Source organism: Jaculus jaculus, chromosome 2 (genome assembly GCF_020740685.1).
Source record: "Jaculus jaculus isolate mJacJac1 chromosome 2, mJacJac1.mat.Y.cur, whole genome shotgun sequence".
Classification (NCBI taxonomy): Eukaryota; Metazoa; Chordata; class Mammalia; order Rodentia; family Dipodidae; genus Jaculus; species Jaculus jaculus.
In genome coordinates, this window is record NC_059103.1 from 34,835,746 (window position 1) to 34,907,834 (window position 72,089).

The 72,089-nt window shown below is 39.0% G+C and overlaps 1 protein-coding gene and 1 pseudogene across 1 annotated transcript; both read right to left on the bottom strand.

Moving 5' to 3' along the window:
• Window positions 1-4,163: 4,163 nt before the first annotated feature.
• On the bottom strand, window positions 4,164-5,667 carry LOC101604406 (annotated as a pseudogene).
• A 28,152-nt stretch (window positions 5,668-33,819) lies between these two features.
• Window positions 33,820-56,603, bottom strand: LOC101612014 (vomeronasal type-2 receptor 116-like). The gene is made up of 6 exons (XM_004667435.2): window positions 56,398-56,603; window positions 38,514-38,802; window positions 36,844-37,650; window positions 36,115-36,342; window positions 35,855-35,978; window positions 33,820-34,778 (listed from the first exon to the last, which is right to left on the bottom strand). The coding sequence occupies exons 1-6, from the start codon at window positions 56,601-56,603 to the stop codon at window positions 33,820-33,822; spliced, it is 2,613 nt and encodes an 870-aa protein (XP_004667492.2).
• Window positions 56,604-72,089: the final 15,486 nt, after the last annotated feature.

Genomic DNA, 72,089 nt, shown 5'->3' on the forward strand with positions numbered 1-72,089 from the left:
CAGAAACAATAGGCCTGACTGTGCCAGGCCCGAGGAGGAACCAGAGAAAACAAGTTCTCCTCGGGGCTGAGAAGTCAGGCACTAGGCAGAAACAGTGGGAACACTCTGGCACTTACTGAAAAAGACTCATGTGATGTATGACAACTATTACAAATTTGGAACAACGTGAATGACTTTTCTGAACTTTCAGTTCAGTTGTACTGAGTAATATGAAATCTATGATTTATGAACTAGATAGCTTCATATAAAGAATTTACATAATTCCCCAATACTTTCATATATAAAATTTAATAAATAATCCTGACCAGTCTAGAAGCACCATTTAAGGGGCATGTGCCCTTGGAAAATAGTTAGGTGTTGCATATTTGAGTCCCTTTCAGTGGAGGCTTCACAGGAAACCATTATAGAATTTAACAGTAATGACGACAGCAACATGAAAAAAAAAATCACAGTAACAAAGAGAAACAGTTAAGACAAAACACAGTGATCTCTGCAAAGTAAAGCTCAGTCACATAGATGATCCTCAGCCCTAGGCTTGTGTTCCTGCAAGTCCTTCCTAGGATCCAGTAGGTGGAAAAGACTAAATCACACAAACATATGCAGGTCTACAGTCTGGGCCAAGGAAAAACAAGGAGGTGGCTACAACTGCGAATGTTAGAGGAGACATACACTCATACTCTGGAAGATTGAAAAATGATCAAATTTAGTTTTACAGTATATTCTGCTTAACAGTGAACCGACAGTATCCTTTCTGCTGCTTAAAAAGGAAAACTAAAAACAAACAAAAACAATTGGCAAAACAAAGCCAATAAACTGGGAGCCTTTCCTACTCACCAGAGAAATTAATTTGTCTTTATGTACTGTGTTTACAGATTATTTCTAAAGTTATCTATAGCCTTAGTAGAAATGAGAGGACAGAGAACTGATTAGAATCAATATAACTTTAAAACCACAAATGTTAGCAGAAGTAGTTTGGTCTTCACAGTTTGTGCAAAACGTTAGCACTGGTAGAAAAGGACACCGCCACTGTCTTCACATTGTCTCAGATTGAAAAGGTAGCTTGAGAAGAGACTCAACTATGAACAGGCCCGTATAGATTCAGGATATATTTCACTGTGATATTTCTTCACATATCACTTTATCTTAGTTGATTTCTGCATTTGTTATAAAGGAAACACCTAACCTAAAATTTTACAGAAATAGGGACTCTGCAGGGAGAGGATGCTACTGTTCCAGGTCACAGGAATCCTCCGACACATCCTCATCAGCAAGGCACAACAAACTGCTGCTGCCCAGCCTGAACAGAGGGGCCCTCACCAGCCATGCCCACTGGCACGCATGGCAGTGCGAGCGAGCGCCCAGACAGGCCACACAGCGCTGTGCTGGCCTCCTCACTGCCTCCTCCAAGCCCTGCGAATTTTACAGTACTGTGTTATGGCTTGAGAATTCATTCTTAACACTGCTAGCAGCGGAGAGGGTGAAGTGTCCGCAACACGAATGGGCGCAAGTGGAACTTGCAGCATTGGAATCATGATCATTAGAGAGAAACTCAGTCAATGTTCTGCCCCTAACAGTCCCATTACAATGTTTGAACCTGAACTGTACAATCAAAGCAATGTATATTTTTGTCAAAGACAATTTTGGATAAGTCACTCTTTGGTAAAACTCAAACCAGCTAAACAAGTTTACAAACACAAGAACTCTGTGTAAGTAAGGTCACACAGAAACAGTGACAAGAGCCAGGACATGGAGGTGAAGCCCCAAGTGCTCTTTCCTCCTCACTTGTCTCACATCCCATGGGAAGCTCTGGACACCTCACAGAAGGCCCCAGGCCTGAGTGAAAAAGAGGTCCCTTCCCTGAGCGTGACTTCTCATGTGTTTACATTTGGGCCTTTCTTGTCACAAATTTAATTTATCACAACACATTTTTTTGCATTTAATTCTCAAAAAGAAGAATCAAAACCAAACTTATTCATGTAAGGAAAAAGAAAAGTCACAAACATTTACCTGAAACCCCAGAATATATTTCAGTGGGTAAACACTTGGGGTCCAGCCTCCCCTTGAGGCACGCAGCTTTATCAGGAGTTGGACAAGTGCTCCAGGGAGAAGACGAGCCACCACTTAGGCAGTCTTATGAGGAAAAGGCATACTATGTACCCGATTAGCAAGAGCTGCTCCTCGGGAGCAGCAGGTTAAAATGCAGTGAGCAGTTCACACGTGACCAATCTCGTGTGCTAACAAGGTGCTACTGCACAGCCACCACCGGGGCTGTTATCTACAAAGGGCTTGAATGACATCTTTTCTCAAGAAATAAAAACAACCAAAAAATCCCTACTTCCCCCCAAACCCGCCATTCTTGGTATTTTAAGAGCCAAAAAAGTATAGAAAACCAGCAAATGTCTATTTCTGTATTCCTTAGCACCTAGCCTCTGGGGTTGGTCTTCCCTTCCTGGCTTTTGTTTGCTTGTTTAGGTGGCTGTGCTGTTCTTCTCTGGAGATGGTACAGATTTCAGACCAGAGTTCTCAGGAGAGACTAGAGTGCTGACATCTCACAGGTGGCTGGCAGCAAGACTCACCGTAAACTACCTTCAAAATTGCTCTCTGCCAGAGTCCACAGCAACAAAGTGAATGAAGCCTGTCCATGTGTGCGAACACAACAGTGAACTGAAGAGATTTCCCAAAATTCTAACAGGGCTCTGGTTTGTTTTTATAAAGTGCCCAATTTGCCAGCACATGCTTTTGAGGTCTCATTTCAAGCTATGAACTCAAGAGAGGAAAATAATTGTAATTCACTATTACCATTAGATTTCACATTTTCTACATCTATACTGACCTAAAAGATACTTAACATAAAAATAGCACCACGTGACCAAAGATGGTGAGACACACACAAATTTGGTGACATACAGAGTATCTTAGAGGCTTTTAACTGTTGGTTTCTTTAAGCAGGAAACACTGAGAGAGTGGGAGAGCTACCGAGGCTCTCATTAGTACACACAATACTAAGATAGATAGATATATTGCTTTCACTTCCCATAGAATATAGCTTTACAAAAAGTACAAATTCCAAGTTCTGCAGTTTCCCTGGGAACTGCATGTAGAAAAAGTTGCTGTGCACCTGAACTGACTGTTTGAAAAGACAGGAGAAAAAGAAAGAGAGTAATGACAAAAAAATACAACACTGATTGGAGAATTTTGTAGACAGAACTACAAATTCTGTTCCTTTAGTGCGAGTATTAACTCATAGTAGAGTGATTTAGTTACCTGGTATGTATGTTTCTACAGTACGGAATGAAGGTAGACTTGTAGGCTGGTAAAAAACCTTGAAAACCACTGCTCCTTTGGGGTTGGCTAATAAAACACTACACTATGTAAAAAGGTCAGCACCACAGGTTATCCAGCTTACTGCTGGACAACAAACAAAAATTCCAAACGGTTTCCAACCAGAGTTAAAGAAATTTTATGGCATTTGGTTTATGTATTTGTTAGGAAGCAGAGCTATGAACACTGTAATTTGCTTTGCCTGCTTTTGGACACAATGACTAATTCTTCTGCAAGGGAAATGAAGGAGCAAAACTAATGTATTAGGTAGGGATGAGACAGAATCAAAAGCTCTGTTCACATTGTATTAAATTATATATATTCCTCTTACATTCACCTCAACCAGAATAAACTCAAATTTGAGAATGTATATATACTATATATATAATAACCACTTTATTTTATATATATACTGTTTAACTACTCCCTAAAAGTAATCTTAAATTAAAAAAGGTTACCCATTTTGTATCAGCTGACGGCATCCTAGCCTCCCTCCATGGACATGCGCCTACAATGAGAGAGTGTGTGCCTCTTGGCAGAGAACACAGGGTCAACCACTTGGCATAGCTAAATCACTGGCAGATCTGGGGTACCAGTGCAGCCAAAGAGGAATACTGTCAGCCTGTGTTTTCCCTGGATAGTTGTCCTTCATGCTTTGAGCTCCTGGGGGAGAGAGGGCGGGGAGAGGACAAACACAATGGAGTGCTCCATCCAGAACTTCAGAAACACTGCCAAGAAACCAAGAGATTTCCAGACGGTTGGGAAAACCAAAGATTACAACAAAGTGAATCACGAATAGGTACTGACTCGTGTGCTTTGTCTGGGAGTGCGTCTTCACCACCCTAGTCAGGCGGGTCGGACACTGTGTGGATCTCCATGCGGGAATCTAGGGCCATCTCTGAGGCCGACGCCTCATGTTCTAATTTCTGTTCCATGTACACATCTGTTCTCTCCGGGGGCTCCATGCGACTCCTGACCTCGGCAACACCTGGGTGGTTTTTCCGCGGGTGCTGGTTGAGGGTCCCTTGGAATGGAAGGCACTTGCCGCAGATCTCACAGCGGAATGGCTCGTCATCTGTGTGGCCGGGATGTGGTGCTCCAGCTGGTCCTTGCGTGCATCCTTCTTCCCACAGAACTTGCGCACGAAGGGGGTGGTTCCCATATGGAGCCGCGTGTGTCTGTCGAGGCTTCCCTTCTGGCCGAAGGACTTTCCACAGTGAATGCTATCAACCTCTCGTTGTACGGGTACCGGTGACCCCTTGCGCCCCTCTCCCGGGACTGGCTCACACCCGGGGTTGTTCATCCTCGCTTCGCCGTCAGACCCCTGCATGGCGCTCTGCAGGTCACTGTGTCGGTGGACAGACAGAGCCCGCTTTTGGCGGGCACGCCCTGCTCGGAAACAGCTGAGCATGGGCCTGGGTGGGCTGGAATTACTCAGACTTCCAAAAGCATCTGATGCCCCTGGTGGCCGCGCGGCGGCCGGGAGCAGGGGTCCGCGTGTCGGAGCGCAGAGCCACAGGAGCCCGCGTTCACTGCACAGCTTGCTCCGCATCCACCAGCGACCATCGCAGCGTGGTATCCGTCATCACCCGGGGAGGGGCTGTCGGAACAGCGGGGCCCATCTTCACCTTCACCTCAGCCATCTGGCTCTCCCTCAGCAACAAGTCCCCTTGCTCATGGTCCCCTTCGATCTGACTCTCATACTCGGACACCCTCCCACTGCTCCCTCGATCCGAGTGGCCCTCCCCCTGCAAGCGGCTCCCAGAGCTTTGCTGGGGGTCGCCTCCATCCGGAGGTCACTGCTGGCGGTGGGCTGCCGCACCGGAGGGCAGTGTGGAGGGGAGCTCTCAATGGGGTTGGCGAAGAAGCCGCCGTCTTTTACTCCGTTCCGGCTCTCAGGAGTCTCTTCAGCAGCAGCGGTGACCGAGTCAGCATCCCCCACACTGATCTTTGAGAGGATGCTCTCCAGGATCTGTGTGCCCTTGTCAATGACACACTGCCTCTGAAGGAAGCTGGCTGCGGTTAGAAAGCTGACAACGTCCTTCAGCTGCAAGGACATTCTTCCAGTGTAACAAAAGGAAAGCAACTGCTCAAACACATTGGGGTTTTTAATCACTGATATTGACAAGCCACTCGTGGTGCTTAATGCTGAATGGTCCTGGAAATACGGGGAACTGGCAGCAAGGACTGCTTTGTGGGCTCGGAATGGCTGACCCTGAATGTGGACAACGATGTCGCATAGTTTTCCTTGCAGGCGGAGTTCATTGAGTTGGCTCAGAACGTGCTGCTATACTCGGGCACATCAAACTGAATAAAACTGCTGCTGTCCATTTCTACTGACATGAGGCGTAATCTGAGCAAGGAGGCCGCTCACACGGCGGGCACTGTGGACGCAACCACAGGGAGAGGGACAGATCGGGGTCAACTAGCCCAGGAGCCAGCCAGCCTGCTCGGACACTCCCCCACAGACCTGCCCAGAGCGCCCGCCCACATAGCCCGGGCGCCTGCTGTTTTCTCTTTTCAAAACAGATTTGTCAAGGGTTATATTAGAGCTCAGCTGATTTAGTGCATCAATAACCAGGCCATGATCTGTTTTTATGTGTAATAAAAGAATTTTAGTCACGACTGTAATTAAATAACTGTCTCATTTCTGGTACCTTAAATTTGTTATAAGTCAGTTAACTCTTAAGACACATTTCTTGCGTCAGGATACGACCTCATGTTCAAACAATGGTCTTCATCTAAAAAAAAAAAGATCTCAAACTCTACTTTTCTGATTTCAGCTTTTCTGGGTAATTGGTACTCACACAGGTGTCTAGACTAATCAAGGATGTTTTCAAACATGGATACCAAAATTCTATGCTGTCTTACTTATCTTTTACTGACAGTTCCTAGATCAAATTAATTTGTTTATATTTGCTGATAAAAGTATTGTTTTCAAGACTGGAAACACGTCATGCCTGTACTTATAGCTGTTAGATATTTAAACAATAAGACACGCTTGCTTTCTATGCTTCAGATATGGCCCACCATGTCACAGGGCAACTAAACTTGGATGTTAGACAGAATGACTTTAAACATTTGTACTACTCCTCAACAAGATCTGCTTCACTAGTCAGATGAGCTATATATTTACACAATTCAAGGCTAGTAAAACTACCTTTCTAAGTGGGTTTATTTTATTTTATTTTATTTTTTGAGGTAGGGACTCACTCTAGCCACATGGGAACTAGGAGACCAAAATCAGGTCATTTGGCTTTGCAGGCAAATGCCTTAACTGCAATCTCTCTAGCTCTTGATTGATTTTTCTAGCAAAAGGATATAGTTTCATCTTCAAAGGAATAATTATTTAAAAACAAAGTTACATGCCTATGGCTTCACATGACATCCACACGCTATGGTCTCACTCAAAAATAAAGATTGCTGATCTGGAGATATGGCCCAGTGATTAAAGGCATTTGTTTGCAAAGCCTAAAGGCCCAAGTTCTATTCTCCTGTCCCCACATAACTCCAGATACACAAAGTGGTGCATGCATATGGAGTTCATTTGCAGTGGCAGAAGGACCTGGCACACCCATTCTCTGTCTCCATTTCTCTCTCTCTCTGTCTCTCTCTCTCCCTCTCTCTCTGATTACTAATAAATGAATAAAATCTTTAAAATGATATTACAAATTATAGAAACACCCCTTTGAGAAATCCTTTCTTTCATGGGCCTAGCTAACTTTTTACAAGAGGTGTTTTATTTTCTTCTAGAGAGGACAGAAAGTAGCTATCAAGAAAAGATATACAAGGCCAGGCATGGTGGCACACACCTTTAATCCCAGCACTCAGGAGGCAGAGGTAGGAGGATTGCCATGAGTTCAAGGCCACCCTGAGCCTACATAATGAATTTCAGGCCAGCCTGAGCTAGAGTGAAACCCTACCTGGAAAAACCAAAAGAAAAAAGAAAAGAGAAAAGATATACAAATATTATAAACATATGTTATAGTCCATATGTGGGAATTAGAGACAACCACACTTCTTAAACCAATTAAGAGTCCTTTATTAAGCTGGCAGCAAAGAGTGAGCTTATGCTTTGGAAGACTCTTCACCCTGAAGGAAGGTGGGTTAGGGCTTATAAAGCCAAAAACCACAATTACATCCTACCAGATGCAGGCTAGAAATTACAGTTAATCAGTAGATCAAACCATCAATTCAGCAAACCATCATTACATTAAACTAGGGACATAGAAGTTACAGTTAAGCAAAAACAATGAACCTCTGGGAATGGCAGAAAACAATAAACCTCTCAGCACAGCAAGTGTAATTGGTTAAGAATGTTCTGTTAACCAGAATGTAGTTTTCAGAGGGGAAGAGCCCTACAGAAATGCAGTTAGCTGAAAGAAAATGCAGTTACTAGGGGTGGTTCATATATTGGGTTGGAGAAATGTTCAGTGGTTAAGAGCAAATTCCTGTGAAATAAAGGCCTGAGGTGCCTTAAGAGACCATAGCAGTTCAATTTACATGACCCTCATAAATATCTCTACATGGACACACATCTGTAGCCCTGGATGCAGGAGGAGTGAAAACTGAAGAATTTCTGGGCCTCCAAAAAAAAAAAGGAAAAAAAGGGGCAAGTTCTAGGATCAGTAAGAGGCTCTGGCTCAAGTAAGAATGGGTAGGAAGGAGGGCAATGGAATGGGGCATCTCATGTTCTGCTCTGGCCACTCCATGTTACCACATGGGTAACTGTATGGATACATCCACATGCATATACTACACATACACACAAAGACTAAAAATTATACATGTAAAATTATTTTGGTAAAGAAGGTTAAGGAACACAGGAATGGCTTTTGGATAAGAAAAAAAATCATATGTCAAAATACAATTTGGAGCTAAAGGCTTGTTCTAAGATGAAAAAGGACAGATAAGGACAAAATAGAAAGTTAAGGTATGTCAGAGAAAGATTTCCATGGTAAAAAAAAAAAAAAGTGAGATAGGCTGGGTGTGGTGGCGCATGCCTTTAATCCCAGCACCCGGGAGGCAGAGGTAGGAGGATCGCCGAGAGTTCGAAGCCACCCTGAGCATCCATAGTGAATTCCAGGTCAGCCTGAGCTAGAGTGAGACCCTACCTTAGAACCGCCCCCCCCAAAAAAGTGAGATAGCATTGATATCATTAAATTGATTATAATTAAAGGTTATTAAAAATTCCAAATGATAACACTCAAGAAATTGGGATAAATATGATACCTGATCCTCTGTTTAAAAGAGACCCAGGTGTGGTGACACATGCCTTTAATCCCAGCTCTCAGGAAGCTCAAGTAGGAGGATCACTGTGAATTCGAGGCCATCCTGAGACTACATAGTGAATTCCAGGTCATCCTGGGCTAGACTGAGACCTTACCTCAAAAAAGCAAGACAAAACAAACAAACAAAATAAGGTTGCTTAAATATTGATCTTCTCTTAGTAACATTACAGAAACAGAAAAATGGCACAAAATTTTGTTTTACCCTTTCACCAAATGGGTGTTTGAATTTTTTAAATTTTGGGCTGGAGAGAGGGCTTAGTGGTTAAGGCACCAGCCTGCAAAGCCAAAGAACCCAGGTTCAGTTCCCCCAGACCTATGTAAGCCAGATGCACAAGGTGTAGCATGCATCTCGTGCAGACTCTGGAGGTCCTATTGTGCCATTTTCTCTCTCTCTCTCTCAAATAAATAAATGTAAATATAAATAAAAAATGTAATTTTATTTTTATCTCAATACTGCTTTTGTATGTTTTCCCTTTGAGAAATGAAAATTGGTTGGATAGCCACTACATTAAGAAAAGGGAAATTTCTATTTAAAAATTACACTAGGGAAATTCCCGACAAATTATGTAACAGTCATAAAACTTATTTTGGGGTTGGAAAAATGTGTCAGTGGATAAGGAACTTGCTGTGTGAGCATGAGTACCCACAAATCCACATAAAACTGGGCACTGTGGTAGGCATATATAATCCCAGTGTACCTATGGTAAGAAATGAAGAGGAAAAACTCATGGGCCAGTGGGCTTGACCAATAAAGCAATAAATAAGAAAAATAGGTGAGGATTGACATCTTAGGTAGTCCTCTATACTCCATGTGCATTCATGTACCTGTACACATATCACACATACATGATCACAAACACTCATGCACACACATACATCCTGCATGCATATTTTAAATCATTTATTTTAAGGGACAAATATTTGATTTTATTTGTGAAATTATTCTATTACATAAAGTTACATTGTGTCTATGATTGTTAATTCTCTAGATTGTGGGCATATAAGCAGATGCTACTAATTGTGAAATTTGAGTAAGTCTTTTGGCTTTTATAGCTTGAGAACGTCCCTTAGGTTCAGTTAAATCTAAGATATGCATCTTTTGGAAAAATCCATTATCTCATTCCAAAAGAACTTCAGAGCCTGAAAAACATTGAAGATGTCTTATAATACACTATCAAATATTCAGGTGTGTGTGGTGGTACACAGCTTTAATGTGGGCACATGGGAGGCAGCTATAGGAGGAATGCTATGAGTTCAAGGCCAGCCTGAGACAACATAGTGAATTCCAGGTCAGCCTGGACTAGAGTGAGACCTTAAAGCAGTCCATGGGGGCACCTATACCCTGGGTTCTGGGTCACAAATGAGCCTGGATGGAAACTCATGAGCCTGCAGCTATGTTCTTTCCAGGCATCGATGGAGTTTCCAGGGCACAGGACTGGAGGGAGCCACAGTCTGAGGCACGGTGATCCCTAAACTAGGGTAAGTAAGGAACAGAAGAGAAATCATATGGTGTCTTGCTTTATTATGAAGAAAAATAATCTAACCCCAGCACCCAAGGCCCCAGAGGCTGTTTTACATCAGAGATGCCCTGTCTTATTGATAGTAAGCATGTGCTCTTTGCTCAAATACTACAGGAGCAGCCCTTGAGTTCTTTTTCTCTTAGGACTCATCTTTTGGATTCTGTGTTCACCTCTTCTTGGTCAATTTTAGAATGATTCTTGTTGCACCAGGTTAGCCACAGAGCTACCTGAGCACTCCGTGCCCTGCACCCCTCACCCCTCACCTCCCCTGAGTGGATGGCTGATCACCCGGGCTGTTTTCAGAACAAACACGGTTCAACCCATTCCCCTGCAATCTCCGTTTCTACTCCTGTTTCCTCAGTAATTTTTTAGCATTTGATCAGCAAACTCCAACATGTTCCTTGGTTCTCCATGTGAATTTTCCCTCAGTGTGCTAAGAATTAGACAGAATCTTTCTAAATAATTGGAAAAATTGAACTCTGGTGGTGCCTTTCCCTACAATGGTGGTCTGTCCTGCATATTCTTAATTACCAACAATAAAATGTCATTGGCCAGCATTCTTACACACCCAGAAGACTGACACATGAAATTTCCTAATTCAAATCACAAAGCCTGCACACCTGACATTGAGAGCAGCATTTACTAGCAATCATCAGCATCAATGTGTGAATACTACGCACAGTGCTAAGAAGACATGGCTTGTAAAATGACTGAAAAAGGACAAACGGACTGAATTGAGGACTAAGTGCCATAGACTAAAGATACATGCAGAGATAATCTAGACGTGAAGACACAACATAAAGAAAACTTCACAACTGACAAAATGTACTTAATTTGTAACCTTTAAATACCAAATAACATTAGTTATACCCTAAAGAGGCAGCTGTGCATATAAACTAGTGAAGCAAAATCAAATGAGAAACAACAATATCAAAAAGAGAATAGTTGCTCCTGCCCTCAATGTCTCAATATTACCATAAACAAACATGGAACTCCAATGTAGAAAATGATGACACACATTGTTCCTGGAAAAAAAAAAACCACAACTATAGAAGAACTCCATGCATGTGGTACATAAAGATTAATATCTCTATGTACAGGCATTGAGAATGATATTCTGAAAGAAAGAACATTAGCAGATACTTGAGGGGACATTGTTTATTCATTATAAAAACATCCAAAGAAACTTACGGAATATCCATATATGTATCAAAATAATCTTCTACCAGCAGTCCTTGATCTGCATAAAGGAACAAAATGCTATCTTTCCTTGTGTCTTCCTCAATGTCTTCATTTGGTTTTAATCGCCAAAGGCACTGTGTTTCTGTGAAGTAGAAGAGAAGGAAAAGATCGAGGACCAAGAACTCAAAGGTCAAAGTATTCAGCTTTGTCATGTCTACCAAGCCCTGTGCCTGAGCAGAACGGGCAGTGTCATCCACATGACAGGGATAACATGACATGTGTGCTTGCATGTCTGGCTTTTCACTGTTGCTGATAAGAGACTCCACTCATCTCCCCATTGCTCCTCCTTCCCTGGGGAATGTGTCTGCACACCTGGAGTCCTCAGTCCCAGTGAAAAACACAGGATGCAAAATATGTTTGTAGATTTCCCTGCCTCAGGTATCATGACTTCATCCATGCCCATGATATAATTGCCTGCCTCAGAGACTGGATTGGGCCCAAAGCTCATACTAACAAGCCGTTTCTATGAACACCATCTGAAAACATGTAAGAGGATTGTGTCAGAGTGCCCAAAGTAAAATGTGAGGTTAAAGGTCAGAAGAGGCCATGTCAATCAGAGCTCAGGTGGACGTATTAGACATTATGTCTCAAGTGGTCAGCCACAGGGAGGGGCAGCCACAAAAACCCAGGTTTCACCCAGCCATAAAACCTCCACTTTGTGGCTCATGCATTACTCCAGGAATCATTAGATGCCAAACTGCTGAAACTGCAACTGTTTGCCATTGTCTGCATAACCCACAATCCTGCCAAACTCAGGAATTTACAAAGGCAGACTGAATCTAGAAATACACAACTTCTCTCTCCATATTAGTGCAGAAAGTAAACTTCATCCTTGAGTTCTAAAACATGACCTTTCTAATTGCTTCTCAGTTTCGCAGACCAATACCTTGTGATGATCCATTTCTCCCTCTGCATATAATGTGGGTTTCTTGTCTTGTTATGTTTATGATAGACTAGGGAATGGAAACAAGCTCTATATTTTATATGTAGCTCATTTTAATACACTTTTCTAGTAAGACATCCTCATTATTGTCACCTGCTGGGCTATGTACTGCTGATGGCACAGTGTGCAGGTGAGTGTGGGGTGCAGGCCTCTAGCAATGTGAACAGAAGACAATCTTACAAGTGCACACCCATTCATTTGCTGAACCAAGTATCAGTTCTTAGATCAATTGTCAGTGATGATGTGCTGTGGCCTTGGGTTGTTTTAAATCTAGTTTAATGTCAATATTTATCATTTGTAAAAATTTTAGTTGTGATATGAATTCTCCTGGAGGGTAGAAAGGGGGTAACAGAGAAACAATATAGATAGAATCAGTTAGGGGATAAAGAAAAAAATTCTTACTGTAGGACAGCAAAGGAAACCTCTAGTACAGTGTTGTTTGTGCTGATCTGCCATATCGATTTGTATTGTTTCCTGATACTTGGCCAATAGCATGAGTTATTGTGGCATTTTGTACATCCATAACATTGTAATGTGTTCATATTTGTTCTATTACATATATTTGCCCCTCTCCCTCCTGCTCTTTTCCTTCAGCACACCAGACAGCTTCCTTCTACTTTCATGTGTTTACACCCACACATAGCTGAATGTGAGGGGAGCTGTGATATTTGTTTTGCTTTTGCCCTTCCATTGCCATGTTGTGATCTTATGTTGCCCCCACCAAATTTGTACTAGAACCTTCATGCCCAAACAGTGTCCATTCTACAGTCATGCTACATATAATTTTTATAAATCTAGATTCTACATCTTAATTGATGTGTCAAACTTACTCATTTTTAAGACAATCTCCCATTTTAACCACTTTTCTGCAAATTATATAATTTCATTGTTCTCTAGGTAGACTAACATCCCAGCATATATATTTTATCTTTATCCATTTACTTTTGTAGAGTACATGAGCTGATTTCATATCTTGGGTATTCTGAATAATGCCATAGCACACCCGGGAGCAGTGGTCTTGTGTTGATTCACGTGCAATCATATATGTCCCAAGAGCAGTGCAAATTGAGTACATGACTCTCCATCTCATAATGTTTGAAAAAGATTCATACTGATTTCTATAGTGGATGTCTGAGTTTACATTCCCACTGCCAGTATCTAGTGGATTCTCTCCCCTCACCCCCCAGCACAACAAGCTTGCTGAAGCAGAATGAGAGAGGAACTAACTAGTGGGTGTACATATAAATATTTAGAAGGCAGTTTTAACAACATGTCCCCTCAGGAAAACAACAGTAACATATTCACCACCAAGGCCTATGATCTCCTTTATCAGTTCACTTCCTGTTCTTAGGACAAAACACGACCAAAATAGGCATATGAAAATAAAGTGTATATTTTAGCTTATACTCTTGAGGAAAGTTGTCATGGCTGTGGCAGGACAGTGTCTGGACATCACATCTTGCCACATAAACTCGGATGTAGCAGCAAGAGCGAGAGACCTAGTAACACCAACAGGTCTGGACTAATAAATCTCACTGCACCCATGACACACTTGCTCCAGCAAGACTCCACCAGTTGGAAATTATGAGGCTTAATCCAAGTACGTAAGACTATTGGGGACATTTCACATTCATTTCACCACACTTCTCAAGTCATGGGATCTTGACCATGTTTTGAGCAGCAGGCATGAATTTATTATTCCTTCCTGTGTATTTCCTCCAAATCCAATAAAAGATTTGTTGAATAGTTCCAAATAATTCATGCTAAAATGAAGCCAGTTTTACAATGGTTAATGTTTCTATAGGTATGTTCTTGAATTTTGTTCAAAATATTCTATTAAGTTCTTTTGCATCAATGCTTGTCAGGTTGTTTGTATATAATTTCTGTGGGACATTTTTTGGTGTCTCTATGTGATTTTGCTATTTGAAAATAGTCCATCATTTTTTCCATTTTTTAATTAACTAACTTTATACCAAAGTCCAAAGTGATATTGGCATTCAAGACTGTCTCATAACTATGAGCCCCATAAGATCAAATTACAAGGTACCTACTTCCAACACATAGTGGCATAGAGTGAACATTTCCAGGGTTTTCTATGACAAGGAGAGACTGTACCAGTGCAAAATAAATATCCAGTAGGCAAATATCAAATATCTGCATTTCAAGTCCTATATCCATTACCATTGAGAAGTCTCTGGATCACAATTCCAACTCACAATCTAGGGTGAGCATCCTGGGAAAAATTCCATCCTTCCATCTGGAGCCAGGAAGACACCATGGTAGCCATTCCACAGTCCTGGTGTATCCACAGTAAAAAGTAAACCAGAATCCATCTTCATAGCTCCATACAATGGCCTTCATTGTCCTTCGATACAGGGATTTCAATCCTGCTTCCCATGCTGCATTTCAACAGCTCCTGAAACCAGTACATCTTCTTGCAGTGGCTTTGCTGGGTTTCCACACGTGGATTTAAATCCTGATTCACTTTGCCCAAAGGCCATTTCCAAACCATAAATCCATGTTGTACCTCATGCTGCATTTCCATGAATTTTTAATATTTATTATTTTTTATTATTAGATATGAGCATATCTATGTATGTAAACATCACATTTTGGTACCACCCTTTCCCTTATTCCTGCCTCTTTTCTGAAAAGAACTTCCCCATTGTGGATGCAGGCCAACCCTATGGGGATTGTGGGTCATGAATTATGGGGCAGCAGTCAGTTATGGGGGAGAGGCAGTGTCTCTGCAAAATTTCCCAACTTACGGCTCTAGCAATCTTTCTGCCCCCTTTTCCACACAACTCCCTGAGCCATGCTGGGAGCGTTTTAAGTCTACTTCAGTGATGGACACTTAGGAGCATCTAGATGTCTGGTTTGGCAGGTGTTGAGTGTCCTCAGTATCTTTCTACATCACCCTTGTGCAGATATCAGCTTAACTAAGAGAGCAGCATTCTTGCCGATTTCCCCAATTCCTCTGTGGTTTCAGCTGGGGCCAGGGTGGAGTGTGCTGGGTCATTTATCTCCTCAAGTCCATTTCCCATCCAATAAAGAGAAACAGATTCTCCAGTGGAGATGGAAGGCAGTGCCAGTTAAATGGAATAACAATTATTAATGTAGAGAGAATTTAAAGGGTTTAGACACTTTTATAGTGTAAGGTTAGTGGGTCTTGATGATGGAAAGCAGAATCATTATCTGGATATGATTCTGACTTATTTACCAGTTACAGATATGGTTTCCTTTCCACTGAGCGGATCTGTTAGCCAATCCAAGAGCAGTTGGCTACCCATCATGGCTGTGTGCCACTATTGTACTTGTGTGAGTATAACATCAGGTTGCTTGCCTCTGAGACACTTAGATTTGGAGTTGCTTGTACACATGTTGGCCACTTTTCCCTGGTAGCTCATGTAGTGCCTTACAGCACTAGATAGGCTAATTATCTGAGGACTGGCTCTCTGGATTCCAATCAGGTTTCTCCATGGCCCATGCTGACAGCTTATGGTGTCTTCAGCAGTAGGGTCTTACTTTTAACCTCTGGTGGGTAAACAGGTGCTCAGACAGAAGTCTGTCTTGTTTATTTTGGGAGAGCTAGAGGGTCTCTCTGATCAAGAGCTGATTGTAGATGTAGAGCACATCCTGGTATAGGGAATTATAGGCCAGTGTGAAGGGAAAAGAAAAAAGCAAAATCCAGAGAAGAAAGGGAAACAGGAGAAATTTGAGGTTAGGTTTTGTCTCATTCTCTCCAGGACCCTTTGATTCAGGTACTCCCTCTAAGGTTAGCTTGAGGGTTCCACCTTTTAGTCTGCTTTTCAGGATACAGGATTCTATGGTACCAGTTCAATTTAGGTTTAGATTTTGTGCCCCCCCCCACACCCTTTCACTTCCCCCAAGCCCTACTCTCCCTATTGTCCAAGCTTCAAGATGCTATTCACTTATGTCAGCAATTTGTGCTGATCAATTAGTAAATGCAGATGAGTGAGATCATGCGATGATTGTGTTTCTGTGATTGTGTGAGTTTAATAAAAATGATCTGTTCCATGTTCAACCATTTTTCTACAAATTTCAATGGGTCATTTTTTTTCTTACTGTTGAGTAGAAATCCATCGTGTAAATACACCACATCTTGGTTATCCATTAATCCAATGATGGGCACCTAGGTTAATTCCAGATTTTAGCTATTATAAATTGAGCAGCTATATTTCTGTACTGAGATGTGAAACTTTGAGGGTAAATGCCCAGTAAGGGAATAATGGCCTGCTGGTAATTCTATATTTATTCTTTTCAGGAGTCTTCAAGTTGATTTCCACTGTGGTTGTACCAGCTTACATTCCCACCAACAGTGAATGAGGGTTCCTATTTTTCCACAGCTTCTCCAACATTTGTTTTCATTTTATTTTTTATTGTTTTCTATCTATACTGGTGTAAGGTAAGGGAATCTCATAGTTATTTTAATTTGTATTTCCTTAATGGCTAGGGTTGTTGAACATTTTCTTAAGTGTGTATTAGCCATTTGTAATCCTTCCCCTGAGAGATCCCTATTTAGTTCTCTGCCCCACTTATGGAGTGGGTTGTTTGATTTTTTTATTGTTTAGTTTCTTGAGTTCTTTGTAAATTCTAGATATTAGGCTTATGTCTGTGGTACAGCAGGCAAAGATTTTCTCCCATTCATTGGATAATCTATTTGCTCTGCTCATGGTATGTTTATCTGTGCAAAAGCCTTTTAGCTTCATGAGATTCCATTGATTGAGTGCTTGTTTAATTTTCTTGGCTACTGGAGCTTTGTTCAGGAAGTCTTTTCCCAGTCCTATATTGTAGAGCATGCTTCTTATTTTTTCTTCCAGTAGTAGAAGTGTTTCAGGTCTTATATTGAGGTCTTTAATCCATTTGGAATTGATTTTTGTATATGGCAAAATGACTGGGTCTAATTTCATTTTCCTACATATGGTCATCCAATTTGTCCAACACTATTTGTTGAAAATGCTGTTTTTTTTTTTCTCTAGTCTACATTATTGGCACCTTTGTAAAACATCAATCAGCTATAGTTGCTTGCCCTAAAGTCTGGGTGTCCAATTCTGTTCCATTGGTCTGTGTTTCTGTTTTTATTCAAGTACCATGCTGTTTTTGTCACTATGGCTTTGTAACATAGCTTCAGATCAAGCATGGAGATACCACCAGAGGTGTTTCTTTTGCTGAGCATATGTTTGGATATCTGAGGCCTTCTGCCATTCCATATTAATTTTAAGAACATTTTTTTCAGTCTCAGTGGAAAATGATGCCGGTATTCTTATTGGTATTGTATTAAATCTGTATATTGCTTCTGGTAGAATTGCCATTTTCACAATATTAATTCTACCCTCCAGGAACATGGGAGGTCTTTCCATCTTTTTAAGTCTGCCTCTATTTCTTTTTGAGTGTTTTTATGTTTTTATTATTTAGTATCTTCACATCCTTTGTTAGTGTTATTCCAAGGTATTTAATTTTTTGTTGTTATTGAAAATGGGACAGTTTCACTGATTTATTTCTCTGTATATTTGTCCTTTCCATATAGAAAAACTACTGATTTTTGTGCACTAATTTTGTATCCTTCCCACTTTGCTGAAGGAACTTATCATCTTTAGAGGTTTTGGGAGGGAGACTTTTGGGTCACTTATATATGATCATGACATCTGAAAATAGGGCTAACTTAAGAAAATGTTAAACGTCCCTAACCATCAGGAAAATGCAAATTAAAACAACTATGTGGTTTCACCTTACTCCAGTAAGGATGGCAGTCATTAAAAAAAAGTCTAGGGCTGGAGAGATGGCTTAGCGGTTAAGCGCTTGCCTGTGAAGCCTAAGGACCCCGGTTCGAGGCTCGGTTCCCCAGGTCCCACGTTAGCCAGATGCACAAGGGGGTGCACACATCTGGAGTTCGTTTGCAGTGGCTGGAGGCCCTGGTGCACCCATTCTCTCTCTCTCCCTCTATCTGCCTTTCTCTCTATGTCTGTCACTCTCAAATAAATAAATAAAAAATGAACAAAATTTTTTTAAAAAGTCTAAAAACAACAAATGTTGGCAGGATGTGGGGAAAGAGGAACTCTCATCCACTGTTGGTAGGAATTTAAATTTGTACCACCACTTTGGAAATCAATATGGAGATTCTTCAAAAGGATGAATATAGAGCTGCCAACAGACCCAGTTATTCCCTTACTGGGCATTTACCCTAAATGCTCTTGCTTCAGTACAGAGATGTTTGCTCAACCATGTCTATAGCTGCTTAATGCATAATAGCTAAGAACTGGAATCTACTCAGCTGCCCATCATTGGATGAATGGATAATGAAATTGTGGTACATTTACACAGTGGAATTCTACTCAGCAGTAGGAAAAAAAGACACAACAAAAATTTTGGAAAAATGGTTGAACAGGGAACAGGTCATTCTAAATGAACTCATACAATCACAGAAAAACAAGCACCACATGGTCTCACTTATCTGCAGTTCCTAAGCTGGACCAGCTCAAGTTGCTGACATACATGATAGGCAACTGAAAGCCTACAAAATAGGGATGGAAGGGTACCATAGGAACTTTATCCTTTATCCTTGGAGATAGACTAAATGATGTAACCCTCAAAAGGAGTAAGGGGGGAGCACCTGTAAAGAAGGGCCCTGGAGAGGGTGGGATGAAACCTAAGCTTAATTTTCTTTTTAAATCTATGGACTGTAACTCTCAGCATGAGAAATTAGTTGCTATCCACAATGAACTGTTGATCAGAGAGACCTACAAGGTCCCCAAAACAAGACAGGTTTCTCTCAAAGCACTTGATTACCCACCTGAGGCAAAGGTAAGACACTATTGCTGAAGATACCATATGTTGCCAGCCCAGAGAGACCTGGCTGGAATGTGGAAGAGAGCCAGTCCCCAGTTAGCTCCCCTAGTGCTGGAAAGTGCTACATGAGCTACAGGGGGAAAGTGGCCAACAATAATCAGAGCAACTGGAGGTCTAAGCTACTCAGAAGCAAACACACTGACAGGATGTACACAGCAGTGCAATAGTGGCACACAGCATTGGTGGATAAGCAATAGCTTTCTGATTGGCTAAGAGATCTGCTCAAAATAAAGTAAATCATATCTGGAACTGGGAACCAGATCAGAATCTTATGGAGACAAAGATTATGCTCTCTAGTATAAAGCTATCACTAGTCTTTGCCTAAAAAAGGGGTTATATACATCAAATTCTCCCTAAATTAACAATGCTTATCCCACTTAAACTCTGCTGATTTCACTCTCCATTGTAGAATCTGTTCTTTTTCAGAGGGTCACAAGACCTGAGGAGATAAGGCACCCCCTCGCACTTTAGCCAAGCTATAGCTGAAACCCACAACCCTACAGGGAATACCTGAAACCCCACTGAAGAGGGTCCCCAATGGGATGGTAGCTGGGATGAGGGACAAGAGGGTATCAACACATGATATATCCATACAAAATATGTTATTAATAATAATATAAGTAAAAAAGTATGCTTTGTATGGACACATCGTGTATTGGTATCATCATTTCCCTCTGCCCTGGCCCCACATCAGTGGGATTGCTGGTCTTCCCCATGGGGGTGTAGATTATGCAGTCTTTGGGTGGGGGGCAGTGCCTCTGGGTATGCCCTCACAACCTATGGCTCTTAAAATCTTTCTACCCCCTCCTCTGAAAAATTCCCTGTGCTGTGGTGGGTGTGTTTTAAGTTTACTTCAATGTTAAGCTCTCAAGAACTTCTGGATTTCTGCTTTGATATGTGTTTAATGTCCTACGTCTGTCTCCTTCACCTTAACACAGATTGTCAGGCTTCCCATAGAAGCAGCACTCTTGCCCATCTCACCAATTCCTCTGTCCTTCACCTGGGCCCTGGCTAAAGTGCAAGGGGTTGCTTATCTACTCATGTCTTGCTACTTTTTGCAAAAGAAAAACAGAATCTCTAATGGAGAATGAAGTCAGCATAGGTTACATGAGATAAGAATGGTTAATTTGAGAGTCTGTCATGTATGTAGCCACTCTTTTGGCCAAAGCCTGGGAGTTTATTGCTGGCAACCATAGTCTTGGTCTAGATAGGATTCTGACCTGGTTCTAGTTCCAGCTGTGGGCTCCTTTCCACTGAGCAGATCTCTGAGCCACTAAGAAAACCTTTGGTTACCCACCATGCTGTTTGCCACCATTGCATAGATGTGTACATCTTGACAGACTGGTTTCTTTTCAGCAACTGTAACCCCTGCTTGCTCCCAACGTTGTTAGCCGCTTTACCCCAGAAGTTCATGTAATGCTTTCCAGCACTAACTGTGCTAGCCATCTGGGGACTGGCTCTCGTCTGCATTCTAGCCAGTCTCTCGGTGTTCTATGTCAGCAGCATGCGGGGTCTTACACTCAAGGGCCAGACATAGGGATGGAATGGTTTTTGGGGAAATAAAAACAAAAGTAAACCCAAAATAAACATGAAAGTAAACCCAAAGTGAATTGGTACCATAGAAATCTTTTTCCTTGTTAGTAGACTAAAAGTTATAACCCTCAACAGGATCATGGAGGGATTATCTGGAAAGAAGGGCCCTGAAGAGCATGGGATGAAGCCTAACCTTGAAACATGACTCTGGCCTATGACTCCCAGTACCAGAAATTGGTTCCTACTGACACTGAGCTATTTATTGGTGCAGACCTATGAAGTCTCCCAAACAAGACAGGTTTCTGTCAAAGCACTTGACTACTTGCCTTAGGTAAAAAGGAGAATAATTTTTAATATAATTCCATAGCAAGCTTATAGGTATTCTGGTGGCATGAAACTTTTGAAAATGAGTGAAATAATTTAGAATGTTATTGGAGTATATTTCTTTTCCAAAAAATATATGAATTACTATATTTATTTAGTCCAATATTTTTAAGATAATTTTTTCCATAGTTTTTACTGGCCATGTGAACTTTGTATGGTGACTATCTGCTCATGTCATTATCTGATCATTGACTAAATTATAGCTTGTTTTGTTCTTTATATGCTCTAGGTTTACATGCCCTGTAGGAAGTATCCTTAACAAACGGTTTTTTTGTTTTTGTTTTGTTTTGTTTTCCCCATTCCTTACAGTTTCTCTTTACTTTGGCATTGTTTACTTTGTTGAGCAGAAGCATTCTAATGTCCTCTAATCTTATTTGTCTATTTTCATTATCATGTCCTGAACTACTGGAATTCATTTCAGGATAACATTGTTACATATATAGCTTTTATTAATTTAAGGTATGTTTCTTTGTTACTATGTTTAAAGCTGTGTGTGTATGTAGGTGTGAATATTTCATGGCACACATGTGCAGGCCAGAGGACTGCCTCAGATGTTGGTCTTTGCTTTCTATCCTGTTAAGGCAGGTTCTCTCATTTTTCACAGCTGTGTTCACTAGGCAAACTGACCTGCAAATTTCTATGAGATTCTCCTCTTTCTGCCTCTCATGTCATGACAGATGTTTTGTCACATAATACACAGAGCTACAGCCACCTGAATCTTTTGAAAGGTGTCAAATATATATTGGGGTAAAGAAAGACTATTAAACAACTGGTTCTTGGAAAACTATGCATGCTTGCGGTGTAGAAGAATAAAGCTGGATGCCAATTTTGCACTCAGTATAAAATCATTTCAAAGTGGATCAAAAACTTTAATGCAATAATTGAAATTTTGAAAATTAGTTGATTAGTAAACAATTAATTTCATAGATATAGGAATGGGAAATGCAGATATGGGAAAGAACTTTGTATAAAATACTCCAATACCTCATAAAACAACAACAAGGTTTGACCATGAGGGTTCATTCCAAACAATTCCTAAAAAGGACTGAATAAGTGTCTTAATGGATTTTAGTGTTTTCCTTGAAAATATAAGAACCTGAATTCAGGTTTTCAGAACGTTCATACAAAACTGGATGCTGGGCTGAAGAGATGGCTTAGCAGTTGAGGTGTTTGCCTGCAAAGCCAAAGGCTCATGGTTCAATACTCCAGGACCCACACAAGCCAGATTCACAGGGAGGCACACTCGTCTGGAGTTCGTTTGTGGTGGTTGGATGCCCTGGCATGTCCATTCTCTCTCTCTCCCTGTTCTCTCTCTCTCTCAAATAAATAAATCATATATATATATATATATATATATATATATATATATATATATATACATATATATATACATACATATATATATATATATTTTAAGATATATATTTAAAAAGATAGCTCCTGTTTAAAGAAAAAAACTGGATGCTATAGCAGTATCTACTAGCCCTAACAAATACATCAGAGGACATATCATTTTTTTTTTTCTGGTTTTTAGAGGTAGGGTCTTACTAGCTCAGGCTGACCTGGAATTCCCTGTGAAGTTTCAGGGTGGCCTTGAACTCATGGCGATCCTCCTACCTCTGCCTCCCAAATGCTGGGATTAAAGGCATGAGGAACCATGCCTGGCAGACATATCACTTTTATCTATACATATGACTTTGTGCTAGCAATACATTGTTTTGGTTGCTATATAACTCTCTAGCATAATGAAAAATGATTTAATTTGATGTTACTGACATTTATCTTTATGCTTATTTCTTTTCCGATTTGTCAACTATGAGTGCTATTCCCAGCAAAGTGAAAATTGAGCCAAAATGACAGCATTTCAAAATATACTGAAATTAAAGTAATTCCTGAGTAGCTGGCCAGCACTGCAGACAGCCATCCAGTGACTACTGCATACAGAGAAAGACGTCAACAGAAAGGGAAAACAGAAACAACAACAGCAAAAGATTGAAAATGAACTGTCGATTATTGAATGAACATGATATAATTGAAGAAATCATTGGTAAAATTTTTAAGTTACTATAATGGAAAGAAAATTATAGTGCAAGCAACTAAAAACTATGAGTTAGAGTTCAGGCTATTCTGAGGTTATAAAAAAAAAAGTAAGTGTTTCCAAGCAAATAAATACAAATAATAGCACAGTGATTCATCTCAAGGTTCTATAAAACATAAACCAAACTCAAATGCAATAGATCTTAATGAGTAATGCAGACTATGGAAGAAATTCATGAAATAGAGTGTATAAGAACAATACATGAATTTAACCTTACAAACAGTTGATTCTTTGAAATGATAAGATCGACCAATCCCTAAGAAATCTAAAATAGATGACCCAAAATTAACAAATTTAGAGAGGATATGGAAGTTGATGTTGCAGACTTAATTGAAGTGTAAGAGATACTTAGGGAATGTATTGAAGCGCTATATTCCAGTAGGCTGAAAACCCATAGCTATACATATATGACACGGCAACATGGAATCAAGATAATACTGCAGGATGTGATGACCATCTGTGGATTTGGCTGATCTGTCTGACAGGGTGGATGTCCTTTACCTCCCTCAATGCTCCACATGTGTCACTTGAGAAGTTGTATGCTAGGGGTAAGAGGACAAGGGTGTAAGAGCATCTGCACCTCTCTGACAGAACCTCCAAACAAGCTATCAAGATAATACAGTCAATTTTAAGAGACGAAGGACAAACTACAGAAGTGAAGTAGTAATTCAAATTCTCTTTACAAAGAAAATTCCAGGAAAAGTATTTAGTATTGAATTCTATCCAATTTTCATTGATGATCTAACACCAAATTATTCCATAAAATATAAAGTGGAGAAATATTGTCAAAGTCATTCTATAAAGTCAGAATTTCCCTGATACCCAAGCCAGATGAAAACATAATCAGAAAAAAAAAAAAACTAGAGACCACTTTTCTGATGAACCTAGATGAAAAAATTCTCAACACAACACTGGTTAACCAGATTTAAGAACACATTAGGAAATTATACATGATGATTAATTTGTTTTAGTATCAGGAATGTGTTTGGCTCAACATATACATTCCATAAATATTGAATAAGATACAGCCATAACTAGAAAATGCATTATTTTATGGATACAGAAAATTTATGTGACAAACTTAGAAATGCCTACATGAAGAAAGGCTTGTGAAAATGAGGAACAGAAGGAACATTTCTCAAAATAAAACATAAGCATAGCTAGATAAATTTAAGAAAAGTTAAAGTATAATATCTTTTCAAAAATATAAGGAATTCAGGCTGTAAGAATAGCTTAGCAGTTAAGGTGCTTGCCTGCAAAGCCAAAGGACCCAGGTTCAATTCCCCAGGGCCCACTTAAGCCAGATATACAAGGTAGTGCATGTGTCTGGAGTTCATTTGCAGTGGCTAAAGGCCCTGGCACACCCATTCTCTTTCTCTTTCTGCCTCTTTTCTTTTCTTTTCTTTTCTTTTCTTTTCTTTTCTTTTCTTTTCTTTTCTTTTCTTTTCTTCTCTTCTCTTCTCTTCTCGTCTCTTTTCTTTTTTCTTTCATTATCTCTCTATCTCAAATAAAATAAACTAAAAAATGAATTCAAAGTAACAACAACATTATGATAAAAATAAGATAAATAAAATAGATGGAAAAATCAAAGAGTAATAAAAGAAACATTGGGGGCTGACAAAATGGCTTAGCAGTAAAGGTGTTTGCCTGTGAAGCCTAAGGACCCCAGTTCAATTCCCCAGGATTCACGTAAGCCAGATGCACAAGGAGGTGCATGCGTCTGGAGTTCATATGCAGTGGCTTGAAGACCTGGCACACCCATTCTGTTTTTTTTTTTTTTTTTTTTTTGCCTCTTCCTCTTTCTCTCTCTCAAATAAATAAAGAAATAAAAAAATTAAAAAGAAATATTGGAGTAGCTTCTTTCTGTGTCATTTCAGTTTGAGAGGTGACTATTGAAGTTGGAGTTGCTATCTTTCTTACTACTTGGGCTGGTGCCGAACCAGAAACTGAAGTGCCCAATGTTTTTCAGTGCTGTGTTCCATTTAACAGCTTGCTATATTTTCACTGATTACTAGGAGCCTCTGTTTGCCACATTAAACAATTTTCTTGCTTTTGTTTTGCTTGTGTTGAGAATTTAATCAAGTACCCTGGGCATGCTAAGCAAACTGTTAACCACTGAACTATGCTCCTACACCCACACTTAATTTTTCAATTTTTCCACACATTCTTTTTCTATACTACTGAAATTTCCAAGTTCATACACTCTGGTATGGTTCATTTTATACTATAGTGGCATCTTCTGAGTGTAGGGGAGATATTTGGGAACAGGGAACTGAAATCTGTACCTGATTAGCATTAAATTCCTTGCATGACTTGAGGCTGTGGCATATCCCCTGGTGTTCATAGTCCTCAATCCCACTAGCATGGACCTTCATTAGACAAAGAGTTCAACAGCTTCGGCCACATAATGACTTAGAGATGCCAGACTACATCCCTTAGTTGATTGGGACAACTTCTAGACTCAAAATGTAGCAATGAAGTCCAACTTAGTTTTCAGTGTCTTAAGTGGATTCATCAGCTGCCTGAGCCTCTCACTGTTTGTGTGCGGTCCTCCCTGGCTGAAGCACTGTATTCTACAACCATTTCATTTTCTCTATGATCATAGACTTGTGATTATTTCTCACTATTAGGTGCATGGGTGTGATACTTAATCAATGCACACCTTCTTGGGGTTTTGCCTCTATACACCACAAAGACATTTGGAGCAATAAATGTGACCCATCCTGTCAGAGTTTTAACAATCAGGAAGAGGTAAGGCTATACACCATTCTGGCCATAAGAAAGCACAATTTATTCATTGTTTTGGACAAAATGTCTTTTGGAAAATGGTCTTTGTCACTGTGGGCCATTCAAGTTTTACAGTGGCAGTAGCAGAACAAGCCTCTCAGCTCCGGGGAGCACAGCCTCTTTCTCCCCCAAGCTTTTGTGCTACTTCACCATATTTCAATACATTTCTGTCCTGCCTCACTCTAACATTTTGAATCTACTTCATGTTGTTTGAGTTAGAATATTCACAGGATATTTTATGCGTTTTGTATGGAGTCTTGGATACTCTTTTTTAAATTTTTATTTGTTTTTTTTTGAATATGTTTTTATTAGTGTTTTATTCTGCAAGTACAGGCAGTTTGGTACCATTATTAGGCTCATCCATGACCTACCCCATCCCCATTGGTCCTCCTTGTTGAGGCATTTGGGTCGTGCATTGTGGGGTTAGCCCACAGTTAAGTAAGATAAATGTCTCTGTATATCATGACCCAACATGTGGCTTTGACATTCTTTCTGCCCCCTCTTCCACAAAATTTCCTGAGCCATGTTGGGTTCATTTTTGGTCTGCTTCAGTGATGAGGTGTTGGAGGCCTCTGGGGCTCTGGCTGTCTGATTTGGTAGGCGTTGATTTTTCTCTGTGTTGGTCTCCTTCACCCTTGTGCTGGTATCCGGTTCATCAGGAAAACAGCACCCTTGCTTGTTTCACCAATTTTCCTTAGTTTCAGTCAGGGCCCTTTTGAGGTATGATGGGGTGGCTCTCTCCTTAGGATCTGCATCTATCTGAAAAAGAGAAGCAGATTCTCCAATGAAGAGTAAGTCAGCACCAGGTCAAATGAGACAACCCTTATTTTTTTTATAAAGAGTTTAATAGGTGTAGGCCCTCTTGTATCCCATGATTGATGGTAACTTGATATTGGAGAGTGGGTTTATGTTTGGATATGGTTCTGACTTGTTTCCCAGTTCCAGCTATGGGTCTCATACCACTGAGGGGATCAGTTAGCCAAATCAAGAGCAGTTGGTTCCCCAGCATGGATGTTTGCCACTATTGCACTTGTGTGGGCATCACACCAGATTATGTGCTGCTACATAGGTTGGACTGTGAGTTGCTTGGACAGATATTGGTTGTTTCCCCCAGTCGCCCATGTAGCACCTTCTGGCACTAGACATGTTGACTGTCTGGGGACTGACTCTCTCCTGGCTTCCAGCCATGCCGTTCAATTTTATTTGTCAGGTGCATATGGTGTCTTCAGCATTAGGGTCTTACCACTAACCTTTGGTGGGTCATCAAGTACTCTGACAGAAATCTGGCATTCTTTTAGGAAACCTTGTAGGTTTCTCTGATCAAAAGCTCATTGTGGGTGATAGCCCCATGCTGGTACAGGTCAGTGCCCCTTCAGAAAATGAGGGAAAAAGGTAACTAATATATAGGAGTTAGAGAGGTGAGAGAGAGAGAGGGAGAGGGAGGGAGGGAAGATGTAGAGAATTTAGGTTAGACTTGATCCTACCGTCTCCAGTGTCTTGTGGTTCAGGTGTTTCCTGTAAGGGCCTGGTGAAAGTTCAGGCATTTGGTCTACCTTTTAGGAAATAGGATTTTATGGTACCATTGCCATTTGGGTCTAGATTAGTGTTTCCCATCCCTTCGAAGCCCTCCCCTCCCTCCCCATCCCTCCTAGTGTCTAGTCCATGAAATGCTTGCTGGGTATGTAAGGTATCTTGAGTAGATTCAGGTTAGGTGCTGTAGATGAGTGAGACTATGTGGCGATTTTTTTTTCTGTGATTGGGTAAGTTCACTGAGAATGATCTGTTCCAGGTTCAACCATTTCTCCTCAAATTTCTTTGTGTCAGTTTTTCTTACTGCTGTATAGAATTTCATTGTGTAGATATACCACATCTTAGTTTTTCATTCTTCTAGTGATGGACATCTGGATTGATTCCAGCTCTTAGCTATTACAAATTGAGCTGATACAAACATGGTTGAGCAAATATTTCTGGCCTGTGGTTTGAAGGTTTTAGGGTAGATGCCCAGTAAGGGAATAACTGGGTCTGTTGGTATCTCTATAGTCAGCTTTTTCAGGAGTCTCAATATTGCTTTCAAAAGTGGTTGTACCATCCTACATTCCCACCAACAGTGGATGAGTGTTCCTGCTTCTCCACATCTTCACCAGCATTTATTTTTGTTTGATTTTTTGATGTTTGCTATTCTTATTGGGGTAAGGTGGAATCTCATAGTTGTTTGAATTTGCATTTCTCTGATGATTAGAGATGATGAACATTTTCTTAAGTGTGTGTTTGCCATTTGTATTTCTTCCTCTGTGAACTGCCTGTTCATCTTTTTGCCCCATTTTGTGAGTGGGGTTTTTGACTTCTTACTGTTTAGATTTTTGAGTTCTTTGTAGATTCTAGAGAATAGGCCTGTATCAGTTGGATAACCCGCAAATATTTTTTCCCATTCTGTGGGTCATCTATTGGCTTTGCTTATTGTATGCTTGTTTTTAAAGAAACTCTTTGGTTTCATATGATCCCATTGGTTGAGTGACTGTTTAAGATCGTGAGCTACTGCAGTTTTGTTCAGGATGTCTTTTTTCATTTCTATATCATGGAAAGTACTTCCTACATTTTCTTCCAGTAGTATTCTAGTTTATGGTCTTATATTGAGGTCTTTAATCCATTTGGATTTGAGTGTAGTGCATGGTGAAATGTGTGGGTCAAGTTTCAGTTTTCTGCATGTGATTATCCAGTATGTCCAGCACCATTTGTTGAAGATGCTGTCTTTTTTCCAGCCTATGTTGTTCAGGCATTTGTCAAATATCAAGTAGCTATAGTTGCTTGAACCAAATTCCAGGTCCTCAAGACTATTCCATTGGCCTATACTCCTGTTTTTATGCCAGTACCATGCTGTTTTTATTACTATGGCTTTGTAATATAGCTTTAGATCAGGTATGGTGATGCCACCAGAGGTATTTCTTTTGCTGATGATATGTTTATATATGTGAGGCCTTCTGCCTTTCCATATGAAATTTGAAATCATTTTTTCTATGTCTGTGAAGAACACTGTAGGGATTTTAATTGGAATTGCATTAAATCTATATATTGCCTTTGGTAGGATTGTCATCTTCACAATGTTAATTCTACCTATCCAGGAGCATGGGAGGTCTTTCCATTTTCTCAAGTCCTCCTCAATTTCTTTTTTGAGTGTTTTTATGTTTTCATTGTATAGATCTTTCACTTCCTTGGTCAACGTTATTCCAAGGTATTTTATTATTTTTTTTGTTGCTATTGAAAATGGGACCATGTCCCTTATTTCTTTCTCTGTATCTTTGTCATTTGCATATAAAAATGCTACTGATTTTTGTGCATTGATTTTGTACCCTCTACTTTGCTATAGGAGTTAATCAGCTTCAGGAGTTTTGGGATGGAGTCTCTCGGGTCTCTTACATATACAATCATGTCATCAGCAAATAGAGCTAACTTAACTTCTTCCTTTCCAAATTGTATCCCTTTTATTTCCTTCTCCTGTCTTATTGCTTGAGCTAGGACTTCTAGTACTATATTGAAAAGCAGAGGTGAGAGAGGACAACCCTGTCTTGTTCCTGATCTTAATGGGAATTCCTCCAGTCTCTCTCCATTAAGTATTATTTGGGCATTAGGAGCTTTGTATATTGCCTTTATTATGTTAAGATATGTACCAACTATGCCACTTCTCTCCAATGTTTTGATCTTGAAGTGATGTTGCATTTTGTCAAAGGCCTTTTCTGCATCTATTGAAATGATCATGTGTTTTTTTTTAATTTTCATTTATTTATTTGAGAGCGACAGAGACAGAGAGAAAGGCAGATAGAGGGAGAGAGAGAGAGAATGGGCATGCCAGGGCTTCCAGCCTCTGCAAACGAACTCCAGACGCGTGCGCCCCCTTGTGCATCTGGCTAACGTGGGACCTGGGGAACCGAGCCTCGAACTGGGGTCCTTAGGCTTCACAGGCAAGTGCTTAACTGCTAAGCCATCTCTCCAGCCCAGATCATCTGGTTTTTATATTTAACCTTGTTTATGTGGTGTATTACATTGACAGATTTCCATATGTTGAACCACCCTTGTGTTCCTGGGATGAATCCCACTTGGTGCAGGTGGATAATGCTTTTGATGTGTTGTTGGATTCGGTTTGCGAGGATTTTGTTCAGGATCTTTGCATCTAAGTTCATTAGGGAAATAGGCCGGTAGTTTTCTTTTCTTTTCTTGTGGCATCTCTGCCTGGTTTTGGAATTAGGGTGATACTAGCTTCATAAAAGGAGTTGGGTAGCTTTCCCTGTTCTTCAATTGTGTGGCACAGTTTATGTAAGACTGGTTTGAGTTCTTCCATGAAGGTTTGATAGAATTCAGTTGAGAAACCATCTGGTCCTGGACTCTTCTTTTTGGGGAGGTTTTTATTACTTTTTCATTCTCCACGTGTGTGATGGATTCATTGAGGTGATTAATCTGCTCCGAGTTTTGCTTTGATAGATGGTATGCGTCCAGGAATTTATCCATCTCCTCCACATTATCCAGGTTTGTGGAGTAGAGGTTTTTGAGATAAGTCCTGATGATTCTCCTGATTTCACTTATGTCTGTTGTGATCTCTCCTTTTTCATTTTGAATTTTGTTAATTTGAAGCCTCTCCTTTTTTTGCTTGTTCAAATTGTCCAGGGGTTTGTCAATCTTGTTTATTTTTTTCAAAGAACCAGCTCTTTGTTTGTCAATTGTCTTAATTGTTTCCTTGGTTTCCAATTCATTAATTGCTGCTCTGATTTTAATTATTTCTTTCCTTCTGGAGCTCTCTGGGTTGGATTTTTCTTGTTTATTTCCAGTGTCTTTAGGTGGATTGTTAGGTTATTGATTTGGGATCTTTCTGTCTTTTTAATGAAGGCATTGAGTGCTATGAATTTTCCCCTGAGGACTGCCTTCATTGTGTCCCATAAATTTTGGTATGATGTGTTCTCATTGTTATTCAATTCCAGGAATTTTGCAATTTCCTTTTTTATTTCATCCACTATCAATTTATTGTTTAAAGTGTGGTGTTCAGTTTTCAGGTGCTGTTGGGATTTTTGGAGGGTCTTTTTTGTTGATTTCTAGCAATATAGCAGTGTGATCTGATATCATGCAGGGAATTATGTCAATTTTCCTAAATATGCAGAGGCAGTCTTTGTGACCCAGTGTATGGTTTATTTTAGATAATGTTCCATGGGCTGCTGAGAAGAATGTGTAGCCTGTGGATTTGGGGTGGAAAGTTCTGTAGATGTCCATTAGGTCTCAGTGATCTATGGTTTTGTTGAGCTCTCTTACTTCCCTGTTGAGTTTCTGTTTGGATGATCTCTCTGTTACTGATAATGGTGTATTGAAGTCCCCAGGTATGATGGTGTTGGTGGTTATTTCTGTTTTATTGTCAAGTAGGTTTTGTTTTATGAACTGTGGTGTCCCTGTGTTTGGTGCATACAGATTTATGATTGTAATATCCTCTTGATGGATTGTTCCCTTGAAAAGTAGGAAGTGGCCTTCTTTGTCTTTTTTGATTATTTTTGGTTTGAAGTCTATTTTATCTGATATTAATATAGCTACACCTGCTTGTTTCTTATTCCCATTTGCTTGGAATATTGTCTTCCACCCCTTTACCCTGAGGAGGTGTCTGTCTTTAGTCGTGTGGTGAGTTTCTTGAACGCAACAGGTTGAGGGGTCTAATTTTTTGAGCCACTCTGTTAGCTTGTGTCTATTGATGGGTGAATTATGTCCATTAATATTTAGGGTAATGACTGTGAGATTTGATTTGATCTCTGCCATATTGTGGTGGTAGATATGTTTTGGTGTTTTCATGGGCTTTGAAGTTTTTTGTGATTACTCTGGGTTTGGTTGTGATCTGCTTCTTGTAGGCATTTGAGTTTGGTTATTTGTTTCTTCTCTGTGGAGAATTTCCTGAAATACTCTCTGTAGGTTTGGTTTTGTGTTCATATAATTGTAAAGCTGAGTTTTGTCATGGAAAGTTTTTCTTTCACCATCTATTATGAGGGATACTTTTTCAGGGTAGAGTAGTTTGGGTTGGAATCCATAGGATCTTAGACTTTGGAGAGTTTCACTCCAGGCCCTTCTAGCTTTCATGGTTTCCATTGAGAAGTCTGAAGTAATTACCTTTGAAAGTGGTGTGCTGTTTTTCCCTAGCTGCTTTTAGGATTTTCTCTTTGGTGTCAATGTTCAGAGTCTTAATGATAATATGTCTTGGGGAATTTCTCCTTTGGTCCAGTCTGTTTGGAGTTCTCTTGGCTTCTTGTATCTTGATGGACCTTTCTTTTAAGAGACTGGGGAAGTTTTCTTCAATTATTTTGTTAAATAAGTTCTCCATGCCTTTGGTCTGAAATTCTTCTCCTTCTGGTATTCCAGTGATTCTGATAGGATGTTTAAGTATATCCCACAATTTCCTCATGTTCTGTTCACAGGAACTTTTGAACTTACTGAAAATTTTGAACTCTCAAACTGTTTCTTCCGTCTTGTCTTCCAGATCAGAGTTTCTATCCTCCACTTTGCTGACTCTATTCTTGAGAGCCCCTAGAGAGTTTTGGACTTGTTCAATTAAGTTTGCATTTTCTAATACTTTTCTATGTATCATTTCCATTGCTCTGAATGTGCAGTGGCAGGAGCAGTAATGTGGGCAAGTGTGCAGAGCAGTTTAAGCTTCCGCAGTGGCTGCGGGCCCTCAGCCTGGGAGCAGCAGTGGGGAGCATTAGTGGGGTGAAGAACAGGGCACGGCGGTGGTGCGAGGGACTGTGGCAGGGTGTGGGAAGGGGCGCAGGACCATGTGCAGGATGGCAGCAGGGCCCAGGACAGGGCATGGGCGCCATGGGATGGTGCACGGACGGGACATGGGAAGGCGGTGGGATGTGGGATGGGGTGCAGGAATTTCACGGGATGGTGGCGTGGCACTGTGGGATGGTGTGCGACAGTGACAGGGCATGGGAGGGCACAACATCTATTTGGTGAAATGGGTGGTCTACCTGCCCGCGAGGGGATCCACGATTCCCTGATTTCTCCCCTTCTAAGCCCCCAACTGAAAAGAAGACCCAGAAAACCCTTAATTTCTTGCCTTTTCTTCCCCAGAATTTGCAGGGCAGCTAGGTAGTCGCCATCTTGGCGGGAAGTCAGAGTCTTTGATACTCTTGATGAAGTCATCACAGAGGACCTCATGATGAAAAATGATGGTGGTGCACGTGAAGACAAACCATCCTGTGAGAAATGTATTCAGAATAGGGGAAAGGCAGTTGATAAAAGTTCACTAGGGCCCAACTTTTAATGGCTTCATCATACTTCAACACTTTTTGGCTAAGTGAATCACCAATATAAAAATCTTAGGAGACAAATATCAATCAATTGCAAAAAAAAAAAAAAAAAAAAAAAAACAACCCTGTGACATCTGTACATATGCTTATGGCTTCATTCACAAACCTCTAGTAATTCCAATTTTGGTAATTTTTATTATTTAGGGAAAATTCTAACTTTGTTCTATCCAGCAATTCTGCATAAAAGGTTCAAGATGTATTATACATATGTGTTAAATTACTATTATTTTTAATTATTAATTTATGTATAATAAATAAGAGAAATAGATAGTACTAATAGTCTTATCATTGTTTTACAAATATCATTAAATAAAAAGAGTCATTTGGACGTATGCAAACCAATAACATGTTATAATTTGATATTTGGTGATTATAGTAGTGCTATGGCATCTTCATGCTATATAGTGACCACATATAAGTTAAAATTTAAGAATAATATAGGTTCATAAATAGATCTTAAATTTATTTATTTTGACAGTTCCCTCATGCATATTGTTTATTATCACCATAATTTCCTGCCATTATTTTTCTTGGTTCCACTCCTACTGTACTGCTTTGAAGAATGGTTTTTATTTTTGAACATTTGAAGAGAATTTATACTTGGCCGAAACAAAATAATATAGCACTTAGGAACAAAAATACATCCCAGCAGCCCTGCACTGGAGGCCAAGATTGAGAAGACTTCAACAGCCACCATGAATTTCCCTCTGGTGCTTTGGTACACAAGGAGGAAGGTGACCCAGACACTGCAGAACACCAGCATGCTGAATGTCAGGAATTTGGCTTCATTGAATGTGTCAGGCAATTTCCTGGCCAAGAAAGCCACAGTGAAGCTCACTAGAGCAAGAGATGTAATATATCCCAGAACACAGTAGAAGACAGTGACTGAGCCTTTGTTGCACATGATGATGATGTGGCCATGTTCAGAGTATGCATCAGTATCAACAAAAGGAGGGGATGTTCCCAGCCAGATTCCACAGAAAAATAGTTGTATCAGAGTGCAGATGGGAATGATGAAGTTAAGTGTTCCTGATACTAGCATCCACCTCATCCTTTTTCCTGGAGCAGTGATCTTGAAAGCTAGAAGCACAGTAATTGTTTTGGCCAAGACTGTGGACACAGCCATAGTGAACAAAACTACAAATGTGGTCTGTTGCAGGATACAGGTAACCAAGTTGGGATGGCCAATGAACAGCAAGGAACAGAGGAAACAAAATAGTAGGGAGATGAGCAGGATGTAGCTGAGAGTTCGATTATTGGCCTTTACAATGGGAGTGTCTTGGTGCTTCAAAAATATCCCCAAAACAAGAGTTGTGAGTGCTGAGAAACCCAAGGCCATGCAGGCCAGAGACATTCCTAAGGAGTCTTCATAAGCCAGAAATGTCACAGCTTTGGGCAAGCAGCAATTGTGCTCTTTGTTGGCATACTGTTCATCTGGACACTTCACACATTGATCCATACCTGATGAAGATGCAAGGTGTAATTGGTAAAGCTATATATTTTTCTCAGTCACAGAACCCCTAAGTACATGTTTTGTGGAAGATTAGCAATTTTTACTTTTTGTAACTATACATAAGAGTTTACATATAGGGCTCTAAGCCAATACTTCTGGGTAATAACTTTAATGTATCCACCACTAAAGTTTATAACTAATTAATTCCTTTGTATTATATATTTATATGATGACATTGTCTGCTTAATGATGATTTTTATGACTTCTTTTCTATATAATAATTTTTTTTTTTTACTTTTTTCTGCATGGTATCCAACTGGCACTGCATCAAAAACTATTGTAATTTCAAAAGTCTTTAACATTGGTCATGTGTCCACTTTCTTCATCCTACCTTTAGATCTATCAACACCTTTTCCAACTTCAAGTCACATTAAACACGATTTGGAAGATGTTATGGATATGAGAAGTTGCATTTTCTCCTATTTATATATTTCTCATATTTCTATCAATTATTATCTTTACCTTTTAGTTACCTTATATGTTATAAATAACATCAGTTTCAAAACATTCCTTCCATCAGAAGTATATAGATACAAATCTTATATCATCCCATTGGTCATCTTTCAGGCCTGGGAGCTAAACAGAAATAGAAAATTTAGCCTACTTATGCACTGTGTACTTTACCTTAGCCTGTTTGACACCGTAAACATATATTTCTTAAACACAATGTGTTTTTCAGAAAGCTTGCTTAGAAAAGGAAATCTAGAGATGTCAATTTCACCTGTTTGTAGAATAAAAACATACTACATGTAGGTACCAGTAATACCATGTATGAAGCACCTGAGGGAGATAACAACCAGTTTCATTAAGAAAATACGATGTGTAATGTTTCTAGAATGAGTCAAAATATGATTTAATGAATACACTGTGTTACTTCCAAGGAGCAATGATATTGATCATACAAATTAAATTAATACAGGAAGAATTTAATATTCCCTATTCTCTTTCAAAGCCCTTCAAGGTCCTACTGTGTGTGAAGAGAATATAACCAATCTAAATAATTTTCCTCAGTACACACAGTTACCTGTAGCATTAGAAATCTCATTTACTGGGCATGGGGAGCAATCAAAACAGCAGGCTGCTCTTCCCTCCTGATGGGATTTCCTGAAACCAGGACTACAAGTCATACTGCACACAGAAATAGGAATCTGAGGAAAATGAGACATGTCTTTGTAACAGATAGAAATATAACATCAGTAAATTTTTAAAAAATGGCCCAAACAACATCATAAGAATTTAGATATTTATGTCAAATATAAAGCAGATTTATTACATCCAACCCACCTGTCTGTTTCCTGTGGCCCACTCTATCATCTCTTTGGATATATACAATTGTTGATCATGTGTAAAATATGGTGAAAACTCCCCAATTTTCACCTTTATTCTGAGACTTTGTGGAAAATTCCAAAAGTTGAGAATGTCATACATTGCATCTATTTTTTCTCTCTGGTTCATATTCACTGGGTCTCCAATAGGGTTAGTAAATTGGATGCTCTTCATAATGGCATGTAACTAAAAGAGATGCATCATGTCCTAATTAAATATGTACACAAATTAGGGTAGAAAAGTTGATGTGATTTTACTCACTGTGTTTTCATCCCTCACCATCTATAGTGTTGCAAAAATTACTTGAGAACAACTATGTAAAATATTGATCTTATTCATCAGCACATTTTTGGCATTTAACAAACAAGGTCTCTTCTAGAGATCATTCAATTTTATGATAAAATGACAAGGTTTATGTTATAAATATTGAAAAATATTGGGCTTAACATTGAGGTTCTCTATCACAAAAAATCATTGACCTTCATTCAAACATGCTGTCTTCCACTCCATTCTTATCTTGTTCATGATGCACACACTTACCTAGATTTAGCTCCTATAAAATAAAATATTCAGAATCCTTTGGATTTGAGAGAAATATCCCAAGACCAGTGAGTTTACATATGTCTGGTCACCTTTAATTATATCACATTGATGACATTAAATATTATCCATTATAAAGCACTTTACCTGTGAGCACTCATGCATTAAATGTGTCTGTTTTTCCATTCCTCTGATATCTACCTGTTGAATAAGCTTCTCATGGAAGGCATGGGCCACAGCATATGCAGCATTGTAAATATTGTAGCAGTCATCATTCATTGACATGTCAAAACTGTGCTGTAGTAACCATTCCAATATAGTGTCTGATGAACAATTATTCATTGTTTTACAGTAAGATATAGAGGTTGAACAATTAAAATACATCCAACTCAGTTGCTTCAAAGTGATGCCATTTGGGTATGTGGAAAAGTTCACTGTCTGTATGAAATTTTTAAAACTAGAAATTTCATGATGGTGGTGTGAAAAAATGAAAGTATTGAGGCATAAGTCTAGGTTAAAATCTCTCTTCCTTGTTAAAGTATTCCATTTTGAGGTGGTGACCCAGATTCTCTGTGTGCCTAAACATTCCCATCTTCTAAAGCTCACTTCTAGAGTAGAATTCTTCTCACCATAAATGATAACAACTTTTGCTGATGATGTCACAATTTGGTTATAATATGTTTCAGCCCTCATTATGTATACCTGCATGTTAACTGGGATCACATTCACAAAGGCTAAACAGATTTCATTTCTATGCATCTCTTGTCTCAAGTTTGAGAAAAACTGAACACCTTGGTCATCATCAGTGATGACCAGCCCCACCCAGGTCCATTTGAAATGAAGCAGCAAGGAGACCATGGCAAGAGGCAGATATGTATCCCTTGGTGCCATCTGATATAGATGAGGAAACCTGTCATAGTCACTCAGAATAGGATGAAATGGTCCATAGGTAATCTAAATGAAGTACAACATAGGAATCTACATGAGAAATACGACTGGTAGGAAACAGCCTAAGACTTGAAATTGTTAAGAACCACATGGATGTGGTAGGAAGTACAATTTTTTCACAGAATTAAAGAACTAATTTATTTCTGTGTGCTAGAACATTTATGACAAATTCTCTGAAGTCTGTATGCCTATTTACCCACCTCCTAATATTTATGTCAATTGGGAAATGTTGATGATATATCAATTTTGATTATATCTGATTTTACCCTTTGGGCTAGTAGATGGACATAAACTGATACCCCTTTCCTTAAATTTTCCATATGCACCTAAGGTTGGTGATAAAGAACACTGGTTTTGGGCTGTGGAGATAGCTTAACAGTTAAGGCACTTGCCTGCAAAGCCATAGGGCCCATGTTCGATTCCTCAGGACCCATGTAAGCCAAGGTGGCACATGCACCATTAGTTCACTTGCAGTGGCTAGAGCCCTGGAACACCCATTCTCTCTATCTGCCTCTCTTCCTCTCTCTCCCCCTCTCTTTATCTCCCTCTCTCTCTTTCCATCTCCCCAATAAATAAATACATGAAATACTTTTAAAACATGTTTGAAAACTAGTGTCTTTTTAAAAGAATATTTTATGTATTTATTTATTTGAGAGAGAGACAGAGGTAGATAGAGAAAGGGAGAGAGAATAGGTGTGTCTCTAACCACTGCAAACAAACTCTAGAAGCATGTGCTACTTTGTGCATCTGGGTTACGTGGATACTAGGGAATCAAATCTGAGTCCTTAGGATTCACAGGCAAGCACCTTAACTTCTAAGCCATTTTTCCAGTCCTAGTTTTCAAATATTTTCATATAAGCCAACCTCACCTGTGGATAGTTGAAGAGCCATAGGAGTGTTCCAATTTTGGTTGATGCTGTCCAGCTTGGTCCTGTGAGTATTACATCACATGAGCTCATAGCACAGATGTAATTAGGATTAATTAATTCATATTTTGAAAACAAATTTAGGGAATTGACTTCTGTTGTTGTACTATCACAATGGGCACCAAATAAGGTAAATGACAAAGTCACATTGGGTAAAAGATCAGGGTTCCTGTTGATCTCCTCAATGGCAAAAAGCATTGCCAGAACAAATTCATATATTTTGATTGGCAAACTGAAAAGGAGATATTGGGGTCATTATAGGTGAGTTACCAAGCATAATACTCTTCTAAGCACAGTGAACTAACATATTTTTCCACTAAGTTCCCATGTCAGTACCATCCTCCCCTCCCACAGAGTGAGGGTGGTTCTACATGAGATTTTGGAGAGGTAGTAGTTATTTTAAAATTCACAAGAATAAAGCTAGGTGTGGTAGTATACCCTTTTAATCCCAGAAATTGGGAGGCAGAGGTAGAAGAATCACCATGAGTTTGAGGCCACCCTGAGAATAAACAGTAAATTCCAGATCATTCAGAGCTAGAATGAGACCTTACCTTGAAAAACAAAATAAGTAAATAAATAAATTAAATTAAAATGAATAAAACTCATATCAATAAATAATTTAAAAATTAGATTGTTATCATTGTGCATATCTATAAGGAGGGTGTTTTATGTCTGTCATCTTATGAAAAGACTTCAGGCCATCAACTTATCAGAAAACATGCCCATGAGATTTCTGGTTAAGATGGTGTAGGTCCCACACCAAAGCAGCCTAGGTGCAAAAAAGCCAAAAACACCCCAGCACAATACACACTTTTACTAAAAAGTGAGGAGCACAGGAAATTGAAACAGCAGCAGAGAATTAGGAGAGATCCAGAGCATCCAGAGCCCACATGGGCTGGCAGAAGCTTCTGGGGGGGGGGGGTTGCATGTGAGACCACAGTGGCATGTGTCAGACAGCCACCAATCTCTGCTTGAGCCGCAGGAAAAGCCAGGTGAGGGGATTTTTCACTCACACCATAGCTTTCTGCAAACTCAAGAAATGTGAAGGGAGAACCCCAGTGAACAACAGAGGAGCAGATCACAAGGTAGAAGGACACATGGAACAGTGGGCAAACTGAGGAGCATTGGCTCCCTCCCCTCCCCCACTGCCAGTGCCCAATCCTCGGGAACAGAGCAGTGGTCCAGGGACCTGGACACACCTACTTGAACTGACAGAGCACCAAAGAGGGACCCAATCAAGAGCGCAGATGAGACCAAAATCATCCCAAAAGTTAACTGGGATTACACCAGGTCAGTACCCACCTAATAAACCTGGTATATATGCCTGAACCCGAAGTGCTAATTGCACCTTCCATATCAGGATAAATTATATGTTAAATCAGATGGATGGTCAAATTTGCCATTGTTTAATAAGCTGTATTTTGGGCTTGTTATTTGTTGCTTCTTGAATTATAGTGGCTTTGTTTACTCTTCTGTTATACATTATGGAAGGGTCTCACCTGGTCACAGACTGACTTGGAACCCTCTACAGACCAGAAATCTTAACTGCCTTGTTGTCAGGATTAAGGGAGTGGGTGAGGCATTACACAGCCTAAGGGACAGAAAAAGGACAAGTTGTCATAATACCTGCTCTTGGATAAATACCCTGTACTGTTTTTCATTGTAAGTGTACATTGTTTAGTTAAATTTTAGAATCTGCCTGTATTTTGTTCCACTTAGCCTACATGAATACTCTCATAGCAGGCACACCCAACACCTAAGGTCACTTTTGTAGATACTCTGAGAGTCTTCAGAGCCACACCTAGTGCCTTAAGCTCCTACCCTGAGGATATATAACATCACATTGATTGATGCATCTCATAATACTCAGCGAACTAGAAAATCCAATCATTAAATAATCCAAGATGCAAAAATATATACATTATAACACAAGAAACACCAAAAATCAAGACAATATAAATCCACCAAAAAGTATTAATGCATCAGAAATGACCTCCAGTGATACTTAGTTAGAGGAAATGCTTGAGAAAGATTTCAAAAGAATGATTATAAATATGTTCAAAGAATTCAAAGAAGAAATCAAAGGAAGCAAAGAAGACACAGGACACCAATTTAATGAAATGAAGAGGTCAATACTAGACATAAATAAGGAAATAGAAATAATAAAGAAAAACCAGTTAGAATTACTAGCACTAAAGAACACAGTTAATGAAATAAAAATCTCACCAGTAGAATGGATAAAGGAGAGGACAGAATGTCTAAGCTAGAAGACCAGGTGGCAGATCTAATACAGTCCAAAAAAGAGAAAGACAAATTTATAGAAAAGTATGAGTGGGAATTTCAAGATATTCGGGATACTATGGAAAGATCAAACATAAGGATTCAGGGCATAGTTGAAGGAGAATAATTTCACTCCAAAGGCATAGTTGGCATCTTCAACAAAATCATAGAAGAAAACTTCCCCCAAATTGTGAAGGAGGTGCCAATGCAGATACAGGAATCCTTTAGAACACCAGCCAGACAAAACCTGGAAAGAACCTCTCCTCACCATATTATAATCAAACTACCAAACTTACAAACCAAAGAAAAAATATTGAAAGCAGTCAGAGAGAAAAAATTCAAGTTACCTACAAAGGCAAGCCTATCAGGATTATAGCTGATTACTCAGCACAAACTTTAAGAGCCAGAAGGGTGTGGAGTGATGTATTCCAAGTTCTCAAAGATAACAACTGTCAACCAAGATTACTTTATCCTGCAAAGTTATCCATTCAAATAGATGGAGAAATAAGGACATTCCATGACAAAAGCAGGCTAAAGGACTATTTGAAGACAAAACCAACTCTACAGAAAATACTGGAAAGAATCCTTCATGCTGCAGAAAAAGAAAAGCACACATATAAGGAACCAGGAGAAAATAAACAATACTCAAACACCACTTAACACAAGAGACTAAAGGTAAAACCAGAAGAACTACAAAAAATGGCAAAAATGAATACACACCTTTCAATAATATCTCTTTAAAAAATTTTTTCATTATTCTTATTTATTTGAGAGTGACAAACAGAGAGAAAGAGGCAGAGAGAAAGAGAGAGAAAATGGGCACTCCAGGGCCTCCAGCCACTACAAAGGAACTCCAGATGTGTGCCTCCCTTGTGCATCTGGCTAACGTGGGTCCTGGGGAATAGGTGTCGAGCCGGGGTCCTTAGTCTTCACAGCAAAACGGTTAACCACTAAGCCATCTCTCCAGCCCAATAATATCTGTTAATATCAACGGCCTCAATGCCCCAACAAAAAGACATAGGTTGTCAGACTGGGTTAGAAAGCAGGATCCTTCAATTTGTTGCCTTCAAGAAACATACCTTTCTATGAAGGATGGACTCTATCTTAGGGTGAAAGGTTGGAAAATAGTGTTGCAAACAAATGGACCTAGAAAACAAGCAGGGGTTGGTATCCTAATATCTGACAAGGTAGACTTCAGTCCAGCATTAGTTAAGAAAGATAATGAAGGCCACTTTATATTGATTAAAAGTACCCTCCAACAGGAGGACATTACAATCCTAAACATATGCATCTAACATGGGGGCCCCCAAATTCATCAAACAAACGCTATTACAAATAAGGTCACAGATAACACCACACACAGTGGTAGTGGGTGACTTCTACACCCCACTCTCATGAATTGACAATTCATCCCAACAAAAAATAAACGAAGAGGCATCTGGACTAAATGAGATCATAGAAGGAATGGACCTAACAGGTATCTACAGGACATTTCATCCAAATGCTGCAGAATATACATTCTTTTAAGTAGCACATGGAACATTCTCTAAAATAGACCATATATTAGGACACAAAGCAAATCTTAACAAATATAGGAAAATTGAAATAATTCCTTGCATTCTATCTGACCACAATGGAATCAAACTACAAATCAATAGCAAGAAAGGCTACAGAGCATACACAAAATCATGGAAATTAAATAACACATAACTAAATGATGAATGGGTCAATGAAGAAATCAAGTAGGAAATCAAAAAATTTATCGAGTCAAATGATAATGAGAACACAACATACCCAAATCTCTGGGACACAATGTAGGCAGTCCTAAGAGGTAAATCTATAGCTTTAAGTGCCTATATTGAGAAATTAGAAAGGTCAAAAGTAAATGACCTAATGCTTCACCTTAAAGCCTTGGAAAAAGAAGAACAAGGCAAACCCAAAATCAGCAGACAGGAAGAAATAATAACATTAGGGAAGAAATTAATGAAATAGAAACCAAAAATCAATCCAAAGAATCAATAAAACAAAAAGTTGGTTCTTTAGAAGGATAAAAAAGATTGAGAAACACTTAGCAAATCTGACCAAAAGAATGACAGAAGAGACACAAATGAATAAAATTAGAGATGAAAAAGATAACATCACAACAGATGCCAGAGAAATTAAAAAAACCATAGAGACATACTATAAAAGCCTATACTAAACAAAGTATGAAAATCTGAAAGAAATGGATGATTTCCTTGATTCATATGACCTACCTAAATTAAATCAAAATGAGATTAATCATTGAAATAGACCAATAACAAGCATGGAGATCCAAAAAGTTATAAAAACATTTTCCAACTAAAAAAAGCCCAGGCCCAGATGGATTCACTGCTGAATTTTACCAGACCTTCAAGGAAGAGCTAATGCCATTGCTTTTAAAGCTTTTCCATAAAATAGAAAAAGAAGGAATTCTACAAAACTCCTTCTACAAAGCCAGCATCACCCAGATACCAAAACCAGGCAAAGATAGAACAAAGAAAAAAATTTCCGACCAATCTCCCTCATGAACATAGATGCAAAAATTCTCAACAAAATATTGGCAAACAGAATACAGGAGTATATCAGAAAGATCATTCACCCTGACCAAGTAGATTTTATCCCAGAGATGCAGGGATGGTTCAATATACACAAATCGCTAAATGTAATACAAAATGGATTGAAGGACAAAAATCACATGACCATCTCATTAGACACAGAGAAAACGTTTGACAAAATCCAACATCCTTTCATGGTAAAAATCCTACAGAGATGGGGAATAGAAGGAACATGTTTCAATATAATAAAAGCCATTTATGGCAAGCCTACAGCCAACATATTACTAAATGGAGAAAAACTGGAAGCTCTTCACTAAAATCAGGAATAAGACAAGGGTGTCCACTGTCCCCACTTCTATTTAATATAGTACTGCAAGTCTTAGCCATAGAAATAAGGCAAGAAACACACATAAAAGGGATACAAATTGGAAAGGAAGAGATCAAGTTATCATTATATGCAGATGACATGATCTTATATACAAAGGACCCTAAAGATTCTACTAGCAAACTCTTAGAGCTGATAAAAACCTACAGCCATGTAGCAGGATATAAAATAAATGCACAGAAATCAGTAGCCATCCTATATGCTAACAACAAACACACAGAGGATGAAATCAGAGAATCATTCCCATCACAACTGCATCAAAGAAAATAAAGTACCTTGGAATAAACCTAACCAAGGAAGTAAAGAATCTCTACAATGGAAACTTTAAAACACTCAAGAGAGAAATTGCAGAAGACAACACTAAGAAATGGAAAAACATCCCTTGTTCCTGTATGGGAATAATCAATATTGTGAAAATGGCAATCTTACCAAAAGCAATGTACACATTTAATGCATTCCCATTAAAATTCCAAAGGCATTCCTCATGGAAAAAGAAAAGACAATCCAAAAATTCATTTGGAATCACAAAAAACCTCAAATATCTAAAATAATACTGAGCTACAAAAAAAAAAAAAAAAAAAAAAAAAAAAAAGGCTGGTGGTATCACCATACCTGATTTTAACCTATACTACAGAGCCAGAGTAACAAAAACAGCAGGGTACTAGCACAAAAACAGACATGTAGATCAGTGGAACAGAATAGAGGACCCAGATGTAAATCCAGGTAGCTATAGCCACCTGATATTCGATAAAAATGCCAAAAATACTCATTGGAGAAGAGACAGCCTCTTCAGCAAATGGTGTTGGGAAAACTGGATATTTATCTGTAGAAGGATGAAAATAGAGTCTTCTCTCTCTCCATGCACAAGAATTAAGTCCAACTGGATTAAAGACCTTATCATCAGACCAGAAACTCTAAAACTGCTAGAGGAAAAAGTAGGGGAAATGCTTCAACATATTGGTTTTGGCAAAGACTTTCTGAATACAGCCCCAGTTGCTCAGGCAATAAAACCACAGATTAACTACTGGGACCTCATGAAGATTTTGCACAGCAAAGGACACTGTGAATAAAGCAAAGAGGCAACCTACAGAATGGGAAAAAATCTTTGTCAGCTATATATCTGATAGAGAATTGATATCTAGGATATACAAAGAACTCAAAAAGTTAAATAATAAGAAATCAAACAAGCCAATTTAAAAATGGGCTATGGAGCTAAATAAAGAGTTCTCAAAGGAAGAAATATGGATGGTGTATAAGCATCTAAACAATGTTCTACATCCCTAGTCATCAGGGAAATGCAAATTAAAACTACATTGAGATTCCATCTCACTCCTGTCAGATTGGCCACCATCATGAAAACAAATGATCATAAATTCTGGTGGGGATGTGGAAAAAGAGGAATCCTTCTACACTGTTGGTGGGAGTGAAATCTGGTGCAGCCATTGTGGAAATCAGTGTGGAGGTTCCTGAAGCAGCTAAAGATTGATCTACCATATCACCCAGCTATAGCACTCCTAGGTATATATCCTAAGGACTCATCGCATTTCCTTAGAAGTACATGCTCAACCATGTTTATTGCTGCTCAATTTATAATAGCTGGGAAATGGAACCAGCCTAGATGTCCCTCAACTGATGAGTATATAATGAAGATATGACACATTTATACAACAGAGTTCTACTCAGCAGTAAAGAAAAGTGAAGTTATGAAATTTGCAGAAAAGTGGATGGATCTGGAAAGTATACTAAGTGAGGTAACCCAGGCCAAGAAAGCCAAGCACCACATGTTCTCTCTCTTATGTGGATCCTAGCTACAGATGTTTGGGCTTCTGTGTGAGAAGGAAAAAAACTCAGTAGCAGAGGCCACTAAGCCAAAAAAAATCAATACTAAGGGAAGAGAAAGGAAGGGAGGAGGATGCTTAATAGGTTGGTATTGTATATATGTAAGTAGAAGAATGGATTAACATTGGTGAAAAGGCCCAAAGTGAAGGCAGGGGAGGAGATTGAGTAAAAGAAAGGTGGAGGGAGGGCTAATCAAAATCTAAGAGGATATAAATAAATAATATGGAATCCTCCGGTTTTGGACAATGGAACACTCAGGAGCCGTAGATCATTGCTAGAAAATTTTCAGTGCCAGGGATGGGATACCTTCCAGTGAGTTGTTGGCCAGGGAGGTCCCTGATGCCCCCAGAACATTATAGACCATTGCTGAGGCCTTTGGTTTCCCACCATGTGTGTGTGTGTGTGTGTCTGTGTGTCTGTGTGTCTGTGTGTATGTATGTATACATGTCTTCCTCAGTCTCTCTCCACCTTATTTTTCAGGTCAGACTCTCTCCCCCAAATTGGAGAACATTTATTTCTAGGCTGACTGGCTAATAATCCTAGGTGATCCTTGTGTCTCACCTACCAGGTGTCCAGCTTTTATGTGGGTGTATGGTAGTTAAACTCTGGCTTACATGTTTTTGGCAGTTGAGTTTCTAAACGCACTATCTCACAACACAATTTTCAGCCAATTTATATCATATTATCATATATTTTGGTTGATTTATTGCTAATGTATCTTTTTCCTTCTGTGATGCATTGATTATGAGGTTTCTCAACTTTTCAAAAATTTTTTCATTTATTTTTATTTATTTGAGAGCAACAGACAGAGAGAGAAAGAGGCAGAGAGAGAGAGAGACAAAGAGAGAGAGAGAGAGAAAGAGAGAGAGAAAATGGGCACGCCAGGGTCTCCAGCCACTGCAAACGAACTCCAAACACATGTACCCACTTGTAAATCTGGGTAACGTGGGACCTGGGGAATCAAACCTCGAACTGGGATCCTTCGGCTTCACAGGCAAGCACCTTACCACTAAGACATCTCTCCAGCCCTCAATGTTTATTTCACATATATATTTAATAATATGTACATAATTCTGTAATTTTACTATTCAGCAATCTTTCTAAATAAAATTTATTCTATTATATATGAATATAAACTTAGGGGCTCTTTTGGACATCATCCTATCAATTTACTTTAGTGGTAAGACCCTACTGCTGAAGACACCTTATGCAGTTGACACGTAAATTGGAATGGCATGGCTGAAAACTGGAAGAGAGTCAGTCCCCAGACAGTCAGAATGTCTAGTGCCAGAAGGTGCTACATTAGTGACTGGGGGAAAATGACCAATATCTGTCCAAGCAATTCATGGTCTAACCTACTTAGCAGCAAATAACCTGTCGTTATGCTCACTGAAGTGCAATAGTGGCACACAGCCATGGTGGGAAACCATCTGCTCTTGATTTGGCTAACTGATTCCCCTGGTTGTACTGGACCCATAGCTGGAGCTGGGAAACAAGTCAGAACCATATACAAACATAAGCCTGTACTCTGTTAACAAGCTACCATCAATTGTGGGCTACAAGAGGGCCTACACCTATTAAATTCTCTATTAAAAAGTAAGGGTTATCTCATTTGTCTGGTGCTAACTTACTCTCCATTGGAGAATCTGCTTCTCTTTTTCAGATAGATTTAGATCCTAAGGAGACAGCCACCCCATCATACCTCAAAAGGGCCCTGGTTGAAACTAAGACCAATTGGTGAAACAAGCAAGGGTGCTGTTTTCTTGGTGAACTGGGTATCAGCACAAGGGTGAAGGAGATCAACAGCGAGAAAAAGCAACTCCTACCAATTCAGATATCCAGAGACCCAGAGGGTCCCAACACCTCATCACTGAAGCAGACCAAAAAGAACCCAACATGGCTCAGGGAAATTTTGTGGAAGAGGGGGCAGAAAGAATGTCAGAGCCACATGTTGGGTCATGATATGCAGAGACATTTATCCTACCCATATCCTACCTGTGAGCTAACTCCAGAATGCATGGCCCATATATCTGAACAAGGAAGTTCGGTAAGGGGGAGAGGGTAGTTCATGGATGAGCCTAACAATGGTACCAAATTGACTGTATTCACTGAGTACACAACAAATTTAAAAGAAATAACGGAGTTTCAAAGGGGAAAGTGGGGGGACAGAGGACATTACCATGGGATATTTTTTATGATTATGGATGTTGTTAACAAAAAAAATTTTTGAGAAAGAAAAGAGTATACTGCTATCCCATTATTATTGAATACATGCTACATAGGTATTATAACCAGTATAATAATGAGAAAAAAAATCTGAATAATTTAGCAGAAAAGGTAATAAAACTATAACATACATATAATGATTTGAGTGTACACATATATTTAAAAGAGTAAAAGTTAATGTAGCAGACAGCTTCAGGTTTATTGAGATAAACTTCCAGAGCAGGTACCGTTATGGAGGAAGGGATATTTATTGACGCTTACAGATCCAGGGGACGTTCCATAAATGGCAGAAGAAGCTGGCCTGCCTTCACAGGCCCAAGCAGACAGAGAAGCACAAGCCAAAAGCCAAAAGCCACAACAGCATACTTTAGGAACTCCAGCTAGGCACACTTTGCATATCTTTAGATTGAAATCTGAAACCCACCACCACTCCTTAAGTTCCACCCAATGACATTGTCTCCAGCCAGGTAGCTGCAGATGCAAACTACAAACAAAAAAAGCTGAATATATTGGGGGCCATCTATTCAAACCACCATAGTTGGTATGTCAAAAACAGTAAATGAACAATGCATTATTTAATTCATGCTAGAAATAAATGTAAATAGGCAAATTCAGTAACTTTGGATATAAAATAAACTATAGAGATCAAAATAGCATATGAATTGAAGGAGATACTAGAATTATGTCACTTTTATCTACTTATATGTAGAATGGGGAAACCTGAATAAAAGCAACAAGGAATCAAATATTATAGGTTACCAGTTTGTCTGTACTAAGAATTACACAGTGAAACATTTAATGCAAGTAATAACACTACCACCAATTTCAAAAACTGGAAAAGTAAAATAAATTTCTTTACTTGTGAAAAAAATGAAGAGGACCCCCATTGGTATAGCACCAAGAAAGAAGGAAATGATGGTACCAATACATTATGTGTCCAAACAAAGTATACCCTTAATAAAAGAATAATAAAAAAGTCTTTGCTAGTTATGCAACCATGTTGGTAGACAGAAACAAACAATTAGGAAGAAAAAAATATGGTTGTAGAAGAGTATTATATTTATATTAGCCATATAAAATATAATATTACAAATAAAAAATAAATGACCCTGAAAACATAATGTGTAAAAGGGCACATCATATTTTGTCATGTAGTAATATAGGGATCAGAAAGATTGTGACAAATTAACCTCACATTCATAGTGTACATATGTGATATGTAGAAAAGTAAAGAATATGATCAAGGCTATAGGAGGCCTCTGGTGGACCTGAGATAATTTTGCTTGCATTTTTATATTTCTTATGTTACTAAAAACTTTAACAAATTATACTTTACATTTTGTTGGTAAAATTTCAAATATCATAGGTTATGAAAACATTTATTTTAGTCATGGGTTCATTTTTACCATCATGAATGCAGGAGTATTAAGATCTGATGGGACCCACCAAAGGGAATAGGACAGCCTGGCACTAAAGGTAATATAACTGAAAACATTCTCTTTTGGACATAGATAAAAGTGTCCAGTGCAGTGATGGAGCAAAGTGCTAAATCACATTGGATCCTAAGTTGAGAAGCATGGAAAGCAGGAACAAAGAGGAATTTTAGGGAGATTTGTCCCATGTCCTATAACAAGAGAACATTTATTCATCTATCTTCCAGAGACTTCTATGGAATATTCATGTTACTCTGTCTTATTCCTGACAGAAATGTTACTATTTGTAAATGCTAGGTCATCTTTTGAGTTTTCAACTAGGAACCATCTTTGGGGCTATTAAAAAATAAACTTAATTGATAAATTTTAGTGTGGAAATTATTATATCAATTTTATGGAATATATATATGGTTAGATAGATAGAAAGAGAAAAAGAGAGAGGTTAGATGTAGCTATCTGACTACATCAAAGATCTCAGCCTTCCTAATTCTTCATCATCCTTTACCTATGTCATTTCACCAGACCTTCTATCCCATGAAACATGTTAAATCAGCCTCAAGACAATCTCCTATTACTTCTCTGTTTATGCCTAGTAATTACATATCATTTAACCAAGAAACCCAAACTTGCTCATAGATCAGCATTTACCCAGTATTTATTCAAAGTTGAATGCAGTCCATCTTTCACACAGGAACCTGTACTGTAGCAGTTTTTATACCTCAGAAAGTAGTCTGTGTTATCATCTATAAGTGTCATAAATGACAATTTCCATTTTACCCATCACAAAATGAAGAAAATAACAGAATGTTAAAAACTAAAGGGTTGGAAAGAGGTTGACTTCTGGGTAAGATGGTGGCATAGGAGCCAACAGCCTAGGGAGGGATTTAAGCAAAACCACAACAAAATACACTTTTCTTTTGAGGGGTGAGGGAGTATCGGTTATTCTTAGACACAACAGAGAAGCTGTAGAGACCAAGATTCACCAGAAAGGAGGAAAGTGGTCAGAATCCCATTGAGGCGTGCTTGGCACTCTGATCTGCATGATCTGCACACTGGCCCGCACTGCTCTGCCAAGTCTCCAAGTGGCGGCAGGAGCAGAGACCAAATAAGGGAACTTTTCAACTCCTTCAGCCTTCTTGCAAAGGAAGGAAAGACAGCTGAGATGAACTAAGGAGCTACTGAAAGGGATACAGGTAGAATAGTGTGGGCAACGCCAGGAGGCTGCACTATGCCATCCTGCAACCAGAAGAACTGCGAACCTCTGGCATTCAGCCCCCAGTGGCAGCTCAGTCAGCACAGCGGATCAGAGCTCCAGCTCCACAGCACAACTCAGAGGGATTGAAGTGGGCACTCAGCATTGGTGAGACTGGAAGTCACCCCAAAAGGTAATGAGGCTGACTGACAAAACCAAAAACAACAACAAAAAACAGGTACATAGGCCTGCATTGGAAGAGCTAATCTCTCTTTCTACGTCAGGGAAGGTTATGGATTATATATTCTTGGTTAGCTTTACCTCTTTAAATAAGCTGTATTTGGAGGTTGAATATTGTTGTCTTTTATCCTTTGCTTCTGTCATTATGAGGGACACGGTTTGATTAGATCCAGGCTGACCTGGAACCCAATTCAGAACAGAAATATCTACCACCCAGCTGACAAGATTAAGAGTGTATGTAGAACAACATACACCTTAGGAATTTTGGCTGTATAAGACTATCTATTTGCTTCAATCCCCACAATTGCATGCTCTGTGCTGGTTTGTATTGAATGTGTATATTGCTCAGTTGAAGTTTAGAATTTGCCAGTAAATTGTTCCACCCAGTCCAGTAGAATACTTGCTTATCAAGCAAACTCAACACCTACGATTACTTCTGTGGCCAGATTGGGGTACAAGAGCTACACCTGGTACCTTAAACTCATACCCTGAAAGTACATAAAGGTGGTTTGCCACATCAGAGAACACTGCAGATAAGTAGAAAACCCAAGCATCAAATCAATTAAGGATGCAAAAGTTGCTACAATATAATATAAGAAACACAAAGAATCAAGATAATACAGTCCCACCAAAAATTATAAATCCATAAGAAATGATCACCAATGAGACTGTTTTAGATGAAATGTCTTACAAAGATACAAAAAAAAAAAAAAAAAGATTGTATCTATATTCCAAGAAATCAAAGAAGAAATGAAAGGAACCAAAGAAAGTCTCACTAGTAGGGTGGATGAAGGAGAGAACAGAATATCTAAACTAGACGATCAGCTAGCAGACCTAATACAGTCCAACAAAGAGGACAAGCTAACAGTAAAGTATGAATAGGAATTTCAAGATCTTCAGACACTACGAAAAGATCAAACATAAGAATTCAGTTCTGAAAGATAACCACTGTCAACCAAGATCACTTTATCCTGCAAAGTATCTATCCAAATTGATGGACAAATAAGGACATTCCATAGCAAAAACAGGTTAAAGGAATTTGTGACAACTAAACCAGCTCTACAGAAAATACTTGAAGGAATTCTTAAAGCTGAAGAGAAAGCAAAACACACACGGGGGGAAATAGGAAAAAATAATCCACACTCAAGTAACAGTTGAATCAAATGAGTAAAGGGAAAACAGGAAACACTACAAAATAAGAAAAATGGTGAGAATAAAGTGCATACATTTCAATAACTCTATATCAATGGCCTCAGTGCACCATCCAAAAGACACAGGCTTGAAAACTGTATTAAAAGGCAGGATCCTGCCATTTGTTGCCTCCAGGAAATTCATCTCTCAATAAAAGGATGGTAAAAGGTATTTCAAGCAAATGGGCCTAGGAAAAAAGCAGCAGTTTCTATCCTAATATCTGACAGGATATACTTCAAACCAACATCAGTGAAGAAAGATAAGGAAGGTCATTTTAGACTGAGTAAAGGAACACTCTAATAGGAGGACATTAGAATCCTAAACATATATGCACCTAACATGGGTGCTCCCAATTTCATCAAATAAACACTATTCAACTTAAGGTCACAGATAACATGAAACAAAATTGTAGTAGGTGACTTTAATGCCTCATTCTTATCAATTGACAGGACATATCAGCAAAACACAAACAGATATCTGTATTAAGTTATGTCATGGAACAAATGGACCTAACAGATATCTACAGAACATTCCATTCAAATGCTGTAGAATATACATTTTTCTCACAAGGAACAGTCTCTAAAATAGACCATATATTAGAACACAAAGCAATTCTCAAAAATACAGGAAAATGAAATATTCCCTTGCACTGTATCTGACCACAATGGTATTAAACTGCAAATCAGGAACAAAAAAAGCTACAGATCATACAGAAATTCATGAAACTAAACATTACATTATTTAAAGATGAGTGGTTGATTGAACAAATCAAAAAGGAAATCAATAAATTCACAGAACCAAGTAATGATGATGATACAACTCTGAAATTGCTAGAGGAAAAGGTAGGGGTAACCCTTCAAAATATTGGCATAGGTAATGACTTCATTAATATAACCCCAATTGCTTAGGAAATAAAACCACTAATCAACCACTGGGATCTCATGAAATTACAAAGTTTTTATACTACAAAGGACACTGTGAACAGAGAAAAGAGACAACCTATAAAATAGGAGAAAAACCTTTGCCAGCTACACATCTGACAGAGGATTAATATCCAGAATATACAAAGAACTAAAAAATGAACAAAGAACAATAAGAAATCAAACTACATAATTAAAAAATGGGGTATGGCACTAAATACAAAGTTCTCACTGGAAGATATACAGCTGGAATATAAACATCTAAAAAAGTGTTCTACATCCTTAACCATCAGGAAAATACAAATTAAAACTACTTTGAGATTCCGTCTCTCTCTTGTCAGAATGGCTACCATCAAGAAAACAAATGACGGGCTGGAGAGATGGCTTAGCGGTTAAGCGCTTGCCTGTGAAGCCTAAGGACCCCGGTTCGAGGCTCGGTTCCCCAGGACCCATGTTAGCCAGATGCACAAGGGGGTGCACGCGTCTGGAGTTCGTTTGCAGAGGCTGGAAGCCCTGGCACGCCCATTCTCTCTCTCCCTCTACCTGTCTTTCTCTCTGTATCTGTCGCTCTCAAATAAATAAAAAAAAAATAAAAAAAGAAAAAGAAAACAAATGACAATGAATATTGGCAAGGATGTGGTCAAAGGAGGAAGAAACCTTCTGCACTGTTGGTGGGAATGTAGTCTGGTACAGCCATTGTGTAAATCAGTGTGGAGCTTTTGAGATGAGTGAAAATAGATGTGCCATGTGATCCAGCTGTATCCCTTAGGTATACATCCTAATGACCCTTGTCACTACCTTAGATATGCTTGCTCAACCATCCTTATTTCTGCTCTATTCCCTATAGCTAGGAAATGGAACCAGCCTAAATGTCCATCCACAGATGAATGGGTAATAAAGATGTGGTACATTTACACAATGGAGTTCTATTCAGTGGTAAAGAAAAGCGAACTTATGAAACTTGCAGAGAAATGGATAGATTTGGAAAGGATTATACCCAGAAAGGAAATGTTGCATATTCTTTCTCATATGTGGATCCTAGCTATAAATGTACAGACGTGTGTGAGGTGGAACCAGATTAGTAGCAGAGGCCCATAAGCTAGAAGGAGGCTATAAGGGAGGGAGCAGAGGGAAGGACTTAAGGGGATGGCATTGTAATTACGTAAGTAGAAGAACAAATTACGGGGGGCGGGGGGAAGGCCTAAGTGAGATCAGGGGAAGAGATTGAATAAAAGAAGGGAGGAGAGAGGGTCAATCAAAATTCAAGATATTCTGAATAAGACATATGAAAACCTACTTTTTTGAATAATGACACATCCGGAAGCCATAGGTTGTTACTACAAAATTTTCAGTGCCAGGGATGGGATACCTTCCAGTGAGTTTTTGGCCAGAGAGGTCCCTGTTGCCTCCAAAACATTACAGGCTATTGCCAAGGCCCTTGGTTTCCCATGAGAAAGAGATGGTAAGACCCTATTGCTGAAGACCTGACATGCCTGAGTTGTAAAGTCACTTAGAAATCAAGCTGGTGCTGAGCAGAAAATCTTCTCCCTGTAGACCATCCAACTAAAATCTGGAAAAAGCTATACTATATGCAGGTTTATGGGAGACAAAAGTCATCAGAGGTGAAAACAGTGGACACTGGAAGCTTCAATTTGGCCAGACAAGCCAAATGACTGAATGAGTGCAATAGTGGCATGTCTGCTCTGGGGAAACCAACTGGTTTTTAATTGGACTGAATGCCTACTCTATGAGAAGGAATACATGCCTGGTACTGAAAGCCTACTCAAAAGCCTATGGCAGGGGAGGTCATGAGCCTTAGGGGTATAAAGCTTGCTTTTATCTGAACACATGCATATATTATGCTCACCAAACTGCCCTGAAAGCACTAAACTTAATGTTCATACTCATATATTAATGCTACTTTCACTTCTGGTTAGAGAAGCTTCTCTTTTTAGATGACAGTGACCACTGGGATGACCCAAAAGGTAACATAGTGCTGAGAAGCAGAGATGGAGGAGTGTCCAGCACTGAAACATCTCATACCCTTCAAAGATCAGGATCCATTGTGGAAGAGATGGTGGAAAGAATGTAAGAGCCAAAGAAAGGGTACCACTCTTTACATGCAACTGTCTGGACAGAAGTTGGCCTCACTATCCGTGAACTCATAGTGCCTAGTAATATTTACATAAGACCCTCATAATATGAGAAAAAGATGATGACATCAGATTCAAAGAGGGACTAATGGAGAGAGGAAGGGGATATGATGGGGAACAGAGTTATGAAGGGGAATGTAGGGGAGGGGAGGGAAAAACCATGGTTTGTTGTCTGTAAGTATAGATGTTGTCAATATATATGTATAGTTAAGAAAACTAAAGGATCAATCTTGCATATCAACAAGCAGACTCTATGATTTATTATATTGCCTAATGTGTTCTGTAAAATTATCAAAAGAAGGAAATAGAGGTAAATATGCTATAAGTGTGAGATAAATGAAGAAAATTTTTCATGAAAATGTAACTTTTAGCCATTATCAGTGCTGGCTTAGATTAATCAATTCCTCATATTTCATTCCTGCTTTAAAATGAAGCAGCTATCACTGTCTGGAAGTGCCACCCTAGGACTTGCCAAGACTGTAAGCATTCACTACTTTCAGTTACAACTCCTGTTCTATTAGATATACTGTTTGAAATCTCTTAAGTCTAATTCATTCATTTATTAGCTAGAATATTGACCAAATGACTAATATTAATAATACTACAAATCTATGATGATGAATATATCCAAGTAAAGATCAATTAAATGGGAAAAAACATGAAACTTTCAGGCTGAAATGGTGGTGCACACCTTTAATATCAGCACTTTGGAGGCAGAGGTAGGAGGATTGCTACAAATTCAAGCCCACCCTGAGACTACCAAGTGAATTCCAGGTCAGCCTGGGCTAGACTGAAAAACCAAAAAAAAAAAAAAGAAAATTTCTGTTGATGGTTCTCTTGTAACTGTCCTCAATCTCAGCTCTGCAAGCCATGGGCACAAATGATGTGATGCTCTACTATGCAAATTATTTTAAAGAATAAGTAATGGGTATGTGGAAATTCTGTTCACAGGGCAAAGGATAAGTGAGCCATTTTCATAGGCTTTAGTAATTACCTATTCATGGAGTAAACATTGGGACATTTTGCTGTAGCCTATTAAAAATGAACTCATGCCAGTCATTTGGACTCTATGGGAAATCACTGGATCCTAACCAACTGTGAAGGCGAGGGCTATCTGTAGCGAGGATAGCTGTCTCTTTTAACTTCTAGTCTTTGTCACTTCCTTTGTCAATGTGAGTCTAAAAGGAAGTTAGACAAAATACACTCTGATTCAATATGAAAGTGGGACAATAATGTTCAGTAAGAACTAAATAATTCTTGGGTTGTTTATAAACACTATGTTGTGCAGAACAGGAAAGATCAACATAGTATTTTTCTATTCAGCAATAGTCCTCTTATGCATTATTCATGAGATTTTCAAGCAGAAAATGAAGGCATGAATTAGGCACTTACTTAGAATCTAGTAGTACTCTGAAATAACCATCTTCTAATTGCCATGGTATTGTGAAAAAGACGAAGCCACAATCACTTTGCATATCTCCATTGTTGTCTTCATTATGTTCTAGTCTCCAAAAGCACCTGCTTTCTGTCAAACTGCACTTGATGAGAGGGAGCTTCAAGAGCAAGAGGAAAATGATGAAAATGCATACCTTTGCCATGTGTAAGCCTGAGCAGAGGTGAAATGTGCAGTTTCATGCAGGTAAATGCCTATCACACATGCATATGTACTTTTGTGTCTGTTTTTATTACTGTTGCTTACTGGCTAGGCAACACACCTTCTCCAACTCCTATCTGTTTTTCAGGTTGTCACATCCTCCCTTAATTAATATGGGAAACTCTGCCCTTGGGCTTTTGCACCTGAGTTCTTGCATTTACATGACAAACACTGGTTGGAAAATATGTTTTGAAGATGACCTTCTCCAGCTGGAAGTGTCATGATTTCATTCTTGACTTAATTTATCCCCAAAGGATTTTGGGAATTCTTTTGAGTATATTTTGTCCCACTCTTGTGTGAATATGTGATTTGAAATCCTGTAAGTGAATTTCATCACAAGATTCAAAGAAAAATGTGAGGTAAAAAGATCAAGAAGGTTCTATGCAAGTCAGAAATCATGCAGATGTGTAGCACATTTTGCTACTACTGTATTGCCTCTTATAAGGAGGGTTTGCCTCACATAGTCAGCAATCATCCAAAAAGAATATTCTCTGTATTTAAAAACTACTCTATGCTAGCCACTTACAGAATAGTACAGAATCTCCCAAAATGTTATGCATAAATTTTTAGAATCATGTTAAATCTAATAACACCTAGTCAGTACATCAATATCAAAACACATGCTAAGCTTTTAATTTGATTTATAAAATGTGAACTGCCTTCCTTTCCCTCAATTTGCAAGGATCAGTATCTTTATGTCAGCCATGTCTTCAACTGCAACATCTTTCCTCCATTGTATGTTCATCATAAACAAGGATTAACAGCTGTAATCCATGCTATATTGTATGTGCAAATTCCTCTTACGGCATTTCCCAGGAAGAAATTTCTCCAGTTAACAATTTGATAATCTATAAATGAGCATAGTAGGATGAAGAATACATGCTGCTAAATGGATTGTTATGGATTATAGAGGAAAGTACAAATGTGAGGTAATTCATTTGGTGTGAGTGATGTTTATTCTTAGAATCTGAGGCAAAGCACCCATTTCTGATATAATTCCAGATTTGTTTTAACTTTTTAACAACATTACTTAGCAATTTCACAAAATATAGTTGTGAGAAGAATTCTCCCGGACAGTAGTAAAAGGCAGATATAGTGATACTACATGGAAAGAATCAAACCATGAGAGGAGGACTAAAATTTATCTTTTAAGACAGAAAATAAAGCAGTGCATTTTATTTGGTATATGTCTCAGCAATATTTTTAAAGCAATATGTAATATTTTGTCAGTTGAAACTTATCATACACAATGAATGTCATACACAATGAAAATTCATTGTCTCTTATAAAGTGGGTTGGCCTCACACACTTGACAATCATCCTGGAAGAATATTCTCCGTATGTAAATACTATGTGGTACTAGTCATATATACAGAATCTGAAAAACTGTCCTTTCACTCATTTCATTGTGACATGCCCATAGATAGATAACATTGACCTTTGCTCTGTTTGCTCTTCTTTCCTCACCCTAACCATAACATAGCAGAAAAATGTGATTTTTATTTCTTTGTTTCTCCTCACCTTCCTAATTGCCTTTAGACCATTTCCCAGATCCAAAGAATCCTCCTTTCACATTTGTGTCATATTAAATTATATTAAGCAAAATCTGCCTATGGAGAAAAATATTTGTATAGGATTTGGGCTTATTTCAATTAGTATAAAGTTCTCGTCTTTAATACACTTTCCTTCAAATGACTTAACTTCATTCAACTTTAGGGTCAAATAAAATCTCATTGTGTATGTTTGAAGGACATTACTTGATTATTCAAATTAATATCAAAATAAACATGGGTATCTCTGTATTGTGCTGATTTAGATTCCTTGGGTATGTTACCAGGAGTTGTCTTGATTGCGGTTTTAGTCCTAATCTGTGCAGCAGGCTTATTCATGTCTCTATAGTGGCTACATTTATGTCCATCTCCTCCAGGAGCTATGAGGACTCTTTTTCCTCATCCCATGGCTTTGGTTTTGTTTCTATTGAAGTTTCAATGAAGTTTTCTTTTACACTTTTCTGATAGCTATAACTTTTGCATACTTTTTTCTCCACAATTCTGCATTATTATTTTATTTTTTATTATTAGATATAGACATATTTTGTATATAAGCATCATATGTTTGTACCATCCTCTCAATCATCCCTGTCACATTTCTGAAGAGGCCTTCCTCATTGGGGATGCAGGTTAACCCCATGAGGTTGGGGGTCATGCATTATGGGGCAGCAATCAGTTCTGGGTGAGAGGCAATATCTTTGTGCAAAATTTCCCAACTTGTGGTTCTAACAATACTTCTACCCCCTCTTCTGAAATTTTCCCTGAGCCATGCTGGGAGCATTTTAAGTCAACTTCAGTGATAGGCACCTAGGAGCATCTGCATCTCTGGCTTGGTTGGTATTGAGTGTCCTTAGTATCTTTCTCCATCACCTTTGTGCTGATATCAGCTTAATTAAGAAAGCAGCATTCTTGTTCATTTCCCCAATTACTGGTTTCTGCTGGGGCCAGGGTAGGGTATGCTAGGTAGTTTATCTCCTCAAGTCCAATTACCATCTGAAAAAGAGAAGCAGATTCTCCAAAGGAGAGTGAACTCAGCACCAGTTAAATGAGATAACCATTATTAATTTAGAGAGAATTAAAAGGGTTTATGTACTCTTATAGTGTAAAGTTAGTAGGAGATTGACAATGGAAAGCAGAATCAGTATCAAAATATGATTCTGACTTGTTTCCTGGTTCCAGATATGGTTTTCTTTCCACTGAGATGCTGTGAGCCAATCCAAGAGCAGTTGGTTACCCACCATGGCTGTGTGCCATTATTGCACTTGTGTGAGCATCATGTCAAGTTGTTTGCTTTTGAGTTGCTTGGATGGGATGGATGTTGGCCACTTTCCCCTAGTAGCTTATGTAGTGCTTTCCAGCTCTAGATGGGCTAGTTATCTGGGGACTGGCTCTCCTCTGATTTCCAATTAGGTCTCTCCATGGTCTGTACCAACAGTGATTGGTGTCTTCAGCAGTAGGGTCTTACCATTAACTTCTGGTGGGTAATCAAGTGCTCTGGTACAATTCTGTCTTGTTTGTTTTGGGAGATCTAGTAGGTCTCTCTGATCAACAGCTCATTGTGGATATAGAATACATCCTGATATAAGGAATTAAAGGCCAGCACCAAGGGCAAGGAGAAAAGAAAAAGCCAGAAAAAGAGAAACAGGAGAAATTTGAGGTTAGGATGCGTCGCACTCTCTCCATGGCCCTTTAATTCAGGTGCTCCCTCTAATGTCTGCTTTAGGGTTCCATGTTACTCTGATTTCCAGGATATAGGATTCTATAGAGCTAGTTCAATTTCATTCAGATTTTGTGTCCTTCCCCCCACCCCCCACACACTGATTCCTTCCCCAAACCCTACCCTCCCTATTCTAAGCCTCAAGATGCTATTCAGTTAGGTCAGCAGATTGGACTGAGCCAGGTGAAGAACTGTAGATGAGTGAAATATGTGACAGTTGTCTTTCTGTGATTGTATGAATTTACTTAGAATGATCTGTTTCAAGTTCTACCATTTTTCTACAAATTTCAATATGTCATTTTTTTTTTTTTTGAGTAGAATTTCATCATGTAGATATACCACATCTTGGTTATCCATTAATCCCATGATGGGCACCTGGGTTGATCCCAGTTTTTAGCTAGTATGAATTGAGCAACAATAAATATGGTTGAGCAAATATTTATGAACTGAGATGTGGAACACTGAGGGTAAATGCATGGTAAGGGAATAACAGGGTCTGCTGGTAACTCTATATTCATCCTTTTCAGTAGTCTCCAAATTAATTTCCACATTGGTTGTACCATCTTACATTCCCATCAAAAGTGAATGAGGATTCCTATTTCAATACAGCCTCACCAACATTTGTTTTCATTTGATTTTTTTAAACGTTTGCTATCCTTACAAAAATTATAACCTTAAGAAAACTATAGACCTATATCCCTAATAGACTTACATGCAAAGATCCTGAACAACATCCTTGCAAACCAAATTTAACAACACATCAAAAGCATTATCCACCTTGATCAAGTAGGCCTCTTCGCAGGGATGCAGGATGATTTAACGTATGGAAATCAGTCAATGTAATACACCACATAATTAAACTGAACCATAAGAATCACATGGTAATCACAATTTATGCAGAGAAGGCCTTTGACAAAATACAATACTGCTTCATGATCAAAACACTGGAAAGAAATGGAGGGTTTATATCTCAACACATTAAAGGCTATACATAAAGCTCCTAAAGCCCACATAATTCTCCTTATGTTATTATTATTTTTTTTATTTTTCAAAGGAGAGACTCACTCTAGCCCAGGCTGACCCGGAATTCACCATGGAGCCTCAGTGTGACCTCAAACTCATGGTGTTCCTCCTACCTCTGCCTCCCGAGTGCTGGGATTAAAGGCATGCACCACCATGCCCAGCCCAAATAATTCTTAATGGGGAAAATCTCAAGGAATTCTCACAGAGATTAGGAACAAAACAGGGGTGCCCATTCTCACCATTGCCCTTCAACATAGTACTAGAAAGTACTAGCCCAAGCAATAAGATAGGAGAAAGAAATAAAGGGGATTCAAATTGGAAAGGAAGAAGTCAAGTTATACCTATTTGCAGATGGCATGATCCTATATATAAGTGACATGAAACTCTTCATCCCAAAATTTCTGAAGGTGATAAATTCCTTCAACAAAGTTGCAGGATACAAAATCAATGCACAAAGCCCAATAGCTTTCCCATGTGGAAAGGACAAATATACAGAGAAAGAAAGCAGTGAGGCTGTCCTATTTTCAATAAAAATAAAAAATTGAATACCTTGGAATACTTATAAAGGATGTGAAGTAACTATATAATGAAAGCATAAAAACACCCAAGGAAGAAATAGAGGAGGTCTTGAGAAGATGGAAGGACCTCCCATGTTGCTGGATAGGTAGAATTAATATTGTTAAAATGGCAATTCTACTAAAAGCAATACATAGATTTAACGCAATAGCAGTAAAAATACCAGCATCATTCTTCACTGAGACTGGCAAAAAAAAAAAAAAAAAAAAAAAGATCCAAAAATTCATATGGGATGGCAGAAGGTCTCAGATATCCCAACATATCCTCAGCAAAAGAAACACCTCTGGTGGTATCACCATACCTGATCTAAAGCTATATTACAAACCCATAGTCACAAAAGAGCATTGTACTGGAATTAAAATAGAAACATAGACCAATGGAACAGAATTAAACACCCAGGCTTTAGGGCAAGCAACTACAGATTCTTGACCTTTGACAAATGTAGCAATAATGTAGACTGGAGAAAAGACAGCATCTTGATGAAAATGGTGTTGGACAAATTGGATGACCATATGTAGAAAAATAAAGTTCGACCCACTCAGTTCACCATACACAAAAATTAATTCCAAATGGATTAAAAACCTCAATATAAGATCTGAAACTCTTCAACTACTGTAAGAAAAAAATAGGAAGCACTCTCCATGATATAAGACTGGGAAAAGACTTCCTGAACAAACCCCAGTAGCCAAGGAAATTAAGCATCCAAAATGAGCTGTTGGTCAGAGAGACTTACTAGATCTTCTAAAACAAACAAGACAGAATTTTGTCAGAACACTTGATTACCCACCAGATGTTAATGGTAAAACCCTACTGCTGAAGACAGCAATTGCCATTGGCAGAGACCATGGAGAGACCTGAGTGGGATCCATAGGAGAAGCAGCCCACAGATAATTATCCAGTTTAGCTCTTCAAGGCACTACTTAAGCTACCAGGGTAAAGTGGCAACCTCTGTCTAAGCAACTCAAAGTCTAAGTGACTCAGAAGCAAACAACTTGACATGATGCTCACAAAAGTGCAATAGTGGCACACAGCCATGGTGGGTAACCAACTGCTCTTGGATTGGCTAACTGATCCACTCAGTGTTAAGGAAACCATATCTGGAATTGGGAAACAAGTCAGAATTATATTTAGATAATGATTCTGCTTTCCATTGTCAAGCTCCCACTAAGCTCACACTATAAAAGTTTCTAATTCCTTTTAATATTCTCTAACTTAATAATGCTTATCCCACTTAACTGGTGCTGAATTCACTCTGTGTTGGAGAATCTGCTTCTCCTTTTCAGATGGCAACTGGACTTGAGGAGGTAAGTGACCCAGCACACTCCACCCTGGCCCCAGCTGAAACCACAGAGGAATTCTACACAGCAGTAAGGAAAAACAACACAATGAAATTTGAAGAAAAATGGTCAAACCTAGAACAGATCATTCTCAGTGAACTCACCCAGTCACAGAAAGGTAGTCACTGCATAGTCTCACATATCTACAGCTCCTAACCTGAATATACCCAAGTTGCCAATATACCTAGGAAGTCTCCTAATGACCGGGCAGTAGGGAGGGAAGGGAGAGCAAAGGAGGGGGCAGGGGACACAAAAACTGGACCCAAACGGCAATGGTACCATAAAACTCTACATCCTAAAAGACAGATCAAATGGTTGAACCTTCACCAGGCCCTTAGAAGGAGCACTGGATTCACAAAGCCCTGGAGAGGGTACAGTGAAAACTGACCATTATCTCCTTCTGTTTCTGTTTCTCTCTCTCTCTCTCTCTCTTTCCTTCTCTCTCTCCCACTCTTCTCTGTCATCTCTCCATCTCTTTTATATCACTTATCCTTTTCTTCCTTCTCTTCTTGGGTGCTGACCTATAATTCCCAGTACCAGCAGGCAGATATCATCCACAATGAGCTTTTGATCCGAGAGCCTTGCAAGGTCTCCTGAAAGAAGACAGATTTATGTCAGAGCACTTGGTGACCCAACATATGTTAGCGGTAAGACCCTACTGCTGAAGACACCATACACTGTTGACACATACCATGGAGTGACGTGGCTGGAAGCTGGAAGAGAGTAAGTTCCCAAACAGCACGTCTAGTGCCAAAGTTGCTACATGAGTGATTGGGGGAAAAGGCCCCATATCTCTCCAAGCAATGCATGGTCTAACATATCTAGCAGCAAACAACCTGGCGTGATGCTCCTATAAGTATAATAGTGGTACATAGCTATGGTGAGAAATCAAATGCTCTCATTTTGGCTAACTGATGTGCTCAGTGGAGCAGAACCCATAGCTGGAGCTGGGAAACAAGTCAGAACCATATCCAACAATGAGCCTACTCTCCATTAAACTCTCTCTAAAAAATAATGGTTATCACATTTACTTGGTGCTAATTTTACTCTACATTGGAGAATCTGCTTCTGTTTTACAGATAGATGCCAATCCTAAACAGAGAACCACCCCATCATACCTCAAAAGGGACCCATCTGAAACTAAGAATAATTTGGGAAACATGCAAGAATGCCGTTTAATTGACAAACTGGGAATGAGCACAATGGTGATGGAGAACGACACAGAGAACAATCAACCCCTACCAAACCAGATATCCAGAGACACAGAGGCTCCCAAGACCTCACCACTGAAGCAGACCTAATATGAACCCAACACGGCTCAGGGAAATTTGTGGCAGAGGGAGACAGAAAGAATATCAGAGCCACATGACACACAGAGACATTTCTTTCTACCCCAAACTAAAGGCTAACCCCAGAATGCACTACTCATATGCCCCAACAAAGAGGGTCCTTGTGGAGGGAAGAGGCCAGGGAGGAGGTTAACAATGATACTAACTTGACTGTATTTACTGACTACAAAAATAAATAAATAAATAAATAAACTACAATTATACAATATCACCGAATGAAAATGAATCTCAACATATAATTCCTATCTTTTTATGCTCAACTAAACAATTATTTCTTTGTCTTTTGTATTAATATGATCTTTTTTATTTTGTAAGAAAGCCAAAAGTAACTTTTTTGAGTGCATTCAGGATTCTTTAATAATATTCCTTCTTAAGAAATTAAAAAAACATAAATTTATCACTCATACTTCTGTGTACTGTGCAGTTGATGATGACAGAGCCAGTGGATTCAGTGTCTGCTGAGTCTCTCCTGCTGCCTTTGGAATGGTGCCCTATTGCTGTATTTTTATTTTTATTTTTGGTGTGGAAACACGGTTAAAGGAATTCTCCCAAATATAGTTTGTTATGGGACATTAATACAATGAGTAATGGTGGACATCTAATTGGCACAAACATGCTATCTTACACTATGTACATGCTAAGGGTTTATGTAGCAATATTCAAAATGTGGGACCACACAAAACCTATGTATTAGCAAATTCTACTGTGTAACCTAAGCTGTACATTTGTACACTCAAGGAGCAAATTATTCCCGAGTATGCTATATGAGCAGAATATGTGCTAAGTTCATAGCAAATGTTAGGTTGAAAATGTACTTGACTTGCTTCCCCTCAGAATGTATCAAGTATGGTATATTGGAATTATGATGGAAACGGCACTGAATCAGATAAAATTCAAGGTTGACAAAATCTATCTGATATTGATGCTTTCAATCCAGTAACATTAACTTCTTTTTTTTGTTTTGTTTTGTTTTCATTTGTTTTTTTGAGGTAGGTCTCATTCTAGCCTAGATTGACTTGGAATTCATTCTCTAGTCTCAGGGTGACCTTAAACTCACAGAAATCCTCCTACCACTGCCTCCCAAGTGCTGGGAGTAAAGGTGTGTGCCACCACACCTGGTAACATTAACTTCTTAATACAGTTATATGACTTCTCTTGTTTTATGATTGATTTATAAATATGTAGTTAGATGTAATTAACTTTTTTCATTTAATTCTTCTAGAAACAATTTCTAAGTATTGCAAATTTCATACTTTTCAAGTGAGACATTTTTATTTAAAGAAATAATAAATACAGTAATTTTATATACAGTAAACAAAAGGCAAAATATTAAAAAATTTCTAAATACATAAAAGTAATGGTGTAGACTTCCAGGTAAGATAGTGACATAGTATAGCCACACCAAAGCATCCTAGGGAGGAAAGTATACAGAAAAGTGGCAAAATGCACTCTTCTACTGAGAAGAAAAGGTGTATAAGTAATTATGAAACAAAGTAGAGAGGCAAGAGAGACAACGGTTTTCCAGAAAGGAGGAAGCCAGCAAGAATCCTGCTGAGGCCCCAGTGGCCCCAGTCCCTGCCAGCCCATCCAGCCAACGCAGAGCTGCAGGAACAGAAGCCAGGTAGAGGGATTTTCCAATCACAGCAGTCTCCTCACAAAGTCAAGAAATCTGAAGAAGAGAGCAAGGGCCAGTTGAGCAGCTGCTGAAGGAGAACACAAATGGGACCAGCCAAACAGCTTTGGTGCAACTCCAGGCATCTTTCACAGCTTCCCATCCCCCAACATTCAGGGCTATGAACCTCCAGAGGGCACATTCACCCTTGGCCACATGGCATCCAGCACAATCAATAACAATGCCACATTCACAACACACCAAAGAAGGATCATGATGGGCACTCAGCACTGGTGAAATTGGAAGCCATCTCAAAAGGTAACAGAGCCTATTTACACAGAGGCAGGTACAGACCTTTTCTGGAAGTACTAATCACTGTCCAGGTCAGGGCAGGTTATGTGTTACATATTCTTTGTTGTCTTTGCCATTCTCAAATGAGCTGTATTTTGATGTGGACTACTGTTGATTTTGATGTTCCCAGATTCATAGGGCCTTTGTCTTTGTTTTCTCTCATTATTGGGGGCAGGATCTGACTCAGTCCCAGGCTAATCTGGAACCCATTGTTGACCAGAAATCTCAACCTCACAGTTGACAGGATTAACAATATGGGGCAACATACACCCTTAGGGACTTTCACTTTGTTAGATTATCTGTTTGTTTTAATCCACACTACTGCATAACTACTCTGTGCTGGTTTGGATTGAATGTGTATATTGCTCAGTTGAATTTTAGAATTTGCCAAAAAATTACTCCACTCAGTATACTAGAATATTTGAATAGCAGGCAAACTCAACACAAAGGGTCACTCCTGCTACCCCATGTCTACACTTGGCACCTTAAACCCTTATGTTAAAGATACATAAAGTCAGACTTGCATGGCTAGGAATATGGCAGATATTTAGTAAAACATTGAATTAACTCAAGATGCAAAGATCTCTATATTATGATACAAGAAACACACACACACACACACACACACACACACACACAAAACCCAAGAAAATACGATCCCACCAAAAATTATAAATCCATCAGAAATGACCCCCAGTGAGACTGTTTTAGATGAAATGCTGATGAAATTTTTTTTAAAAAAGATTATATCTATATTCAAAGAAATCAAAGGAAAAACAATCAAAGGAATCAAAGAAGAAAACAAACTCCTGAAGGAGAACACAGGAAACCAACTTAATGAACTAAGAAGGTCATTGTAAGACATGAGTAAGGAAATAGAAATAATGAGGGCTGGAGAGATGGCTTAGTGGTTAAGCGCTTGCCTGTGAAGCCTAAGGACCCTGGTTCAAGGCTCGATTCTCTAGGTCCCACGTTAGCCAGATGCACAAGGGGGCGCACGCATCTGGAGTTCGTTTGCAGTGGCTGGAGGCCCTGGCGCGCCCATTCCCTCCCTCCCTCCCTCCCTCTCTGTCTGCCTGCCTCATTCTTTCTCTCTCTCTGTTGTTCTCAAACAAATAAATAAAATTAAAAAAAAAGAAATAATGAAAAATACCAATCAGAAATATTAGAAATGAAAAACAGATCAAGTCAAACAGAAAACTCTATAGAAAGTCTCACCAGTTGAAAGGGTCAAGGAGAGGACAGAATATCTAAACTAGAAGATCAGTCAAACAAAGAGAAAGAAACTAATAGGAAGGCACTAATGACAATTTCAAGACATTCAGTACACAATGAAGAGATCAAAAATCATAATTCAAACCAATGAGCCTAGAAAACAAGCAGGTGTTTACTATCCCAATATCAGACAGGGTAGACTTCAAACCAACATTAATTAGGAAAGATAAAGATCATTTTATGTTGCTTAAAAGAACACTCCCAACAGGATATTACAATCCTAAACATATGTGCACCTAATATCGGGACTCCAACTTCAGGAAACAAACACTATTAGAATTAGGGTCACAGATGACACCAAACACCATTGTAGTGGGTGACTTCAACTCCCCATCCTCATCAATTGACATGTCATCCTGTCAAAAGATAAAGAAACATCTGGATTAAATGAGGTCATAGAACAAATGGATCTAATAGATATATACAGAACATTTCACTCAAATACTGCAGAATACACATTCTTTCCAACAGCACATGGGACATTCTCTACAATAGACCATAACTTAGGACACAAAGCAAACCTTAAATACAGGAAAACTGAAATAATTTCTTGCACTATGTCTTATCACAGTGGGATTAAATTACAAAACAACAGCAAAAAAAAAAAAAAGCTAAAACACATACACAAAAATCATGGAAACTAAGCAATACACTACTAAATGATGAATGAGTCAATGAAGAAATCAATAAGGAAATCCAAAAATTCATAGAATGAAAGGATAATGAGAGCACTACACATAGAAACCTTTGGAATACAATGGAGGCAGTTCTAAGATGGAAATTTATAGCTTTATATGCCTATAGTTAGAAATTAGAAAGATTGCAAGTAAACAACTTAATAGTCCACCTTAAGGCCTTGGAAAAAGAAGAACAAGTCAAACCAAAAATCAGTAGATGGGAAGAAATTTTAAAGATTAGGGAAGAAACTAATGAAATAGGAACCAAAAAAGCAATACAAAGAATCAATGAAACAAAGAGTTGGTTCTTTTAAAGGACAAAAATGATTTATAAATCCTTAACAAATCTGACCAGACAAAAGAGAGAAGAGACACAAATTAATAAAATAGGGGATGAAAAAGGCACCATTACAACACATAAAGAAATTCAGAAATTCATAGGGACATAATTTAAAAACATATGCTGCACTAACTTTGAAAATTTGAAAGAAATGGATAATTTCCGTGATTTATATGATCTACCAAAATAAGATCAAGATGAGATTAAACACTCAAACAGACCTATAACACGTATGGAGATCCAAGCAGTTATTAAAAAAGGTTTCACAACTAAAAACAGTACAGGCCCAGATAGATTCACTAGTGAATTTTACCAGACCTTCCTGGAATAACTAGTACCAATCCTTCTCAAACTTTTCCATGAAACAGAAAAGGAAATAATTCTGCCAATCTCCTTTATGCTGCATACAGCCCCATAGGTGAGAGAGAGGTCACCAGTGGAGATAAACAACAGTGGACGCCCAACTTCTACCAAACCAGATATCCAGAGATAGAGGCTCCCAAGACCTCATCACTGAAGGTCATTTGGCCAAGCCAAACGAGCCAACGGGTGCAATAGTAGCATGTCTGTTATGGGGGAAACCAACTGCTCTCTAATTGGACTGCAGGCTCACTCCATGGGAGGGAATACATACCTGATACTGAAAACCTATGACAGGGGAAGTCATGATCCCTAGGGATGTACTGCCTGAAGGCATCTGGCTAAATGTGAATATTATGATCATCAAACTGCCCAATAAGCAGTTTTCTTAATGTTCATACCAATATAGTAGTACCACTCCCACTTTTGGTTGCAGAAGCTTCTCTTTTTAGATGGCAGTGACCTCTGGTATGTCTCAAAAGGCCCCATGGTGTGGAAAAGAAGTGACAGAGGAGTGTTCAGCACTGAAACATCTCTATCACACTTTCCAAGGCTCATAGTCCATTGTGGAAGAGGTGGAAGAAAGAATACAAAAGCCAGAGGAAGGGTAGGACACCTTACAGTATACTCTTCTAGACACAGAATATCCCGTATATCCACATACTCACAATGCCTGGCACTACCTACTCAAGACCAGCATAATAGGAGAAAATGATGATGACATTAAAATGAAAGAATATGGGGACATTAAACTCTCAGTTTCACTTCTTTTGAACTCTCAGTTTTTAATGAACTTATTTTGCAGGAATAAGTAGTCTTCCTGCCCTTAGTAGTGGTTGAAAACCCACTCCCACCCCCTGGAGTATTTTCCTCTCCAACTTTGCCTGGGGGAAATAATCTTGAATTAGATAAGGAAAGGGCAATGACCTTCCCTGAAGATGATGTCAAACAAAACCATTTTCATACCTCTCAGTGCCCACTCTCCTTCTCCTCTAGATACAATCAGATATAACATGAAGCAAAACCCTAAAAGTTGAAAGTGTCACCCATGAGGAGGTAATATACATCCCTAAAGAATGTCAAGGGTTTTCTAACTCATGCAAGCAGAAGCATGGGGAATGTGTTGGGATGGATTTTAAGTATATGTAATGATAGAATATAAAATTAGATCACACTGAGTTTATCAAAATGGGCCCATTGAGCAAAGATTCTGTAACAGGAAATTTTTTTTTTTAAATTTTTTTAATTTATTTATTTGAGAGCGACAGACACAGAGAGAAAGACAGATAGAGGGAGAGAGAGAGAATGGGTGCGCCAGGGCTTCCAGCCTCTGCAAACGAACTCCAGACGCGTGCGCCCCCTTGTGCATCTGGCTAACGTGGGACCTGGGGAACCGAGCCTTGAACCGGGGTCCTTAGGCTTCACAGGCAAGCGCTTAACCGCTAAGCCATCTCTCCAGCCCCAGGAAAAAATTTTTGACAGAGAAACCAGAACCCCTTTGCCCCAAGGTCATGTTCTGTTTTACATCTTCTATTGTGTCTGCCTTTATCAAGGAGATAGCATTAACCTGAGTCTCATTCCAACCTATGCAGCTGCATCTGGCTTTTATATGTTATCTGATTAGTGCAACCATAGGCAAACTCCCAAGGGGTTTTTATTATTTTCTACTGGTAGTCCCCAGTCACATAGCCCAGAAACTTCTCCAACCAATAATGTAGAAAACTCAAATTGATGTCAAACTGCCTTCCATATTGCCTATATAAACCACGAGCCATCAGAGCTAAGTGCTCAGTCTTTGAAAGAGATTCGCCAAGGTCCGCACTGATATGATAGCAAACATTCATCTTGAGCCTCAACTCTTCTTGGAGATCCTGAAGTGTTTGCTGTGTGGTGTGGCTTTCTTTGCTCTCTGTTTTTGGTCCTGTAAGAACAGGCCAACTTCTTCTGTCATTAAAGTATTTCTTCTGGATCTGTAAGCTTCAAATAAATATCCTTTCTTCCATAAATGTGCATGATCTGGAGGTTCATCTCAGAGACTTGAAGCTATCTGCTACAACCCCCATCCCTATTCCTCTTTTTTTTTTGCTTCTGACCCCACAAAAACCGAGCTTAGTTGTGTTTGGGCAGGCCATCTCTAATTCCACAGAGAGACCGTCTGCCCTTCATTGTTCTTTGCTCTGAATAAAGGACAATCTATTGATGTTGAGGTCAGCTTCTCTTTCTTTAATTTTCATGTTACCTTGATTGGTCTCAATCCAGGTCCACATCCAACAAAAAGCAATAGTACACCTTTACTATTTTAGCTCAAGTTTATATCAATACTCAAGTCATATATCATAATTTAGTTTGCAAGGATCTTGATCTCCTCTCCTTACCTCTAGAGAGGTTGGTATATTATATTGATGATATTATTCTAATTGGATCAAATGAGCAGGAAGTGGCAACTACTCTGAACTTGATGGTACAGCATGTGTGCATCAGGGGATAGGAAGTAAACCAAAGCACAATTCAAGGACTTTCTCCTTCAGTAAAATTTCTTAGCAGGTCAGTGTTTCCAGACACTCCAGATATTCCTTCAAGTTGAAGGGTAAGTTGTTACACCTGGCCCATCCAACCACTAAGAAATAATCCACAGTGGGCCTATTTGGAAAGAAATGGAAATCATCCATTTCTTTCAGATTTTCAAACTTAGTGGAGTATATGTTCTCATAGTAAGTCCCTAATTTTTTGCATTTCTCTGATATCTGTTGTAATAGTGACTTTCTCATGCCTAGTTTTATTAATTTGTGTCTCTTCTCTCTCTCTTTTGGTCAGATTTGCTCAAGGTTTATCAATCTTGTTTATCCTTTCAAAGAATCAACTCTTTGATGCATTGATTCTTTGGATTTTTTTTTTTTTTTGGTTTCTATTTCATTAATTTCTGCCCTAATCTTTACTATTTTTTCCAGTCTAATAATTTTCCATTTGCCATGTTTTTCTTTCTCCAAGACTTTAAGGTAAATTACTAAGTTGTTTACTTGTGACCTTTATAATTTCTTAATATAGGCACTTAAAGCTATAAACTTCCCTCTTAGGACTTCCTTCATTGTGTCCCAAAGGTTTTGGTATGCTGTGTTCTCATTATCATTTGAGTCTATGAATTTTTTGGTTTCCTTCTTGATTTCTTCATTGACCCCTTCATTATTTAGTAGTGTATTGTTTAGTTTCCATGATTTTGTGTATGCTCTATACCTTTTCTTGCTATTGCTTTGCAGTTTGATCCC

What these genes read in the sequence shown, in the direction of transcription:
- LOC101612014 (XM_004667435.2), bottom strand. Translation starts at nt 56,603, where the DNA reads ATGGCAAAGGTATGCATTTTCATCATTTTCCTCTTGCTCTTGAAGCTC. An exon ending in GGCTCTTCAACTATCCACAG is followed by an intron (nt 37,651 to 38,513) that starts GTGAGGTTGGCT and finishes TACTTCATTTAG; the next exon opens with ATTACCTATGGACCATTTCA. An exon ending in GGGCCACAGGAAACAGACAG is followed by an intron (nt 35,979 to 36,114) that starts GTGGGTTGGATG and finishes CATTTTCCTCAG; the next exon opens with ATTCCTATTTCTGTGTGCAG.